Source organism: Amblyomma americanum, chromosome 2 (assembly GCF_052857255.1).
Source record: "Amblyomma americanum isolate KBUSLIRL-KWMA chromosome 2, ASM5285725v1, whole genome shotgun sequence".
Classification (NCBI taxonomy): domain Eukaryota; kingdom Metazoa; phylum Arthropoda; class Arachnida; order Ixodida; family Ixodidae; genus Amblyomma; species Amblyomma americanum.
Genome location: NC_135498.1, coordinates 72,726,488 through 72,798,576, shown reverse-complemented (window position 1 = coordinate 72,798,576; position 72,089 = coordinate 72,726,488). Strand labels below are relative to the sequence as shown.

Here is a 72,089-nt window from a genome sequence, read left to right as displayed (position 1 = left end):
ACTAGGCTCCTTTCCTTTAGCCCTCTTCCCTTGAGGGCTTTTCTTCTGAATATCCCAGTCATCTGTGCTGCGTAGCCTTCCAATTTCTTTATGGTTTCGTCGTTGTATCCGTTACATTGAATGAAAAGACCTAATATTCTTATTTTGTCTACTTTGGGTACTGGTTTGTTTCCGACCATTATGTTGAGATCGCTGTCTTTTTTCAGCCTTAATGATTTGGGGTTGTACATTAAGAGTTCTGATTTTTGTGGTGAGCAGGCAAGCCTCCTAGCTGCTACGTACTCTACCACTGTATCTGCAGCCGTTTTCAGCTTCTCTATTTCTGCGTCGCTACCTTTGTTTATCCAGACGTTTATGTCGTCAGCATGCATGCTGAAATTTAGGTTTTTTTTATTCTCCCAAGTTTACCTGGGAGACCCCTCATTGCCAGATTTAAGAGGAGTGGGGAGAATACCGATCCTTGTGGGGTACCTCGGTTTCCCAGCTCTATTTCTTCCGATTCCAAATCTTAGTATCTTATCTTTGCCGTCCTGTCTGTCAGGAAGTTCTTTATATAATTGTAGGTTCTGCCTCCTACGCCTATTTCCTGAAGTTCTGTCAGGATTGCCTCGTGCTTGACATTGTCAAAAGCTTTCTTGAGGTCTAGACCAAGGATTGCTTTTATATCTCTCGATCGCGAGTTTATGATGTCGTGCTGGGGACTCAACATCACATCCTGGGTGCTTAGGCCCGGCCAGAATCCGACCATCTCATTCGACCATAGTTCATTATCTTCCATGAATCGGGTTAGCCTCGTTTGGATTGCATGTTCCATTAGTTTCCCTACACACGATGTGAGGAAAATCGGCCTGAGGTTCTCAAGCTTAGGAGGCTTGCCCGGTTTGGGGATTAGTATGATGCTAGCTTCTTTCCATTGTTTCGGAAGTTCACCCTTCTCCCATACCTGCTGCACATATTTTGTTATAGCTGTGATCGGCTCATCGTCTAGATTTCGTAGCATTTTGTTTGTTATTCCCTCTTGTCCGGGGGCCGATTTTGTTTTAAGCCTGATTATTTCCGCTCTCACTTCAGCCTCCGTTATGGGTGCGTCTAGGTCCTCATTTGGGGGTCCCCCATATTCTTGTAGGCTGGTGCGAGTCACGTTTCCTATGTATGTTTGGTTGATTTCGTCCATGAAGCTCTCGTCTGTTCCGTCGTATTTATGTCGCGTCTTGGCTAGTCTTATGTTTGTCTGCGACCTGGATTGGGTTGGGTCTAGTAAGTGTCTTAGAATGTTCCATGTTTTTGCTAGACTCATGCCTTTTTCCATGTCGTCGCATTTGCTGCGCCATTTTTGTTCGCATAGTTGTAGTGCGTATTTTTCGATTTCGCGATTTAATCTGGCTATTCTTCTTTTTAGATTCCGGTTCCATTTCTGTCTTTTGAGCCGGTTTTCTAGACTACCTTTTGCCTCCCACATGTGCAGTGGTTTGTTGTCTGCTATGAGTGGGGCGTCTTGGCCTTCTAGAGTTACCGTTGCTTCGGCGGCATGTCTTTTGAGTGTGTCTGTCCACTCTCCTAGGTCCGTGATGGTTGCGGCTGAGGATTCCTCCCTCCGCTTTCTAAATTTATCCCATTCTGTGACTTTTGGCTGTTTTAACCGTTTTTCTTTGACTCCCTGCATTAGCATAGTGGCAATTATATAGTGGTCGCTGCCTAGGTCTTGTCCTGTATTTTCCCACGTTACTGTTCTGGTGTTTTTGGAGAGTGTTAGATCGGGTGTGGTGTCCGCAGTAACACTGTTTCTTTTTCTGGTTGGGTTTCCAGGGTCGGTGTGTACTGAGAGGCTCAGTTCTTGTATATCCTCCCACAGCTGCCTTCCCTTGCCGTCTTTCCTGTTGTATCCCCACTCCTCATGCAACGCATTTAAGTCTCCTACGATGAACAGGGGGTTCTTTCCCGCTGCTTTTAGAGCTTTTCTGAAGATGGCCCTGAACCTGGTCTTTTTTTGTTTAGGGCTTGAGTAGACGTTTAGTAGAAGGAGACTGGGCTCCTCTTTCCTACCCGTAAGCATCTCCACTAAGACTCCTTCTATGTCCCTGGATTGAATACCGTGTTCAATTGTTGCTATGTTTCTTTTCACTAGGGTTGTTACCCGCGATTGTTCCCCTTTATCACTGTGAAACGCCTGATATCCTCGGAGGGATGCTAATTTCCCGCTCTCTTGCAGCGCTACTGCTAGCGGCTTCTCTACTTAAGTGTCTATGTAGTTTTGTAGTAACGCCAGCTTGCGTTGGAATCCTCGGCAGTTCCACTGCCAAATGATACTTATTTAGGGCGTTTCTGGCCATATTGAATTTGAGTAACAGTGTCCTCTAAGTTTTTCTGTCGCTCAACAAGGGCAATCAGCTCGGTTCTTTGTGTTTGTAGTTCGGTTCTCTGCGCCTGCAGTTCTGCTGTTATGCTTTCAAATCTTTGACTTATATTCTCTTTTATCTGGCTGAGTGCAGCCATGACCTGCGCCATGAATTCTCTTTGTTCTGTCTGCATCGCTTTTATCGCGTTCCTATTTGCTTCACATTCATTCTTTAGCTCTACCCATATGTCTGTTTCATTATCTCCTTCTCGTTTAAGTGGGGGTCTTCTGACTTTTTCTGCCTCCTCCATTTTCTCTCCTACCATTTCCTGCCGCTTGAGTGTTCGGGGGGGGGGGGGGTAGTTTTTTGAGCTACCTGTATGGGTTGTGCGGGTTGTGTGCGGGGAGAGGGGGATTTTGCCTTTTCTCTTTCTCTTTGTGCTTTCATGAGGTTATTTATGAACCCTTGAAGCTCATCTACTTTTTTCTTTAACTGTTCTATTTCTCTGTCCTTATCATCTTTAGCCTGAGAGGGCTCTTCTACAAAGCTTACTTGTTTGGGTTCTCTGCTTGAATCCCTCCTTCTGCTCCTTCTCTTGCCCCAGGGGTCCTTTGGGTCCCTTGGTCTCGATCTCCTACGTCCCCTGGTCTCCTGGCTCCCGGGGGTCAGCGGGTTTCCTTTGCTGTTTCCTCCCAGCTTGGGGAAGTCCTTGCGGAGTTTCTTGTCTCCGTCCGCCGGGGGTTTCTGTTGCTGGGTCGCCAGCTCTTCTTGTTGGTCCTTTCTCATCTCCCAGATTCTTTTCTTGATTTCGTACGGTGTTCAGTATAGCTCTTTGCACTTTTTTCGCCGAGTGGGTGCTCTTTTCCGCAGAGCTGGCACTTGGCTTCGCATTGGTGATCTTCCTGCGGGTTTTCTTCTCCGCATCCTCGGCACTTTTTGTTGTCTGGGTTCGGGCACTCGTCCGATCTGTGCCCCATTCGGCCACACACATAGCATATTTCGTACTTTTTCTTGTACAGGACGCATCTCGTCGACGTAGGTGAAACGTACACTTGCCTTGGAACCGTGCTCTCTTCGAAGAGGATAAGCACGGCCTTCGTTGCCTTTCCCAGTCTTCTCACTCCTAGGATTGGGGGGTTCTTCGCGCTGAAGTACTCCAGTCTCTCTTTGATTTCGTCTTCAGTCCAGAATAGAGGGGCGTCGTATATGACGCCTTTTCCGCTGTTCTCCGGCGCCGCCACGTATGCGTTGACGCTCACCTTTTCCTTGCCTATCGTCAGCTCTCTGGTCGCTGCGTATTTATTCCTCTTTATTTTGTCCTTCGTAGCGATGAGGATCGATTGCTGCTTTGTGTTGAACGTGATGATGTCGTTCACACCTTTGTCGCTTGCCCCAGCCGCTGCGCTGATTGCGTCAGACAGGAAGGCTCCTCCGAATTTGAGTTATTTTTCCAGTCCCCCTTGAGGTCTCATAATTACCTTCTCGTAGTCGGGCGGAATTCTCGTATATTGCCTTTCCACCGACTTCTCTGCCTTTCTTCTTCCTTCGCGTCGCTGCACTGCACGCTCTCATGCGTCTCGGTTCCCGGCCACGTGGCCGCTATCTTCTATCTCCGCCGGGGCTATTTTCCCGCTTTTCTTCGCTTTGAACCATTGACCCGGTATCGGCAGCTCTTCCGGATCTATATCCGTGCATTCTACGACTTCCATTTCTCGTAGAGTCGCCTACTGGAGGCCCTTAGGCCTCGGTTCCTTTCTTCGCCGACCTAAGCCTCGTTAGGCTTAACTCCGCTTGCTACACGTGGGGTTCCGCAAGCCTCGAAGATCAAGATAACTCGTGCCACCTTGTGAATATCGGTGCGTCCGATGATGGAGCTTCCTTGGTCGGTTATTCCAGACAGTTTCTACGCATCCAGAGTCCTGGGTGCTGCGTCACCCCCGTTGTCGTCGGAGCTCGTCGGACGCACGTCCGACCACCTCGACAGCCGGCGGAGGAATCCAAAATATAGCCACGGGAAATGTGTGACGTCACATCCACCGGGAGTCGTCACGGCAAAGCGAAAATTGTCACAGAATGGTCGGAAAAACGTCCGATTTGTGTCAAGTTAGATGGAAAAGGTGTAGTTAAGCGTAATTAATACTTAAGATCCCTGAAAGATGTACACTTCGGGTATCGATATAGCCACAGAGGGTGCGACGTCACATCCACGGGAAGTCCTCACGGCTTAGTGAAAATTGTCACAGAACGGCAAGCTTTCGCCTCTCAACTCTTTTATTTGCCAAAGTGTCTCGTATTTTTTTTATTCTGAACCCAGCCAGCAGCGCGCTGCAGTCTTTTCAACGCATCACATAACGTCCCCTTAGGGCGCGCACGCCCGTAGAAATGTAGCCGGAGATACGTAGCATTCTGCGCATGTGCATTCGTTACCTGCAAATTGGCTGCTTGCCTATATGAGCGCACACATTCCATAGGGTATATCCTGAACTGAGACACCCGAGACCCACTAGCGCATACATACACCAGCTTACCGGACGCCCAGTTAGCGGGTACGTAGTTAGCGCACCGCGGAAGCGGATCACAGTAGCGGATCGCGGATCAAGCTATGGTATAGCTCTCTAATAACTACAAAATGTTGCTTAGCAGTAGTCGGAATACACCGGCTCGTCGACGTCCAACCGTATGTGTGAAATATCCCAGCTGCCGATGTCTATCTCTGCGAGCCAGACGTCAGGGAGTGGTGGCCCTGTGCTGGTGTTGCTTTCGTGTGGCGGCTACTGGGGAGGACATCGTGACCGCTACGTCACACAGCCAGCACAGACAGTCGACGAATGAGCGAATAGCTCCTGTGCGAGTAGCTCCTGCTGGGTAGACGGACAACAGGGGAACAAGTCGCTGCAGCGGTGCGTTTGGACGAGTAGCTCTTGCTGGGTAGACGGACAGCAGACAAACCAGTCGCTGCAGCGGTGCGTTCCGACGAGTGTTCCAGAGAGTGGCACCACAAAAAGCCCTATCGTTGCATACGCTGGATAGCAACAGGGATGAATGTAAGAAGTTAGCCCTTTCACGAAGTGCTGCTGCGAGAAAAAAAAATGACGCCTCTGCGCTGTCAGCGATGTGTTCCTCTTGTCAACCTCGGTCAACGACTTGTATTTAAAGAATACCTCAGTTCAGTAGAAAAGTTTCCCTAGACGCCACGACCCCCGCGTGCCTTACCGCCGCTTCCCAAAAGCTTCCATTCTTCTTACAGTCCCTACTGCAAGGCGTCACAATCGGTGGGTTTTCCCCAATGTTGGTACTTGCTAGAATCGAAAATGCCTTTCAATCGCCAACTAGCTTTTGTTTGTTTCTTGTTAGTGTTTGTACTTTCTTCCGGTCGTTGCACATTCCCTCCTGGATAGTGTAGACACAAAGCACTTCCTGCTGTGCATGCAAGACATCCAGGGCGCTATGGCCATACGCATTTCGGTGTATCATTCATCCTCTGTCCAGTTTAGAGCCCGGGGGATTTTGTTTGGTGTGGCTCGTAATGCATTCCTAGAATTCCAAATCTCCTGAAAGTAAGGTTCCTAGTCCTGCAAATTGTCTAGAGGGTGTTGGAGCAGGACGGGTACCCGTAAAGACGTTGCTAACTCAATGTGCTCCTCCAGGGACGTGCCCGGACAGAATTTCAGAAATGAGCGCCAGGGGAGTGCCGGCGCTGGTGCAGCGGTGGCAAACTTTAAGTGCGCTTCCCTATCAACAAGCCCAGTAACAATGCCTTCATGAGGGCGTAGTTATTGATAGGACACAATAAGGCAGGGGCGCAAACGCGAGGAGGGGGTCGAAACAGGCACTCCTCAGGGGAATGCGTCATTGTAACCTTTCCACAAATTTTCTTTATATCTCGAAAGCTGGTGGTGAAGGTCAGGGCTTCAGGTTCCTGTAGATTAGGGGGAAGGCCCCTTCACCTTTTTGAAGGACAGAGTGGAGAGCTATTGATTCATCTGTCCTCGCGCAAACCCCTCCACTCCGCGGAGCAGGAAGTGAAAACGCGGTCTGTGAACGACGCCTTTTGGTTGGAAGAAACTTTCCTGGAAGTCAGCATTCCTGCAATTCTGCAAGTTGTTCTTTGCCGGTGGCGTAGTTTCGTGTACATGATGCTGACAGTAGCAGTTTGGTGACCCTTAAAAAAACTTTTTTTCGACTCTAGGGTAGGGGGGGGGGGGGGGGGGCTTTTCTGTTTTCTGTTCTACGAGCGAAATCCTATGTCCAACTTGATGCCATCCTTTGATCTGTCTACGGAAAGCTCCTTGCCACCCTCCAACCCCCCCCGCACGATGCACAATATTTTTCGTCGAAATGAAACTGCCGCGTCCTGCACGATTCTTATTAGCTTTCGTTCGATGTACTGTGTCGCGAATCTCCCCGAAGAACACTTGGACCGAAGGAATGGACTAGGCGACAGGTGTGTTCACACAGACGCACATTTAATATACCCTGCGTGACACAAACACTAGCACACAAAACTAACTAACAAAGCTAACACAAAACACAAAAACTATGAATACACACTACCCGGGAACACTGCTACTAGCTTCAGAGCCTCTAAAACGCATGCACCAGGTTCGACATGGATGAATATTGCAGCCTATCAATCAGGAAAGCCCAAAGGAGGAAACGTGCACAGAAAATTTTTGATATTTAGCTTACCTTTTTCACGACATATGAGAGATTGACATATCTAAAGGAGAATTTTTCTGAATATTTACCAGCGATTTGTAAAAAAAGATTACGCGAGCACGTAAGAATTTCTTATGATGTGTTAATACGAGGGCATTCATACTTGTTGCCGAATGTGCCGCTGAGTTCTTGATAAGGGCTTAGAGGGTGAACGTTGTGTGGCTGCAGCAGCTCGCTTCGCTGTGTTATGATGGTCCCGTACTTCGTCCGCAGTGAACTGTCGCCTTTGGCCATGCTTAAATGCATCGCCTGTTGTAGACGCGAGCGACTCAGCTTCAGACGGTGAAGACTTCATAAGCCGCCTTTAAAACATGAATAATAGGTTAGCTAGATTGGTCAAGGTAACAAGAAATGAAAATACAAGGCAGTGGGCACGCCACTGTGTGCATGTAGCACATCAAGTCTGTGGGGACAGGGACCCCTTGGCGAATGCACGCGTTGTTGAGGTCCAGCGGCCGCATCTAGAGCAAAGTCTGCTTTGTCATCAAGCTGAGAGGGCATTGAATAGCCATGGCAGGGAGGCGGAGCGGCGCCTTCAAGCCTTTTCTCATTCACCGACAAAGCTGACTTGCCTTTCTCGGACTACCGCTGCCTGGTGATGTCCATTGCGGGCTGCGTTTCGGTCGACCCATATTGAGGGCAATCTGCCTTGTTACCATGCTGAGAGTGTACTGAGTAGCCCCACAGGAGCCCTATTTGCATGAACCCGGCCTCGTCGGGTCAAGTAGTAGCAGTAGTGGATTGTTACAAAAGTGAAGGAAAAGAATGTTGCAGGCCGCGGCAATTGCTTACCAATATCTTAAGCACCCGAGCTGCAGCCGGTGGAGGTGAAAGGGAAAGGGACAGGGCAGCGAGGAGAAGTGTAGAGGGGAGCGATAGTTAGAAAGGACAGGGGAGAGCTTTGTACACTATTCGGAGGTCGGGCTGAGGAAGCTCAAGGAATCTTCACGTCTGGGTGTTTACATGAAGTCGATTTCAGCGAGTCGAGACCGGTTCAATGGCAGCGTCATCAAGCGTTCAGCATCGCAATGCCAGCGAGCAGTGGCAGCCTCCAAGAGGGCGGCGCAAGGCCGCCGTCTCGAATGCGCGATGGCGAAGCGAAAAATAGGTTCGCATTTATCCTCTCGCCTCTCAATAATCCTTCGAGTCGACAGCGTTTACCAACACATCGAGACAGGATTGACGGGGTCGAGCTCAGTCAGTCTTAAGTTTTTAGATAAGCTAGTCTATGTGTTTTAAGTCAGGCGACCCCTTACGGCGGAGTTGACTGGGTGCTACTCCTGGACTGCCGCCCTGACTCGGCGCGCGTTTACATCAACCCAGTATTAAAATTGGGACCCTATAAATAAGCTCAATTTGGACTATCTGGATCATGTAAACACCGCTAGGAAGAAGGAGGGGGTCTGCAAACATGTTGCCATTATGCCCGTAGGGTGACCTGCCTTTCTAATTCTACCTCTGCTATGCGAGTTCCTACTGATCCATGAAGGCTGATGGCGCCATTCGTGGGCCGCGTTTCTGGCACGTGTGCCTGCCATGACTTTCTGATGGCGTCGGGACTTTCGATGTCCACAACATTTACTTCATTCAATAAAAAGGAAAAAAGATGCCTCAAACCTAATGAAGCGATGGCGACGGCGTTGGTCAGTGCGGGCTGTGTTCACGATTCGAAGGCATGCCAAAATATCCAATGTCTTCGTACGCCCGCTCTCTCCTTCCTCTTTCAGGTACCGTGTTTGCCGCTACGTAAGACTAGCGCGCGATCGCTGGAGTTGACGCAGGCATCTCGGCACAATATACTGATGCCGGCAACAGCGCCAAATGCATGCTGCGCTGCGCTGACACCAGCTTTGAAACTTTCGCTAACCACGAATGATTGCCGGCATGCAAACGGGCATTGAAAGTGTCATTCGTTCAACAGAAGTTCATTTCGTTGAAATGTCACTAAACTTGCTTGTGTAAGAGAATTATTAGTCACTCGCAGTGTCGGTGCAAAGGCGCGATATGAAATGATGGAGTTATTTTTTTAACATCGATCACCATTTCAGACTGAACAATGTTGCTTCCTAATTCTCTCATTCACATGAATGAATTGCTCACTGAAGTTACTTTGTAGTTAACAAACACCTTCCCTAAACCGGGCACCGCGGAGCTTTCATCAGTACCGTGCGTTCCAGAAACCAGTGCAAAACGAATTATTTAAATGTGAGCTTGCGAAAGGAAGGTATTGCACGTTGAAAATTGAAAATAAAAAGATCAAACGATCACGCGTTTCACTCATTCTCTACTCAGATTGGGCGCTAACAATTATAACCGTGCCTAGCCCACACACAGCGCAAGCTTGCATGCAATTATTTTGTGGGGCAGCCGCTCATTTGGATGGCGTCGTCCCCCCGTATGCTTTCGTGCTGTACGCAGAGCAGGGTTGACAAGCCACAAATGAAGCTCCCCGGTGTTTGTTGATTATTCACCCCTCCCCCCCCGCCCCTCCCAAGAACCCAACCAACACCCTAAAATTCGCTAGAGTGTGTTGACCAGTCAGGCTTTACTCTTCGCATTTTTGGGTGAGGTAGCCAGGGTAGAACTACAGTAGCAAGGTGTGTCCACTGGCTTTTTTTTTTCGATGCCTTCTGGGTGTGGTTTGAACAGCGCTCGCTCTTAGACGTATTATACCATTGTCACACGAGCAGCCTTAACCGCAGTTATACCTAACTGCAGTTACCAGACTTAACCACCGCTCCGTAAACTGAACTGCGGCGTTGCTACACGCACTCAAATACAGCAGCAAAGACGATCACGTGGTCTTGACGTATTCGCACTTCGTCCTCAAGTTTACAAACTTGTAAACATAAAAAAATAAGAGCATTCGGCTGGAGATGTAACATAAATGTATCTAAAAATAGTTTTCATATGTCTGAAATAAATCAAAGTGTGATTTTTCCGACTTTAGTGAGAAACATAAAAGCAGTCTTTAAACAGTGGTAGTTGTTGGCTTCATAGTCATATTTTTAGCCGCAAATAGCCCGAGATCCTAGAGCCGGAGTTGATTGTGTAGGCCGAACGGGTGGTTCGAGGTAACGTGCTGCACTTGCGATATTACCCTTGTGGTTCTGCGTCAATGGCACAGTGAGCGAAGTGCGCCTCGGCGAAAATTACAGAGCGCGCTGGTGATTACCAAGTTGGTGAGACCGCACCTTTCAGTGGGCAGCTGCGTGAAAATTGATGTCACAGCGTGAGCGTGATGAGGACGATTTCATGGCTATGTTCACCATGCAGCAAGCGGCGCTTCATCAGTGTCGCATCCAGCAGTTGCGCTTACTGGAAGAAATCGACGCAGCAGAAGAGGAGCGTGAACACGCTGAAAGAATGTGTCGCCGCATCATGGCGATAGCGGCGCGGCTCTGTTCCTCCGAACGTCGGTCATGGACTTATCCGCGAGGGCAGTCTTGGTACGAGACTATGGTGCCACACTTGCCAGACAGTTAGTTTAGGGCGCATTTCAGAGTGACCCGCAGTACTTTCCGGGACCTCCTGAGTTTGTGTGAGTGTATGACGCTGCAAGATACGACCATGCGACGAGCAATCCCCCTGGACAAGCGTGTGGCTATATGCCTGTATCGTCTCGCGTCCTCTGCGGAAGAACGAACAATCGCCAAAGCTTTTAGCGTAGGTCGGTCGACTGTCAACACTATATTTCGTGAGTTTTGCGCCGTTGTTTTACGTCAGCTGGGCGCAAAATTGGTGAGCTTTCCGAAGCAAAGTGAGTCGGCAGAACACCTACGCCAGTTTACTGCTGTCACCAGCTTTCCGCAAGGTGTGGGCACTCTCGACGGCTGTCATATTGAGGTGTGCCCGCCAGAAGAGCACGCCGCGGATTATATTAACTATAAAGGATGGTACAGTACCATCCTTTTGGCTATCACTGACCACAACTACAGATTTCGGTATACAAATGTGGGTTCTCCAGGAATAAACCACGACGCCGGTGTATTTGAAGGCTCAAGCCTTCCCGATATACTGGCCAGTCCTCTTTTCCAAGCTGAAGGAAAAGTTGTGGCAGGAGTGACAGTGGAACCGCGTTTGCTTGCCGATTAAGCGTTCCCGTTAGTGTCAATACTTGAAGCCGTTTCCAAATACAGGCCCACCAGGTTCACCTACTGGAGTGTCCAATTACCACTTGTGCAGCGCTATACTCATTGTTGAAAATGCATTTGGCAGGTTAAAGGCTCGTTTCCGTATCCTACTTAAAGGTCTTGAGTGCAACATAATCAATGTCAACCGTGTAATCCGCACATGTTGTGTGATACACAACATCTGTGAAGAAATGTCCGACCGCTGTGATGCAAGTTGATTTGATGAGGCACGAGCTCGAGACACTGGCCGAACTCAGCCAACTTGTACCAGCAGCCGGGCAGTGCCAACAGGTGTTGCAGTACGGAATGCCCTAATGAATCACTGTCTCAAGCTGAACATTGTCTAAATCCTTTCACTGCAGCTATTTTCTTTGAGTGAAATGCACTGGAAGTGCTTTTTATACTTACTATGCATAGTATAATCACTTCTACCGCTTCTCCCCCTGCTATGAAATATTTTTCTCCTTGTCTCTGAGTGCTTACACTGCCAAAGTTTCACTGTGAGTCATGCTCTTTTGTGTGTATAATTACCCGAGAACCATAAGTTGAGAAGCAGACCTGGAAAACAGAAACTTGCATTCCATTCATTTGGTCGCCTCTTTATGTGTATATCTCTATAAGCATTGGCGCGACTTTATTTTGCGCAACAGGCAAGCAGTGTACCATGCAGGAAGAATCACGGCTACTTCACGGATGCCAATACATTTTCACAGCCTAGCCTAATAGCTGCCAATTCAGGCTTTTTGGAAAAGTCTTAGCTGCTTCAGGTGGTGCGGTGATCTTATCGGAGAAAATACTTGTGCACTTTTATCTCTTGTTCATTTTGAGAAATAGAAATTATTATTCTAACATGTGATTTACAATTTATCAGGGGCGGCCTCAGCCGTCCTGCACAAGCAATCTGGCTGAGCCATCAAGTGTTGCGGTTCAAAATGCCCTGACAAGTTACCTTGCCTCAAGCTGAACTTTGGTTGAATCATATCGTTATACCTGTCTTTTGATATCATATGAAATAATTGTGCTGGCCGTGTTTTGTACTGTTGGTACGGAAAAGTAAACAATGGCACCATTTCCTGTCCATATGAAATATAAATTGCAGTTGTCTTTTTGTGCTTTCTGTACTGTCTTACAAAGATCATTGAGGAGTTGCAATTTATTAGGTGCACAGAGTATTAGAAGAAAATAAATTCTCCTAGTTCACCTAGAATAGCAGGCATATAATGCAGTCATTTACTTGCCTCCTGAGAGAGATGGTCTGCAGACTCTGGTGGTGTCTTGTTGTAAACATGTCTATTCCAGCACTAGCATGGCTTTTCTCTTTCTTTGACAGGCAGTAATGGCAGGCGCTGCATCATGCAGGAAGCATCAGGGTTACATTGGCTGCCAGTACGAGACATTCACAGCGCATTGTTGGTACAGCTAGCTAAACGGCAGTTCATTTAGGCTCACACAGGGAAGTGTCTCGTGCCTTTCTGTTTTAATAATAGATATCGCATGTATGTATTCACCTCATGATCTTTCAAAGAAACTTAGAACAAGGATTAGCATGGCTTTTTGTGCGTGACAGGTAGTGGCGGCAGGCGCTGCAGCATGCAGGAAGCATTAGGGTTACATTGGCTGCCGGTACGAGACATTCAGAGTGCATTGTTGGTACAGCTAGCTAAACGGCAGTTCATTTGGGCTCAAAAAGGGAAGTGTCTCGTGCCTTTCTGTTTTAATAAGAGATATTGCATGTATGTATTCACCTCATGATCTTTTAAAGAAACTTAGAACAAGGATTAGCATGGTTTTTTGAGTGTGACAGGTAGTGGCGGCAGGCGCTGCAGCATGCAGGAAGCATCAGGGTTACATTGGCTGCCAGTACGAGACATTCACAGTGCATTGTTGGTACAGCTAGCTAAACGGCAGTTCATTTAGGCTCAAAAAGGGAAGTGTCTCGTGCCTTTCTGTTTTAATAGGAGAAATTGCATGTATGTATTCACCTCATGATCTTTTAAAGAAACTTAGAACAAGGATTACCATGGTTTTTGTGCGTGACAGGTAGTGGCGGCAGGTGCTGCAGCATGCAGGAAGCATCAGGGTTACATTGGCTGCCAGTACGAGACATTCACAGCGCATTGTTGGTACAGCTAGCTAAACGGCAGTTCATTTGGGCTCAAAAAGGGAAGTGTCTCGTGCCTTTCTGTTTTAATAAGAGATATTGCATGTATGTATTCACCTCATGATCTTTTAAAGAAGCTTATAACAAGGATTAGCATGGTTTTTTGAGCGTGACAGGTAGTGGCGGCAGGTGCTGCATCATGCAGGGAGCATCAGGGTTACATTGGCTGCCAGTACGAGACATTCACAGCGCATTGTTGGTACAGCTAGCTAAACGGCTGTTCATTTAGGCTCACACAGGGAAGTGTCTCGTGCCTTTCTGTTTTAATAAGAGATATTGCATGTATGTATTCACCTCATGATCTTTCAAAGAAACTTAGAACAAGGATTAGCATGGCTTTTTGTGCGTGGCAGGTAGTGGTGGCAGGCGCTGCAGCATGCAGGAAGCATTAGGGTTACATTGGCTGCCAGTACGAGACATTCAGAGTGCATTGTTGGTACAGCTAGCTAAACGGCAGTTCATTTAGGCTCTAAAAAGGAAATGTCTCGTGCCTTTCTGTTTTAATAACAGATATTGCATGTATGTATTCACCTCATGATCTTTTAAAGAAGCTTAGAACAAGGATTAGCATGGTTTTTTGAGTCTGACAGGTAGTGGCGGCAGGCGCTGCATCATGCAGGGAGCATCAGGGTTACATTGGCTGCCAGTACGAGACATTCACAGCGCATTGTGGGTACAGCTAGCTAAACGGCAGTTCATTTAGGCTCAAGAAGGGAAGTGTCTCGTGTCTTTCTGTTTTAATGAGAGATATTGCATGTATGTATTCACCTCATGATCTTTCAAAGAAACTTAGAACAAGGATTAGCATGGCTTTTTTGCATGACAGGTAGTGGCGGCAGGCGCTGCAGCATGCAGGAAGCATTAGGGTTACATTGGCTGCCAGTACGAGACATTCAGAGCGCATTGTTGGTACAGCTAGCTAAACGGCAGTTCATTTAGGCTCTAAAAAGGAAGTGTCTCGTGCCTTTCTGTTTTAATAAGAGATATTGCATGTATGTATTCACCTCATGATCTTTTAAAGAACCTTAAAACAAGGATTAGCATGGATTTTGTGCGCGACAGGTAGTGGTGGCAGGCGCTGCAACATGCAGGAAGCATCAGGGTTACATTGGCTGCCAGTACGAGACATTCACAGCACATTGTTGGTACAGCTTGCTAAATTGCAGTTCTTTTATGCTGAAAAAGGGAAGTGTGTCTGCTTTAGGAAGAAGCATTACATATATATATTTATCGCATGATATGTTTGACGTATGCTTTATAATAATTTGGACCTGAACTAACTGTAACTTGTGGTTGGGCTAGTTTGTGGGAAGACAAAACATAATGCTCAGGTTGTCCTCCTTGTGTTACACTTTGTGTTGCAGCTAACACTGTTACATTTCCTGTACACAGAGGGTGACACATAATTCACTTGCGCATTAGGCAAAATAACATCTCAGTGCCCTGCTATGAAATAGAGGTTCTGAGATCGCCGTATTGAGGGCCGTAGCTGCTAGTGTGTCATTTACCACAAAAGGTGATCTCAAAAACAATTTATTTGTTTTTCTGTTCAGATTGAAAATATGCCTGCATAATTTCCACCCAAGCATAAAGACAAATTCAGTTTGTGAAACCACCTGCTGTGGTAAACCATTTATCACAAAAGGTGGTCTCAAAAACAATTTATTTGTCTTTCTTTTTGGATGCAAAATATGCCTGCGTAACTTCCAGCAAACTTTTTTGCATTGCCTTGGATTCTCTCTGCAGCTGTACGAGCTCCTTCCTTAATTCAAGGCTGTCACAGGCAGCCTTGGCGGCACGTTCTTCGGCTTGCTGATGCAGCGCCATCAGGTCGCTCAGTGCCGAATTGGAAAAGCGCTTCCTGCTCCTTCTTTTAACGCTGTTGCTAGAACTTGGGCTGTTGGAATGGTTCGGCACTGATGAAGAAGCTTCGTCTACATTGCTTACTTTGCTCTCCATTTGTGCAGGATCGCTTGCAGTCGGAAAGTCCATGTCGCTTGAATATGTGGAATCTTCACATTCCTCTGGCGGGAAATCTACTACTGGCAGCTGTGCAGGACAAGACAAAAGGCATGTAATTTTAAAAGAGGTCACTGAGGGGAAGTGGACAGAAAATGCAACATCGACATGTGAAACAAAAACCCTTCACAAAAAGGTTATCACGTCAAGCGGGACATGTAAGTAGTGTACAACAGCTTGTACAAAATATGGCTATATTTAAATGAGATTTCTGGCAGTCATGCAGAAGTATAAGTGAATATAACCAGCTTAGCCTGTCTTGCAATTTTGCAGGCCGTGATGTGTTACACACAAGAAATCACAAAAGAAGAAAAAGAGAAGGTACGTTTGAAGGCACAGTAGTGTTTCAACAACTTTCAGCGTAGTGCTCTAAGGATATTACAAGATATCTGATAAGCATGCAGGCGTATGCACAAAAAGCTAGCTTGCAGCAAAAACTTCGCCCTCAACAACTCTAGTGTCGTGGTGAAAACAGCTGATTACCTCCATGCTTTGCTCAACAAGGCTTTTGTCATTAATTGATTGGCAGTGATCCAAGGCAAGAATGAAGCTGCCAGTAGAATGGCCATTCAATCCCTTTAGCACCTGTTGTGGTGCAACAACGCCTGAGTTTCCTGCAAAGATAGTTTTGTTGAATGCATGCAATTCTGCACCATGAAATTATGAATATAGTGTTGCTCCCTTTATGGTAGGCACAAACAAACACAAAAAGCAGGCTACCAGTTGCACTCGAAAGCAGTGGGGTACCCACCTGCCACGTAAGGAAGAAAATGCCACAATTATTAAACGGACTCTACGATACATGAAATATACAGTTTTCGCCTGGTACACTGGTGTTGTAACTTGTACGCGAGGCGCTCGCGCGGCTTTTAGTTTCAGCAAGCTAAATGACTGCTGTCGATAAAGCAATGAATCAGACGCGGAGCGAACGCCGACATATCGCGCAAGGACAAGAATGATGTCAGCTCATGACAACACATTCCAGAAACGCTGCGTATCTTCTGTCGTTTACAACATGCCGGCGCGGTGTCACGACTGTGGACAAGGCCTAACTGCACCAGTGCTAACAGTGCGGCATGCCTCTCTTGCGCGCCAGTGCTGTAACATCACACAAATTTCCGCCAGAATTCATCGTTTCAGTACTATGAATGAAGACTTCCACTCACCTGTAGTGCTTGTTCAGATTTTCAAGTTTTTGCCGAACTTGCTTAGCGGTGTTCGGGCCTTCGCCCGCCGGCAGGCCCTGGTTCAGCATTTCGACCATCACGCGATATATGCGCGCCTTGCGTCTGTTTGAGCGCAGAGCCATCAAATTGTCTTCCCAGATGCGTATTAACGTCTCTGTCGTCGCTACGGTCCAGACAACACGCTTTTGGGAGGCTGTTTCGTTGGGAGCCGAGGTGCAGGCGTCGGACATGGGGGCGGCCATTTTGCCAGTTACTAGGCTTGACTGAGGTGGACAACCTCAGTTTGAGGTAACCATGGTTAGCAGAATAACTGTGGTTAGGTTTATCGTGTGAATGTGTGTAACTGCAGTTAGCCTTAACTGCCGTCAAACTTAACCGTGGTTAGGCTGCCCGTGTGGCAAGGGTATTAGTTTTCGTTGGCTTTCATTGCTTCTTTACAGTTTTTTTGGCACGCGAAAAGTTCATAGTACTCAGTGACATAATATTTTGGGATCAAATTCGCGATTATAATGGAACAAGACTCAAACTGGACGCCCAACACATCGGAAAGACAGTGCCCAATCTCAAAGCTCCCTCATTTCCGCTGCCAAAAATGGCTGCTGCGTTGCGACCCCATCTTCTCGGAACGAGCATTTATGAAGCAGACTAAAATAATAAATATTCCGATTTCGGCAACCTCTTTGGGTGTTCACGCTTCAAAAAGTCCTGTATTGTGCATACAAGGATAAAAGACCTTATTCTTTATGTACGTCACAGTCCCCCTTTAACTAAACTAATCTTCAAGGTAATTGTTTGTGTTCAGTGTTTTCAATCTTGCTTACTGCCGCTCAATCGCTAACAAAGCTTTCGCGCTGCTCCTGAGGCCCGCAGCTTAATACTCCATGCATATCTTGGTTTGAAGGTTTATCTGAACATAATAACATCAATCAGATGTGGAGAAAAAAGTTAGTACTTTAGGAAGTCCGAAGTAAAACTGTCTGGGTGACCTCCCGAAAGAAATACATGAACATAAGTACACAACTTCGGCAGAGGAGCTCATCAAAATTTAGGCAAAACTGAATCCTGTCAGTGCAATTTTCGGCACTGAATAAGTTATACAATACATGACGGAAGCTGACAGTCACGAAACGAGCACAGGGAAATTTTTCTGTTTTGGTGTGTTGAACAATATGATATTAATAATGTATTTATTTTATCGCCTAAAGATAATTAATATGGCAGCAGAAAAAAAAAACAGCACCGGTCTTAACCGAACATACGACCTCCGAATTGCGCGTCCCGTGTCCTACACACTGAGCTACGGTGAGGGCTTTCCAATCTGCTTTAGGGGGTATTTGTGTGTACTATAACCGCACCTTGCTAGCATAAAAAGGAGACTAAGACTAACCGCCGTATCCACACACGCAAATTTTCCATAACTTTCGTCTCCATAGAAGAAAGAAAGAAAGAGGTGCCGTAGTGGAGGGCTTCGGAGTAATTGCGACATGAATGAGTTTTTGTAGCCATTTCGTCGAATGACAAGCATGTCTAGGAAGGATAAATTAGTGGAAAAAAAAACATGGTTAGGGAGCGTCATTATGTTGTTCAGTTTATCGGAGGACACAGGATTTTATTTGAGGTGGAGGTGAGGCAGAGGTATTTGTGGTCAAATGACCTAAGTGCACGCAGATCATGAATGGCAGTTTAACATTATCTCTGAAAAGAAAAGTACACAACGGCTGTACCGTTTGCCGGTGTTCACCAATGCGGCTGGAGTGTAAGGAAACGTGTTCAAATTAAGTTAAGGAGAGCGCAGTGGGTATGCAAGCGGAAATGATAGCTGTAAAGTTAACAGACAGGAAGCGATCAGAGTGGGTGATAGAAGAAACGATAGTTAGTGACTACAGTCGACCTCCAGAAGACTAAGTGGCCATGGTATACTGCGAAGATAATATACGTCCTTCGGTTGTCGAGAGTGACATGATTCCAGGAGAACCCGAGAGTAGCTGGGGGCGGAAGAAAGTTAGGCGGGCAGATGAGATTTGTTAGTTTGCTGGGAACAGAATGGCCGCAGCTGGCAGAGGACGGGTTAGTCGGGAGAGATGTGGGAGATCTCTTCGGCCTGCAATGGTCATGGTCAGGCTGCTGCTGGGGCATGATGGACAATGCACAAAGCTGATGTTAAGAATGAAGACGCAGATGTAGTGAACCGTTCACTTCGACGACAACAATCGCACTGCTACACAAATGAAACGGCGTTTCTTCCAGCGTGTACGTAGAGAGTTGCATGAGCACATCACATGGCGAGCGTGGCCACCGACACCACCGCGCGGTCGGTTCATACGCAGTGGAGAAAAAGTACTGCTCGAATTCGGTGGTGGCTTGACGATACAGGGACCATGGCTGAACGAATCAATTTTCTCTCATGTCGAGGTTGCCAGCCCGTATTTGCGTCGCCTCGCTTCTGCGTAACGTGCTAATGCGTATACAAGTGTCACATGATCGCAAGTTGTTTTCTCTTAAAATATTGCCGGAAATGGCCGATGTAAACATTTTTTTCCGAGCCAACCTGATACACGTCCGCAATTTGGTGTCCACATTAGACTTGCCCAATTAATGAAATAGAATCGATCGAGATCCTCGAGGTTCGCTTTCACCACAAAATATATATTAGCAGTATCCAACCATGACACCATCTTCCCACATTGGTCTTTAGACGCAACATATCAGGAATATCTCATTTCACCTGTTATTCTACAACTCCAGCCGTCCGCGCTGATTTCTTCGTTCATAAGCACGTTCTCGACGATGTTTGTAGCACACCATGAGCACACAATGCCTGTAGGATTAGCTGCTACTTTTGTTAAACGACTTTCACTCACATAAATTCAGGAATTCAATTAAATACCAAACTAGCTGCCATTGAACGTAACCCTGTAAAATTTAGAGCTGTCACTGAATCACTTCCGCTTTATAATTATGTACATCTGCCTTCACATTCCGAGTGCATATTTTAGCAACTGATTTGTACTTTTCTTTGCCTTATTTCGTCTGTAATGTTTTAAATCGTTATATTCGGATTTGTGCTGCGCATCAGCATCATTCACCTCGTTCTTTGTAATTTTACGCCAAAGCTTCTCATCTTCCTCCTAATTTTATGCACTGTACGAGGTGTTCAAAGATTGAATATTTGATGATATTGATGTTGAACGGTGTATGCAGGTATGATACCCTGTCATGCTGGCAGAGGAGCACGAAATATGGTGGGTTAGAGGCGCACAATTTTTTTTTTCGGTTGAGAAATAAATTTTAGGTAACCAGCTTTCCGGCGTTAAAATACGCAGCCATGAAATGTGCCGACATTTATGCATACAGGGCGAACTCGTGTTTTGGTGGTCTTTTTTTCAGTGCCATGTTAATCTCTCTTGATTATTCTATCTCGGAAAAAAAGAAAAATATCTTAGTTTCTTTTAGAACATGTTAGCTCACAAAATATCACTGGAACACGCTCTGCTTCCTTGCAGTTTACGATGGCTACAAACGATAGCACTCTGTATCAGCATGCGAGTTACTTGAGAGATCTGCGCCCGGATGTCTTCTTGTTCGCCGACATGGCGTACGCCAGACTGCAGGAGTTGAAGGAAATACTGTGCAGCCGCGGAGCCAACCTGATGGCGGCCCGCTTGGCTGCGAATTCCAGGAGCATCTGGAACAATGGAACCAAATCTTGGTTGAGAGGCTTGAGACACGCGTGCAGCTCGAGATGCGAGACAGCTCTGGAGAACTCGTCGCCGTCATCTTCTCTGGCGACGGCTACTCTGAGTTTCGCGACTGCCGCCGACAACGCGCGACGCTTCTATTGCACTGGCTTCTCGTGAGTCACAGCTGCGTGACCGCGATCCGAGGGGAAGGATGGGAGGAGTTTCATTATTGCTGGCGCATCAGTCTTTTGATTGACGGTGTAGCCAGGTGCACTGGCCTAAGAATCCTACAGTTGAGCCCAAAACACACTTCAGAGGATTACGAACAGCTTTTCACGGCAATGCTCTCCCTGCCCGACATCGAGGAGATCACCTTTGAAGCTGTCACCACCAGCAGTGAGGGAAAGAGCATCAGCCTCCTGACAAGGCTGATTGCTAAAAATGCTAAGTTACATCGGCTGGCGGTCGAGTCATTCAGGAGACAGTGGACATGGGGGGAGCCACCAGGCATGTCGTGCATCGCTGCAGCTCTCAGGAGCGACGCGGCCATCAGCGAGCTGTGTGAAATAAGTATTAAATAATAAGGCAATTATTTTCGCGAATTACTCTGAGTAATTCATGAAATTAGTGAAGTACTAGTAATTCCTCCTGAACTGAACGAACAACAAATATAGTAATGAAATTAATTCATCAGTAAATATTAAAACTAACAACTATTAGTTTCGATAAATTCCTTACCATTAATATATGTTAAATGATTACCATCAGTGAATAATTATATTGCTAGGCAACAGAAACAGTGGCTTGCGTTGCGGCAACGTGCATGTAATTTGCGCAGCATTGCCGAAAAAGAAGTTACCCCAAGAAGGCAGGTCAATAGTTTTACTGAGAAATTCAATTTTTATACTAGCTGAACGCAGAAGCTCCAACATTGCAGAGTTTCTCGGTTCTACAGAGAGCGAATTTATTACAAGCGTGTTACAAATGTCGCAGAACTCGCCAACGAACATATTTCACTGACCCCGCCAACCCTCCAGAAACAAAAAAAAAGGTATTACCCTTCCCCCGAAATGATTTGGCGAAATAAATGCAACAAAGGAGAAAAAAAAGAGCAACTTGATGGACAGGTTTCGGTGAAAGCGGCGTTAGATGCCTTGCGAAGAGAATAAGTAAGTACTCCAGCGTTGTTAGGTTCGAAAACCAGTCCTGGCCTCTTTGCTAAGAAACCGGAACTCGTTTTACTACAAAACAACCCAATTCCTTATCTTTACTGGCTCCCTAAATAACCCAAAAACATATATGGCGGATGGAACTACTTTTCGGACCATGATATATTGCAGTGTGCCACAGTGGTCTGACATCGGCACGCCCACCAAACGTGACGTGTTTGAGGCAGTTATTAATGCGGAAGCATTACATAGCCGATGCAGAAAATGCGGCGTTGTCACATAGTTGTCCACGCTAGACCGTCCCAGTGCCCACGTGACTACATGACGTCGTCGGCAGTTCCTACATTTTCGTGAAAGAAAGACGAATCGAATACAACTTGTCCCGAAGTCGGTTTCGAACCCGTGCCGGCGTGAACTGACCGAAGAGTAGTACGCCGTGACCGTTTTTTTATTTTTGGTCTCAGCATTAAATTTCACAGCAGCCCACGCGCTAAGCTGCCAGTCTCCCGCGCTCGGTTCGGGTACAGTCGTCTGCATCATCTCTGCCCACTGCATTAGAGTAGTACGCAATCGCCTCAGCGGAGCACCCCACGTGCATGCTTTCGCGTTTATTTATAATAGACTATGACACATCTCTGGCCAAAAACTTTATTTTCAAAACACAAGTACACCGAAAAAAAGCGAACCTTCCATACTCAAGAGAGATATCAACATCGTAATCCTGGTAGAAGACAAGGGCAACAAAACAGTCATTATGGACTGACGGGAATACGAAGAAAATATCCAGTTCACTCAGCAGTCAAGAATATAACAAACTGGAGGAGGACTTCACAACAACTACCCAATCGAGGCTATACAAAACTTTGAAAGTTGTTGTGAAGTCCTCCTCCAGTTTGTTATATTCTTGACTGCTGAGTGAACTGGATATTTTCTTCGTATTCCCGTCAGTCCATAATGACTGTTTTGTTGCCCTTGTCTTCTAACAGGATTACGATGTTGATATCTCTCTTGAGTATGGAAGGTTCGCTTCTTTTCGGTGTACTTGTGTTTTGAAAATAAAGTTTTTGGCCAGAGATGTGTCATAGTCTATTATAAATAAACGCGAAAGCATGCACGTGGGGTGCTCCGCTGAGGCGATTGCGTACTACTCTAATGCAGTGAGCAGAGATGATGCAGACGACTGTACCCGAACCGAGCGCGGGAGACTGGCAGCTTAGCGCGTGGGCTGCTATGAAATTTAATGCTGAGACCAAAAATAAAAAAACGGTCACGGCGTACTACTCTTCGGTCAGTTCACGCCGGCACGGGTTCGAAACCGACTTCGGGACAAGTTGTATTCGATTCGTCTTTCTTTCACGAAAATGTAGGAACTGCCGACGACGTCATGTAGTCACGTGGGCACTGGGACGGTCTAGCGTGGACAACTATGTGACAACGCCGCATTTTCTGCATCGGCTATGTAATGCTTCCGCATTAATAACTGCCTCAAACACGTCACGTTTGGTGGGCGTGCCGATGTCAGACCACTGTGGCACACTGCAATATATCATGGTCCGAAAAGTGGTTCCATCCGCCATATATGTTTTTGGGTTATTTAGGGAGCCAGTAAAGATAAGGAATTGGGTTGTTTTGTAGTAAAACGAGTTCCGGTTTCTTAGCAAAGAGGCCAGGACTGGTTTTCGAACCTAACAACGCTGGAGTACTTACTTATTCTCTTCGCAAGGCATCTAACGCCGCTTTCACCGAAACCTGTCCATCAAGTTGCTCTTTTTTTTTCTCCTTTGTTGCATTTATTTCGCCAAATTTCGCGCCCCGACATCCGAAACCCTCTACCTCCAGCTAATGAATGGCTGCATTATACCGCGGCCTGCACAATGTTCAGAAACCTGGGATCCCTCTGCTGCCGATTGTGGATTTCCGGTGTCCCCCCATTGGCCCTTTGTCGGAGTCCCCGTAATGCTTGCGGTAACCGCTGCCCTAGACGCCCTACAACGCGACGACACACTCGGCGCTCGAACCCCGCTGAGTTTAGATGATGTGTACCGCCCCCTGGAACTGTGCATAACAAACACATATTTCTCGATAAAAGAAGAATTATTAAAGTAGTGAAAGGAACGCCAATGGGAGCCTCTATGTCTGCCGTCCTGGACAATCCTATCATGGAACACGTCGAAGAAAGAGCCCTCAACTCATTCAAACTTCCAGCAAAGGTTTTCGTCAGGTAAGTTGACGACTGCTTCGCAGTCATTAAGAGATCGGGAATCCTAATTTTCCAGACTCATTTAAACTCCGTAGAACCGGATGTTCAATTCAACCTACATATGAAAAAAAATAATACCTGCCATTTTTGGACGTCCTTGTTTTTTGGACACTGCACCCTTAAATTCTTCGTGTACCGCAAGCACACTCACTCAGAACGGTACCTCCACTTCGCTTTGAACCACACGATAGTTCATGAAGCATCAGTGGTGGAGACATTGTTCAGACGAGTTGAGACACACTGCCGCCAAGAAATTGACGGAAGAAATAACGCACGATAATCAGAGAACTCAACATGAACGGCTACCCAAAAAACTTTGAAAAACCATTCTTCTTCCAAAACACAACATGCGCTGAAAAAGCAAAGAACAACAACCACCGCCACTACCAAAATACGTCACGTACTATGCCTTATGCGCGAAGTGCCCGCAAAACAAATGCCCGAAACCTGAAAAAGGGGGCCTACAGGTTGCACACAAACATAGAAATACTGTTGCGCTTTGCCTACCCCTTCCCAAAGGCCGGCCACGGAAGGAAAGAGCCCAAGGCATTGTCTACAAAATTCCTTGCGCCGACTGTGACGCAAGCTACATCGGCGAAACCCTGCACTGCGTAAACTGGTTGTCGCGGTGCTGCACTTCGCCATTCGTTTCAGCGGTGCAAGATGGCGTCGTCTGCAAAAAAGTGCAGACGTTGTGCAGGTCTAGTTCAGGAAAACTGTGCACCTCCTCAGTTGATGAAATGGCGGAGCTGCTGCCGCCATGGAAGCAGACGGCGTCTTGTGCGACGGTGGCTTGCGCTTTGCGATAAACGGCGCAGATACTGAAATCATTGCACTCGTCGATGAGAACAGTGCCTCACACGGGCCCGACGACACTTATGAATTGTGATTGGCCACCCGAGAAGGCGGCGACGGAGGTGGGGACGGCGGACATAGCTGCCGCCTTGCATCTCTCAACCATCGTGCTTTCGACGGACCCGCCACCGGCGTCTTTCTTTTGTTCTAATAAAGTTTTATTACTACTCGAAGCCGGTTACGTTAACTAAAACGTAGACACGTATACCTCAGTCTTGTTCAGTAAAAGAACAAACTTGCGTTTCGCTTAGCTCCCGCGAGGTTGCTTCGAGTCTGGTTTATGGCAGCACTTCGCTGCGATGTGCTCTTTCAAAATTCTTCACGCGGTTCGGGAAGTTGGCGGCCATTGACATGGGTGCCACGCTGCTGGCTGCAATTTGGTGGTTGCGACAAGGCAAGCAGACGCCAAGGCCTGCAGTCGACCATTAGTTTTGCAAGCAGCCAGTGCCAAACTGCAATTGAACTGCTGAAACTGGCGCTCCACGCTGGCGGCACCGACACGGCAATGCAGCGGAACATTACAGAACTGATACAGGAAGTGCAGGCGAATGGAGCGGACTTTAAACGTATGCAGTTTGCAGAATGTCAGCAACCTCTACAATTTTCCAATCGAAAATGCTCGTTCGTATACGGCAATCTCGCATTCTTGTTCGAAAAGCGAGAGAGAAGATGTCCGTTTATCTGCATGACGGGGAAGGTCGTGAAATCGCAGAGCTGGAAGACAAGGATACATAGAGGGGATCCCCCCCTCTGTGTCTTTGTCTGCCAGCTCTGCGAATACATGATGTTCGACAAGGAGACCGCGGCTTCGCAGCGTAGCGCTGCAGGCCCGAGTGAAAAGCGCCCCTCCTACCCCTTCCAAGGTCTGGCCGCGCGAGTAGCGCTTGCTTCCTCTTCAAAGGGGCCAGTTCTGCGCTTGGTTTGCACTTGTTGGCCTGCCTGCAAATCTCTTTTTGCAGTCGCGTGCTTTTTCCTTCAAGCTTCAGCACGGTCGAGCTGCATTGAATAATGAAATTGTACTCTGAGATGTGGGTTAAAAAAATAATGGACGGTGATTTTTTTGCAGCGATAGCTACATTACGGTAGCATGTCGAGCCTTCAGCGTGGCGGCACCGCCACCCTGTAGCTGCGCCACCACGGTTTCACGTGGTGCGGAGCAGCTGCCGGCAGCGCGGCGCCGTGGCTGATCACGTGGTTCGTTACGTGACCAATTCCACTCAGCCAGCTGTAGCCATCGCGTCAACCCCTGCAGGTTTAACCAGAGCTAAACCACCGCCATTTTTTTTTCGCAGCGCAAGCTTGAAAAAAAAGATAACTCTTAATGGACTATGTTCACTGCCTGTGGCAGATTATTGATGAACACGCCTTTACCTCACACACGTCTGCATAACAGAGCTGTTTATGGCAGCCTCCCAAACAATTCCTTGCAGTACCTGACTGGTGGAAGGCTTTACTGGCAAAAAAAAATTGTTTAGAGTGAGCTCTACTAATAAAAACTGCATGTTTAGTGACTTACAACCAAAATTGCTCAGAAACAGTGTTACGCGCGCAACGTACCCGACATGCTTCAAGAGAAAAAAGCGTACTTGACCCTGCGCACAGGAGTTATCCAGGCTTGCAGTCTCTCGTTCTCAACCATTTCATGCCATTCTTGAACGAGAAAGAGTTCATGAAAGCAAATTGCGCCGCGATAACCGGAAAGCCGGACCGGATGCCGGACTTTCCGGTTAGCGAGGCGCACGTCAGAAGACGTTTTAGCGTACCGTCTCTCCAGTAACAAGTTACCGTAAGGCTAAAACGAATGATGATGAAGATGGCAGATGCCCAGCTTTTATTGCAAACAAAAATACGGATGCATTGCAATCATTTCTATGAAGTGATATGCTACATGCAGTTTAATAACCTTTTTCCCTGCTTATAAAAACCTACTGACTAGACTTAAGCTAACAGCCGACTCAGCGGCTTCTAAAATGTGCCCGTTAAGCTAGACACCCTTGCCTACAATGGCCAGTAGACAATTTCCCTACCTAGACCACAGTAAGCTTGCATGCGCAGCGCACGTTGCGTTGCGAGTGCTGTAGAAAAGCACAACTACGACACATGTCTGCCCTGCCGCATCGTGGCTCCTTTATGTGTTTGTATGTAAACACAATTGCGCCATCTAGTGACAATAAATTAAAGCACGCTAACTCCGGGCTGAAGAAACTTTTTATTTTCTGCAATTACTGATGAATATAGCAAGGAAATCAACAATATTTCTTTTCAAGAAAAAATTAGGAAAATATAGAAAAATTGTTAAATCGGGCACAAAACTGAAGAGCTGCAGTGTAGTCGTTGCTATTTGGCTGTGTATACGGCATATAGTCAGGCTTAACTGCTCAAAAATCGGCAAATAATCTCAAAAACATGGCCTAGTGGTTACTCAAACCTCAACTTATGAGTAAGAGTTAGCAAATTAAAAGTTAATGCCTTCATGTATAGCGAGAAATGGCGCCGAAGAACGCGGCGGCGGTGCTGTACTTGGTCCGAAGCGGCCGTGCAGGGCGCTGCCATGTTTGTTTACGATCTAACGCTAACTCTCCGCAACGCTAAAAGAGATTCCGTAAAGTGCTTGCGGACCCGTAAGTGGCGGCGCATGCGCAGACGTCGCTTGCCGGGCCCGGTAAACAGTAACGTAAACACGCTAACGATATGCTTTAACTCTCTATTTTCTACTCGCTACTATTCAGAGCGTACGCAATGCAGTAAGAGATGCGTACGCACAGCTTGCGCGCGAGAGCCAGCTAGGGCACTGTAGCTTGACCCACATGCGACAGGGAGAACTATATTAGGTTCGCGCGACCTCGACGCACGCGCCGGGATGGGTGCGCGCGCATCGCACAACTGGCCGGCAAAAAAAAAAAAAACGCCGCCCGGCTGCTGACCATGCGGGAGTGAATTTGTCGACGCCGACGCGTGACGCGATTTCGCGGCCAAAAAACGCTCCATGCGGGCCACGTTTAAGTCCCACAGACAGCACGGACAGTCGACGAATGAGCGAGTGGCTCCAGCAGCATAGACGGACAAGAGAGAAGACAGTCGGTGCTGCGGTGCGTTTCGAAGAGTCTTTCCGAGAGTGGCACCACAAGACGCCCCCTACGTTCCCCTCACTGGATACTGACAGGGGCGAGTAGAAGATTTTGCCCTTTCTCGAGGCGCTGGTGCAAGAAAACAATGACGTCCTTTGTACTGTCGGTGACGTGTTATATTTGACGACCTCGGTCAACGACTAGTCCTTAAGGAACACCGCAGTTCCTTAGAAAAGCTTACCTAGACACAACGACCCCGCATGCGCCCCCAAAGCCTTACCTCCCTTTCCCAAAAGCTTCTATCCTACTTACCCTTCCCACTGCAAGGCGCCCACAACCAGTGGGTTTCCCCCGATGTTGGTACTTGCTAGAATCGAAAATGACTTTCGATCACCAACTACCTTGTGTTTGCTTCTTGTTAGTGTTTGTACTTTCTTCCGGTCGTTGCACACTCCGTCCTGGATGGTTTATACACAAAGCACTTCCTGCTGTGCATGCAAGACACCCAGGGCACCATGGCCATACTCCCAGTTCGGCATATGATTTAACCTCTGTCCAGTTTAGAGCCCGCGGAGTTTCGTTCTGAGTAACAGGGTGTGGCTCGTGCTGCATTCCCCGAATTAAAAACTTCCTGAAGGTAAGATTCCTAGTCCTGACCCCCCCCCCCAAGGCAGTAGGCCTTCCACGAATGGCACAGGCGCTCCACTATATGACTTAGAAGCAAACCTCCTAGGCTTTAAACTTGTGACCAAGACAGCGCGTGTACTCGCCATTGCGAAGCCCGACTAGTCCGGCCCGAGCCCTGGCAAAAGGGCTCCCGAAGGGCCCGAGCTCAGCCCGTGGGCCAGCCGGGTGCGGGCTTTCGCTCCGGCCCGAGCCCGAGCACAGCTCTATCAAGAACTGTGCTATCTTTGGTTAGCATTTGATCCAGCTGTATTTTTTTTTTTTGGGGGGGGGGGGGGGGGTTGCTTGCTCTCTGCTACTATACATGACAGCTTGAAAAACGGCAGGAGTTATGGCTGACATGACAATTTTCCAAGGAAACACACTCGTTCGCAGACTGCGCTTTCGCTTTCTGCTCCACAAAATGTGCTAGGGCGAGAAGAGGTTGGTCAGTCGACCAGCACTGTATTTTCTTCCGGGAAGAGGGGGGGGGGGGGATGAACCTTAATTTCCGTGGACCAGAACTCGAGGCAGTTGCTCCCACCTTTCGAGATCGTGCTTAGAGGACAGTTGTCGAAAGGGACATAGGCGCTTTCCCTTCACCAGTACCTGCCTCGACTTGCTCTTCGCGTTCGAACCCTTGTTCTACATTTCTGGACAAATTACGGGTCTGCAACCAATCAACTCGGTCCCAACGCTCTTTCCTCCTTTGGTGGTGGTCTTCAGAAATCTTTGCTTGAAAAGTGTCGAACTCCGCAGTAGAAAGGGTTTTCAGGCAGGTCACTGTAGCAAAATCAGATCGCCGCAACAAAGTAAGCGCTCCTACTTTAGAATTCACACCGAACGTGCGGTGTGGTTTGAAGGAGTGTGGGTGTTGCGGAAACTTTGAGCCAAGCACGTGCTTGTTTAAGTTTAACAGTGCAGTCATGCGCGAGTAATGATGTTATTGAAGGATAACAACTGGCGCACATGGGACACTTTTCAATTACTACTGTGTCACCTGATCTATTTGGTTCATTGTGTTTTGAGTTTAAACTCCAAATAACAAAATGTTTGTATCACTTTCCAATGGCTTATTGGTAGGCAATTTCGTAACCACAACGTTGGCTACTTTTATGGCTACTAACTGTCTTGTCCCGAGCATCCGCGTGTGCGTCTGCACGGGCAGTTCATATCCCTCGCAGTTTCTCGCGTCAGTGGATGAGAATACGCCGGTCGAGGAAGAGCACGTTCGTGCGAACTCATATGTCGTTGTACCACTGTACAGGGCATGTATTGCTCAGTTTGCTGAATCTCCCAAGGGGAAGTTAATTTGCATGAACACAACGTTGCGGGAACAAGTTGTTTGAAGGGGGCTGGTTCTAAGGTGCGGCGGCGAACTTGATTCAGCCCACTCGTTGATATGTTTAAGCGCAGTCAACTAAACATAAGCGAAAATAACAACAAGATGAAAAGAGAACGAATCGGCTGTGCCTGCTAATTTTACAGGAAATGCAGGAAAAGTTGTACCGGTCACAAGGCTCATGCCTGCTAAACCTTAAAGCCAGCGACGTTCCTTCAAGTGACCCGTACTACTGTACGCAATTAAGCGGGATGAGGTGAAGGGGCGCTCAGCGTCAGGGAGGGGGGGGGGGGGGGGGTTCAAAAGGTAAAAGGGCGCCGGGGAGGAAGAAAAAAGAGACATGTAGACAGTCCGAAATGGGGGATGTATTTCCAGTTTTGTTCTTTGTAGATCAACGTCCTTGGGGTAGTTTCTCGGCAGATACACTAAACGCCGCGCGTACCGGCGAAAAAATACACCAGTTTTATCGGCTTGATCGGCGCTAACCCCATAGAAAGATATAATGCAGTCCTCCTTGAATCGGGCCAATGAAATATTTATTTTGTTGTTTATTTCCTTCATTTTGGATCTTGTCATATTACTCCTTGTTTCCACACATTGCGCTATTTTTTTAGGCTTGAGGCCATATTATTTTCAATTTTTTATTACGAACAAAGAATTTTAAAAAAGGTATATTATTCTTGTTAATAATATTATTATATTCAAAGCACAGCGTGAAAGACCGGTAGTTAAGGACACGGGATGTTCGGCTGCGGTGATGATGTAAGAGCGAGTGCGGCAGGTTGCTTAGGTGTATCAATATTACGTATCATGTCGATTTTCCACAGTTTTCTTCGTGGTTTGCGTATAGTTGATGTACACAGAACAAAAGGCGATGATGTAATAATCTAATGCAGTGGCCACCAAAACTGATCTCACGCGCCACTCGGATTCGAAACCCACTCGCGGGCATAAAATATTTTCTTTTAGTTATTTTACTTCAGGTCAAGCAGGCTTTAGACATAGAGACAGACCTGAGCGAAATCCAAGATTGAAAGTCTTCGTGCCGCAGTAATAAATGCGAACCAGTCAGGTTGGGTTTGCTTCCCCACCATGTGGCGGCGACGGCTAGTTGTATTGCGGCCTCTCGCTGGAAGCGCGTAATCGTCCGGCCGTGGTTCTCGTCTGCTGACCTACTGAAGAGGACGGCTCAAGGAAAGGCTTTGCCTTAGAGATATTAGTTCGTTAAACAATCTATTAAACCACCACTGTGAACAGGAGAGGAATTTCTGCAGTCACGTAATTGGTTAACGCTTCAAAAAATTGGTGGACGCCTAAGCTTCGCCCGTAAGAGTGGACCGCGACAGCGTGTTGCAGCACTGTCAGGGAGTCCCCGGAATGCCGTCGCCCCATCGGCGCGACGCCTTGCCCGTTAGACAAATCGCTCTGTTACGTACGGTGAAACAGACGCGCGGAACGGCAAATCACATAGAAGCGCTGTCAGGCGCCTTGCCGAAACGCGCGGAATGCGAATAGCGCCGCTAACCGCGTGATTCCTGCGTTGCCGCACGCCCCCCTGCGCCCGAAAGAGATATGTCACACGCGCCACTTCCTTTCCTTAAGATAAATTTTCATTTTATTTTCCTTTCTTTACGGCGCGGTTCGGGAGCCCACAGAGATATGTCCGACAGGCCTCACTTCCATTCCTTAAAGCCAATTTTCATTTCATTTCCCTTCGCTTGTTGCTGGACCGGGTTGTCTGCCGGAATATGTGACAGGCGTCCCTTCTTTTTCTTGTGCTGCTGTCGCGCTATCTGTTGGGGCAGTGGCGTTCATTGCGAGTAGGAGGATTAGGGACTTTTCCTTCACGGCCGACACCGATGACACCGTCATCTCTGCGACACGAGCACCTTAACGCTGTCGCTGTAAGACAACGTGTCCTCACCCTCTGCATCAAAAACCAGTCGTATGGAGCGAGATCTTCATTTCTCTTGAGAAAATTTGAACATGACAAACCAAGAGGATACGGCTGCTTGTTACGTTCTCGAATTTCCTTTTTCTATCAACATAAGACAGGCCTATGATGAACCACGAAATGGACGGGCGCCTACACTTGCAAAGCATCACGTTTTGGGCTGATCTAACCCTTCCTAACCACTGGTGGGCCTCCACCATCAGCCAACGTTGCGGCGAGACTGGTGAGAGCTGCTGCGTTTTGGCGCCACTGCATGAATTATGTATTTATTTTCAATTCACTCAAGGCCCGGATGCATTACAGAAAGAAATTGAATACAGAATCAGCAGTAGTTTCCTTTAAAGTTTCGAATTCGGTGATTTCGTGGTAAGGACTTCTAAACTGTCAATTTTTCCCGTGAAGACAGCGTGTGTACACCACGCTAGCCACGACCCGGCTTTTCTTAACGCAACAAAGAAGGAGCGAATAGGAGAACTGCACAATCACAGCGCCTTGTAATTGCTGAGTGAGAAAAAAAGGTGGCCAAGAATCCAACCCGGGGCCCCGAGAAGCTGGGTATGAGGGGAATACGGAAGAAGTGGGCAATGGCGAATATTACTGACGCCTTTCTGCCAAACCACGGCCGATGAGTGTTCGATAAGAAGGAGCAGCTCAACTTCATGCGGCGCGCGGTGGCAGATTTGTGAACTAGGGGCGGCGCACATAATAGAATCCTGACCATTTGGACTTCGCTGGTCTCCCGCTATCAGGAGCTCTATATCTGATTTGCCTGCAGCCGTATAGCCTAGCATTACGTACAAGCGCACTATTGCCCTTTGTGTAGCAGAGTGGCTGCATCGGCGAATACTTTATGGATATTCTTGGAGGACTTTAGCTAGTCTTTCTAAACCCGCCGCGCCGGTTCAGTGATTAGACCGCTCGGTGACTGAGCCGATGACCCGGGTTCAAAAGCGGCCGCGTTTCGATAAAGGTCAAATGATGAAAGGCCAAGCGCGAATGGCGCCCGTCTGCTGCGGAATGTCAGATTCCGATGTGGTCGAGATTAATCCAAACAGCATCTTTAGGGCGTCCCTCACAGCCATTTCATCGCTTCGGAACGTAGCCAAATATCACGGAGCCACACAATTTGCGATTTTTAGTACTTCTACTCTTTGCGACGCTTTCATTTCAACAGAATCGGAGCTGCACAGGTCTCTTGCACCGCGATAGCACATGAGCTGCCGTTGCCTAAAAGCGAGGTACTCCGTGTTTTAGTTGCCGCGCTAAAATTGGCACATGTGGCACGTGGAGTTCATCCACCAGAAAGTCTGCGTATTTACCATTTTTTCACAATATTAGTTATGCACGGAAACTGCTTTGTTTTAGATACACTGTAAAAAACAATGCTCCGTTGTACAGAGAAATGTACTGGTGATTTGTTTCTGGAGGCTTTTTCGAAACATGAGATACTTAACTATCGTACGAGCAATAGGTAGTTACTCCTTGACTTATAGCTGTGCAATTGGAGCAGCACTGAGCAGTCGGGCTAACTACATCAGCGCCAAGATAAAAAAGCAATCCCTGCTGGCTGTTTGAAGGGCAAAAATAAGGAACACAGAAGGGTATCGAGCTTAAAGCAAACAGAGAGGCGCTCTCAGTATAGTTGCGGTATGCTTAGGATGTTGAATGACGCCTCCTGCTACAATTATTTATAAATCGTTTTCAGGAATTCAAGCTAGAAGCATTCAGAAGTCGACTTTCCGCACGCTGGAACGTTGGCGCTTCTCCGCCGGCCCAGCTCACTCGACCTCTCCGCTACCTCCACCTACATCCGATGCACGCGGGAATATTCCCTGCGGGCGCGGAGCTTCCTGGCCAGCCAGAGTGGCCGCGGCCATGGTAGCTGCGTGACGTCTGTATGAGGTATTGCGGCGAACCAATGAAAACCTTCGGCTTCGGACGACACTTGCACGACATGACGCCGTATGCCAGGTTTCTCGCGAAAGCCCGGTAGCGGTGGTCGCTGCGAGGTGCGAAAGCAGAAACTTTTACAAATATACTGTAAATAATTTTCCGCTCGCTTTTAGGGCTCGTACGCGGCATGAAAACTTTGTGGTCTGCAGTCTGCGTAACATACGGATTTTATTGCGAACATGGTGAACCCCTTTTGGGATCCTTTCAACCGCCCAAGGCTTTTTGATCGCCATCGCCAGGTGCTGGGGGGCGTTCTGCGCAAGCCATTATCCATGCGTCTTCTTTGAGCTCGCATTCTGGCCGGTGTGTGAGCATCTCCTCCTTAGTGACGCCTTGGAATCCACAGAACTCACAGATAAAATAAGTCCATTCGTCCAAGAACCTAAGAAAATCGTTCATATGAGGAGAGGATTTTTGACACACAACCTTAGTCACTCTATGCACAGTCGAAGCAAGCTAATTGCCAATACTTCTCAGCGGGCACAGATATCAAGGTTGGATTGATGCACCCCCTCACCCGCTTTTCTTATGCTACCGCACAGCCAACGCTGCAATAAGCAGTTACGTATAGGAAGTGCTTACATATATTCGAATGAAGCGCAGGCACAGACGAAGGACAGGAGAACGGGACGAGCGAAACCATTATATATAGAATTATAATTGGTTTTGGGGGAAAGGAAATGGCGCAGTATCTGTCTCATATATCGTTGGACACCTGAACAGCGCCGTAAGGGAAGGAATAAGGGAGGGAGTGAAAGACGAAAGGAAGAAAGGGGTGCCGTAGTGGAGGGCTCCGGAGTAATTTCGACCACCTGGGGATCTTTAACCTGCACTGACATCGCACAGCACACGGGCGCCTTAGCGTTTTTCCTCCATAAAAACGCAACCGCCGAAACCATTGTAACCCGCCGCGGTAGCTCAGTGGTTAGGGCGCTCGACTACTGATCCGGAGTTCCCGGGTTCGAACCCGTCCGCGACGGCTGCGTTTTTATGGAGGAAAAACGCTAAGGCGCCCGTGTGCTGTGCGATGTCGGTGCACGTTAAAGATCCCCAGGTGGTCGAAATTATTCCGGAGCCCTCCACTACGGCACCTCCTTTTTCCTTTCTTCTTTCACTCCCTCCCTTATCCCTTCCCTTACGGCGCGGTTCAGGTGTCCAAAGATATATGAGACAGATACTGCGCCATTTTCCTTTCCCCAAAAACCAATTAAATAAAAAAACGAAACCATTGTCCCGTTCTGCTTTTTTGTCTGTTGTCTTTACCGGAGCGTTTCGAAATTCTGTATGTTATACCAATTATTCCAGCAGACAACTATGCTATGAACCGTCGCAGAATATGAACTCAGGTTTATTGACAGAGGGAGGGATAATTATTGTCTGAACACAGCCAAGAATTTTAGACAAAATCGCTTTTGAACGAGGAAGAGTTTATGAACACCATTTTTTATATATTTTTAAAGCTTTAACTTTAACAATCAATATATACCTGCCGCTCTCCCGTCCGCAAGGCGTGCTTTTTTTTGCTATTAACACTTTTTCTGCTTTCAAAAACATTGCCGTTGGTTTTTTTACGGCAGTCTTAAATGCTCGATGCGAGCCACGGGAAAATTTTAAAGAAACGATTTTGGTACGCATTAGAAGGGTGTGCCTTTATCTCCAATATTTTAATTGCAGTACTTTAAAATATCCCAATATTGAAAGTTATTGTCCAACAATGTTGGGCATGGCAGAGCATAACATCCAGAGCAGCTGAACCAAGGAGCCTGTTGTGTCTCAGTTTTCGTTCTTCCAAGGTTATGAACCAACTATAGCTCTCCAAAGCCTCCGCCAAAAGAACAAATACACTGTGACTACTGGCTTTGAGTATCTGACCCCGCGATAACAGGAAGGTCCACGAACGACGCTGTATTAAAATGTACTCTAGCGAATCATAGAAGCGCTTCTTACCTGTTTCGCTGATGCGGCACCACGCAATAAAAGCACAGGCAAGGTCTCAGCCGTACGGGCCTCACTCGGGCTGCCATAATAATTTCCTGCCCAGACGAAAGCTAAAGAAAAGAGATTTTCTGGTTATAAAGGGCATCAGATATCAAATTTCGAAGCTATAAAAAACTCTTTATGGGCTTCTTCTGTATGTAAGATAACCTTCGGTGAAGTATTGGATGCAACAAACGCTTTAAAAAGTTACAGGATTCCACTCAATTCTGCATGTGAGAGGAAATGCGAAAGCCATTCTCTGTCCTCTTCTTCTCCCTCCATTATTAATTTTCTTATTTTCCCTTTTGTTGTTTTTACACTTTTTCTTTCGTTTTGTTTCCTGTTTTCTTTTTATATTGCTATTTTTATTATTATATTGAATTGTAATTCTTTTTATTTTTCTATTTCAGGTTTTTTATTTATTTACATGTATGTTGCTTATTAACTCTTGCTTAATCAACTTTTAGATTTGATTTTATTTGCCATACAACTTATGATTGACAGTATGAGCGGACGACTTCCCTCTTCAACTTCCGTCCATGCCACTCTTGAGCCAAGAAAGGTTCACGCCCTAATATATACTAACTACTTAAGCCCCAACTCGATGGACACATCCTAGGCCTATGGCGGAGCGCCTGCGCGCCCAGCGCCGTGCTGCGACGGGCGTCGAAAAAAGGCATCGACCTCCATGCTCCCAGTGCTGGCTCGTTCCCCCTCTCGAGCCGACCGGAGGAATTTCAAGCCTGAAGAAAGGGGATTTGGGGAGGCGCTGAAAAGACAACTTAACCCACGAAGAAAAGTTCCAGGAACCTGGAAGAGCTTCAAGCCATGAAGAACAGAGTCTCCCAGAGCCCCGCGGTACTCCTATTGTTTTATTTATAATAAACTGCACATCTCCAACCAAAAATTTAACATTAAGTTAAATTTTTGGTTGGAGATGTGCAGTTTATTATAAGTCTTCAAACCGAACCAGTTAGGCAAATCTGTTTAAATGTTTAGTTTTCAATCCTATTGTTGTAAACCGGACCCGACGCGCGCAGGCGCGGATATCTGACATGTACAGCCCCAACTCGATGGACACATCCTACGCGTACCGGCGGAGCGCCTACGCGCGCGCGTCGGAAGCGGGGTCCGGTTTACAACAATAGGAGTACCGCGGGGCTCTCGGGGGACTCTTTTCTTCATAGCTTAAAGCTCTTTCAGGTTCCTGGAACTTTTCTTCGCGGTTTAAGTTGTCCTTTCAGCGCTTCCCAAATCCCCTTTCTTCACGCTTGAAATTCCTTCGGTCGGCTCGGGAGGGGGAACGCGCCAGCACAGGGAGCATGGAGGTGGATGCCTTTTTTCGATGCCTGTCGCAGTGCGGCGCTGGGCGCGCAGGCGCTCCGCCATACGACTAGGATGTGTCCATCGAGTTGGGTCTTTAGGCTCCAAAAGAGTCCGTAAAAGGACTTGTTTCCTATCGGTAACCAATTCAAGCGCTACAGTTGGTGAAGTAGAGCCGTTGGAATGATATCAGTGAATAGACAGTAGCGACATCACAGCACAGTAACGTGACGCATTATGAACGGCGACACGCGACATCGGCCAGACGCTGCTTCGGCGACTCAGGAGTTGGTGTGCTGATCGGCAAATATGCCGTTGCTATCTCCCCAGCTGGCACCATCACCGGCGGTCGAGTGAAAACTTCTCGCATATGAGACAATGGCTATAGATTATCTTGTCTAAACCTTCGCCGTGCTACGAATAAGGGAAACGAGCGACTACATACGTTTCATATGTGCACTCATTGATTCAACAGCGGTACGACTAGGCCTAGCAAGTCCGCAGAGCTCATATACTTACCATGGTGACGGTTGTCAAGAGCAAGTTCACAGCTTTTAGAGAATACAAATGGTCATCGAGGGCTGTCTTTGCAAGAGTGACTTGAAATCGTGGATTGCGAACATTTTCGAACACAAATAAATTGAGCGGGAAGCGCCGCAACCAGCCTGTGTGGCCCAGTCTGCCGACTAAAGCTGCAGCTCCCGGCAGTAGCAGTCGTACTTCTAGATGAAGCAATTTAAAGTCAGGTACTGGACACATCGGAAAAAACAAGTGTAACGAGCGTGAAACGCCGTACATACGCGGTGTGAACAATCTGACTGTGAAGCGCTCGCCATGCTGGTGCTCGCTTAGTTAGCGCACTGCTTTAACAAGTGAACGCACAACCGGCGCAAAAAAAAGAAGAGATTGTTTATCTTAAGTAGAACGTATCTTCACATTTAATGCCGAACGAACGCGCAATTGCTGTTTGCATAAATGTAAGGAAAAGTAAGCATCAGATGCAGTCGTCGTCATGGGCACATTCTTGGGGGAAATCCGTACTCTCACGGTAAATGTCGAATCCTGTAGAATTACCTTGAACAATTCATTTAGCGAATGCACGGACTGATCGCCGAGTGAGATCGGCACAAGCGAGCCGCCTGGTTTTATAACTCGATGTCGCCCTTCGCGCTCTTAGCTTTATTCAGCATATAGCAATACAGGCCGGCATATCGAAGGGCACTGTTATGCACAGCATGGTTACGCGAGCAGAGGACGCAACTGTCCGTATGCCACTAGTTTTCGAGCCCACGTGACCATGGTTGCTGCTCTTCTCTGTGAGTGACGTCATAACACGCACCGGCACTCAGAAAACGAATTCGCCCCTTGGGAACCTCGACACATTTCTTACTGTGTAAATAGTTTGTGTATATTACCTCTCCCCATATCCTCTCTTCCCGTCTCCTCACCTCTTTCATTTCATTTCTCCATTCTGCCTGCTATCCTTTATGTCCGCTGCGCCAGCTCAGGTGCGTCAGTATCGATGGCAGATGCCGGGGCTAGCAAAAATATTTTCCTTCCTTTTTACTATTATTTTAATAAAAACCACTTACCTACCTACCTCTTATGCCAATGTAACCGAGCTGAGTCGATAAATCACGCTGGAGCAAACTGGAAGTGACATTAAACTCTCGCTCTTAAGTCTGCTGCACATGGCTCACAACAATCCATTATCCTCCTAGAAACTAAAGCCACCTCAAAGGATTGGCGAGAGATTACAAACAAGTCGTAGCAAACGCACGCTATGGTGTGTAGCGAACGCACTCCCGCAAGACGCAAGGAGATGCGTAGATGTTCTGCGCGTGCGAATTCGTTAGCCGCAGAGTGGCTGCATACGCCTAAATTAAAGGGTCTAACGTCGCGAACACGAGTCTTAATTTGCCGTGTCGTAGCGTCATCGGGTGCACATGTACAGTACTCACGGATTGAAATAGGACATTCTGAGCGCAAGCCTTGCAGTGCCCCGCAGGCATGTGGTAAACCACAGTCCGGCTCGTTGGCTACTGGAAGGTACAATTCTACTTTGTAGATGTTCTCCCCCTCGCGCCATACCACAATGCACCACCTTGGTTCTATGAGCATCTACAGGCGGCGCTCCATGAAGCGACGGCCACGCGCTCCGAATGTCCTATTTCAATCCGTGAGTACTGTACACAATGGCTCCAGCTAGTGACCACACTTCAAAGCACACCAACGTTGGGTTGAAGAAAATTTTATCCGGATCATTGATACCAAAGGCGGGTGCATTGCGGGCCTTCTTTTTTGTTGCTAGAACAAAAACTGTGCTAAGTGCGGCAAATGCATCAACTGACTTAAAGCCAGAGAAATGCCTCGGCAGGCGTCGCTGTTACGAGGAAAACAAGCTGTAATAGCGCACTGCTTTTAGTTAAACCTGACAGATTGGAGACCGCTAATTTATTTTAAGAACTGGTGCTGGTTTTCGATTATGCGATTACGTCGACGTGTGGGCGAGAGTGTGCAACACAAAAACGAACCGCTGCTATTTAGAGCGCCCTATCACGCGGAGAATGCAGCGGCGACGTGTATTTATCCTGGAGAGCGAACGAGTAGCACGCCGCCACCTAGTCAACGCATCCCGCAACGTGCCCTTATGGCGCGCACGCCCGTATACACGCAGCCGGAGATAGGAAGCGTGCTGCGCATGTGCGCTCGTTACCCGCAAAATCGCTGCATACGGAAGCGCAGACATCCCATAGGGTATACGCGGAAGCGAGATATTGAAGACCTGCTAGCGCAGGTCTCCGCTGCTTACCGGGCGCCCAATAAGCGGGTATGTAGTGGCTCACAGCGGAAGCGGATCACATTAGCGGATCGCAGATCAAGTTATGGTATAACTCTCTAATAACCACAAAACGTCGCTTACCAGTAGTGGAAATACAACGGCTCGTCGACTTCAAACAGTAAGCGTGAAACGTCCCGGCTGCCGATGCCTGCTATCTCTGCGAAACTTCAGAGAGTGACTCGTGGCCCAGTGCTGGTGTTGCTTTCATATGGAGGCTACTGGGGAGGAGCTCGTGACAACTACGTCACACATCGAGCACCGACAGTCGACGAATGAGCAGCGCGGTTTGGAACACTTCCCACGCACTACTGCTGGCCACGTCTACAGGGGCATTTTCTCCCCCCCCCCACCCCCCCCCCATTCACATACCCTCACCCAATCTGTGAAAGAGTGGGTCGGAGGGGGAGGCAGACCCCCTCCTTCACTCTGCGCTATCCTGAATGCTCAAATTGACAAGGGGACAGAGTTCCGTTTGGGCGTTCGAAGGGAGCAGTCGCGTTTTTTCAAGGGGTATCTCTTCGCAACGCCTTCGTTGCGTCGACGGGCTCCAGCATGAAGCCCACGCGCCTCGGACACGTTCGCCGCGAGCCGAGTGCGTTGAGGCCGCTGCCGAGGTCTATCAGCCTTAACGCACGGCCATGTAATCGCGCCACCCTGACCAGGTTGCTGGTGGCATTGGAGCGCGCCACGCAGGAGGTGCAGCATGCCAGCCTAACCCCGGCCGAGGTGGTTGCGTCGCTGCAGGCCCTGCACCTCCCGGGGTCGAGCCGGCGGCAGCCACCACGTGGGTCCACTGCTGCACCACTACCAGCGGCCTTGGCAGCGACGGCGGGCCTCCCTACTACCATTAACGGGGCCCAGGAGACTGACTCACGGCGTGCAGCCGTGGTCTAGGACCTGGGGAATGAGGTCATGGATAAGTCTACCCATCGGAAGCGCCGTCTCTCGCTTTCCCCATCCGCAGGGAACCACGATGGCGCACATGGCCGCGGCAGACAACCACGTGGCGCGACAAAGCGCGAGGCAGGCGACCTCGCCTCGTCCACTGGCCGGACCGCATTCCAGGGGGCCCCGAGCAGCACAATGGCGGGATTTGCTGCATCTCCCCGACCAGGCCCCCATTGTGAAGAGCCCCCTCAACCCCCCCCACTCTCAGCTCAGCCTCGCCCTGCCCGGCGCGAGGGGAGATGGGCCCACCGAACAGGAAAGCACCCCTTCTCCCAAGCAGGCTGCCGTATCGCCGGGTATCGTCGTCCCATCTTCTCCATCGGCACCGGCGGGACAGCGGGAGGAGGCTGCGGGCGGCCCACTCTCTCCCATGCAGCATCAGGCCACGCCCAACACCAGCGGAGGGTAACCGGCCAGCAGCCTGGTGCCATGGTGACAAGCCCCGTCGCGGGCCAGCGGCGACGCAAAGCTGTCCTGGCCAGGGCTGCCACTGCAGTGTAGGTCCCGGACACGTACTTGGGACCATCCTCTTCCGCCTAGCCCAGCGGGAGGCGACCTTCTCACGCGAACAAGGCTTGGAGCTGGCGGAGGAGCTTGGGCCGCGGCCTGGCGTCTTTGCCCTCCGCGTCAACACCCGGCGCGGTGTTGTGGCAGTGGACGCGGGCACTGCAGCCCCCATGCGCGAGCTGCTCGCCATCTCGGTGATACGCGCAGCGGCGGTGAGCGCGAGGGAGCCTGCCCCTCGGAACCACAGCACTGGCCTCGTGTTTGGAGTACACGGGCGCCGGACGGTGGCTGAGCTGCTCGCCGCCACGGAGTTAGCCGTGCCGATAGTGTCGGCGTCGCTGTCTGACAGCACGCTGACTCTCAGATTTGCGGCGCCGGTGCCTCCGGCATTGCAGGAGGCGTCTGGCTGTGCGTGCCTGCAGACTTCGTCCACTGCAGTGCGGAAGGTGCGGCGGACTGGGCCACACCACCGGGGCCTGCAGGGCTCCACACCGCTGCACCCGATGCGGAGGCCCCCATGAGCAGGGAGCCTGCCCGCGCCGCAAGCCGCGCTGCATTAACTGCGCAGGGCAACATGCGGCCACGGACCCCGCGTGCCCTTACTGGCACCGCGAGACACATGTGGCTACCGCGCTCGCCACTTCGCTGGTGCCACGTCGCAGGGCAGCCGCATGGTGGCGCTGTGTGAGTAGAATACGTAGAATACGTCGACCGCGTCGGGTGCCTCCGCTCTCCTCGAGAATACGAGAAGCTGGGCTGGCGCTGATTGTCCGCGCGCAGTACGATTCTTGCTTTCGCCTTTGCATGCGTGTTTAATTGCATTCATGCTTTCCTGAGGCTTTTTCAAGTTCGAATTCCGCATGCTATCTGTCCCTATGTATTTAAAAGCGCTGAAAAGGAAAGGATGTGGGCATACCCGTGAATTTCTCACAGATCAGACGTATTTCAGGCGATTCTGCTCGCTACCTATTCTACAGTGGCGTGTGTCAAATATCTGCTGGCAGAAGAGAAGTTCTTTTTGTCGCGACCCGACAATTCCAGCAGCGATCCAACTGAATCCGTGTTGTTTGGCAGTTCGCGAATGTCATCCGAGTGTAACGACATGTTGGATGTTCGGGCTGCACTGTCAGGTCTCGGAAAGCTACTGAAGACCATGATCGCGGCGTCTAATTCAGCGTCTAATATTCCCCACAAAGAATGAGCTTCGATGTCAAGGCTCATAACCGCTGATCTCCTCTCTTCTGCGCAACCAACTTCTACTTCAGCTCCAAAGCCTCCCCTGACGTCGACTGTGCAAGCAGCGCCGAGGCTGTTGAGAGAAAGATTGGTGCTTCAGAGGCTTACTACCACAATTTTGCCACAGCACCTGCCATCGCTTCAGAACTCGGCTACCGCTTATGTGGGCGGCTACATTGCACGAGTTGTCGGCGAGTATATAGAATGCGAGAACTGCCTTACTTTGTGTACGAAGCCGGTTAGCAACCAGCCACTCTTTCAGTTCACCCCCAGCCAAGACCTAGATGGGCTGCTCTACCCGTCAGATCAACTTCTCTTCGTTCTCGGCACAATTAGATCTTTTGCTGACCGCAGCCTGCAGGAAGGTCAGACCTTGCAAAAGCCTCTCGCTACATTTAGTAGAGCACGCTGTCCCAGCTCTTTGTGCCTCAGAGTTGCTAATTGCAAGAGCGATGGCAGCAACGAGCACAGGCTTAATTAAGCTCATGAACCGGTTCGTTTCCTGCGGGCGCTCCCCTGCAACAATGCATTCAACGTTATTGACAAGCATGACGTTGTTAAACATTTTGCAAAAAAGCCCCTTTCGCGAAAGTACGCGAATCTGCTATATAGGAGTTGTACACCACTATAAATGTTTTTCATCGGTTTGGAGTAAGGTTTGAGTCACAACGCACCGTTATTGAATACATGAACCCCTATACCTTTTTTTTATTCGAAAAGTGTGCCATGAGGCATAGGTTGAAAAAAGGGGGAAGGAATGCGGGAGATAGAAAGTTAAAAAAAGGATTGAAGACCCGTTGCGCTGAGGTAGTCCGCGCAGTGCTATCTTCAGGCAGATGGTGCAGCGCCTTGCGTTACATAACTGATTGCACTGACAGGAGGGTGCATTTTTCGCGCGTACCGGTCAAAGTTGAGCGTCAACACTGCGACTCGAGAAACAGTGTTGCAGGAAAGTGCGCGGCCGATCAAATTATGATACCACATGGCACAACTCCACATTTTCTGGCGCCAACTGTGGCTTCGATGTCGACAATGGTAACTCTCAAAAACTTCACGAAGGAAGCGTGGTATGAGGTATCGCTTTGGAAGCAGTATAACGGCTTTACGTACTACTTAGCGCATGCCCTTCCGGCTTGCGTCGTCCGTTATATGAGTAAACAGCACGCAACAGCTTTTTCAGCGCCCAAGATTTCAGTATAAGCTGCTGCCAAACACTGCTTTCAAATAAGGACCCTCAGACATGCGAACTTAAAGATTACAACAATTTTCACGAATTGGATTCAAGCAGGCGCGCGCTGTCATATCTGCGCAGCAGACAACGCGCGAGCGCATTGCACAGCAATATACACAAAGGACATGCTGAAACGGGCCGGTTACCCTTAGCGACAAGTGGCCCTGAGCTCCCCGTTAAAAAAGTTTTGATTGTAGTTGAAACAACATGAACGCAGTCGAGAAGTCAACGGCAGAACAGCTGCGGATGGTCTGCGTTTCTATGAGCGACGGTGATGCTCCGGTGGCGGCGCGTGGCAGCTAAAGGCCGTACTAGCCCCGACGGCCGGCTCCCATTGTTCGCCTCTCTTTTTCCCAGGCGCAGAAAGTATAGAGGAGGCACTGCCCCAGGCCACCCCGCAGCACCGCACTACAGCGCCTGGCGCTGTTTCGTATGCGCAGATGGTGACCGGTGGACGGAGCCAGCACAGCCAGCAGCTCCCACAGCGGAACCGGCAGAGACCGGGCCCGCGCACATCCCGCCAGGCACCACCCGCGCCTGCTGCCAAAATCTCAGGCCAGCCTCCGGATGCACGGGACCGGGAGATTGAGAATCTTAAGCTCGCCCTGCGGGCGCTCAGCTCCCTGCTTCAGGAGGGATCAGAAGGACGCCGGGCCTGCATAGAAGCTGCAGGCTCTCCACGACTGGATGCCGAACAACATGGCTAGTCGCCGGGCTCCACCACGGATCCCCACAATCCTTCAGTGGAACGTACGCTCTCTTGCAGCGCGGTACTCCGAGCTCCGCGTGTGAATCGCCGAAAGCACGCCGGAGGTTATCGCACTGCAGGAGACATATGTGCGGGTCCACGATGGGGAGCCCCAACGGCGGCTACCCGGCTATGTCGGCTGCCATTCGCCAACCACATGTGAGGAGATGTCCTGTGCTGCAGTGCCCTGTGAGGACCGCTCCCATCGGCCTGGGAAATCGCGGTGTGCAGTGTATGTGCGGCGGGATGTGGAACATAATCTCGTCGGCTCGGCGGCGGCGACAACCGATGCCCAGAAGTGTGTGGTGGCGACAGTGCGCGTCGGCGGTGTTGACACGTCGGTGGCCTGTGTTTACGTGCGCCCAGCTGTCGCGTGGAACGCGCTGTGTTTTCGTGCAGTGATTTCGTGCTGTTCCCCGCGCCAAATCATCTGCGGTGATTTCACAGCTCACCACAGTGCGTGGGGCATTGCGCGCCACTCCGCGCGAGGAGACGACCTGCACTACACAGCAATGCAGCTGGAACTCACACCAATGAACACTGGCGAGCCCACCTTTCGACGACGCAGAACACCCGGCTCCTGCATCGACGTTGCCTTCTTATCCAGAGGCATCGAGGCGATATGGCACCGTTCACCATCTCTCTGGGGCTCGGACCACTACTCCATTCTGATTGAATCCACTGCGGTGGAGGCGCGCGCCACACGGACGTACTCCATCGTCAACTGGAGTGCGTTCAGGCATGCTGTAGACGAGGCGGCCGCCTGAGTCACCCCATTTTTCACGAGTCTGGTCCGGAGTGCCCTCGCATCCACCCGAAGAGTAGAGGTGAGGGTGGGGCAGCCCACTCCTGACAACAAACTGCTCCAGCTGGGCGAAAAAAGGAATCGCGCAGAGCGAAGGGCGCGACGGACCAACACGGCCGCCGACTGGACGGTCTACAACCACCTGGACGCGGCAGCGCGCCGCTACGCCAACATACTATACCGTTGGCAGTGGGCTTCATTATGACAAAAGATGGAGGAAGACGCCAGCTCGCGGAGGCTGTTTGACACCTTGCTGCGCATCACCGAACCCCAGGCAAACCCGCAGCCGCTTGCTGCCCTGGCAATATCCAGCGCGCTCAGCGACAAAGAGCTCGCTGAGCGGTTTTCCGACCGGTTCGTGCCGCCCAGCCCCGCAGGTGCAGCTAGCATGGCTGCACCTAGAGTCACTAAATAAAGAATTAGAGTACCGTCACTGCAGCACGGCGGTAAGCAGGGGCGGCCATTTTGTTGTTTATTATTGTTGCCAGATTGCCGCTTCGGCGACCTCGCCGCTAACTTTGGCCCGGCCATTTTGTAAACAACGCTGTTAGCCACCCTGCGCTGCGGCGGGATCGTAGCCGTACGGCATGGAGCCGCTCAGATGCAAACGGTACAGCTGTTGCCTTCAGTTTAGGCTTTCGTCGTGCGGAGCTGAAATGCTGCGAGGCGCGGAATCCCTGGTCACTGAGTCGGTCACCGGCAGCACTCGCAGCGTCGCAGCACTAGGACTACCATAGTTGCCCGACTGAAAACGCATAAGCCACAAAATGGCAGCCCCCATGAGCCGTCGCAGTGTAAACAAATATCACGTGATGCAAACTGATTAATGATCGTGGAGGCGGCACAGAACAATAGGAGAAAAGAGTGCCGGTACTCTAATACCCTAGTTACACGGCTGGCTTAACTGCGGTTATGCTTAACCGAGGTTACCGAGCTTAACCACGGTTAACGCGAACCGCGGTTTACTGCTGTTACACAGCGGCTAGAGGCGGCTGTTATTAGTCACTAGCGCCCTCTAGGGTAAAACAATAAAAATGACGCGGCGATCGGCAAAATAGTCGCAGTTCACAAATGAGAGCAGCATTTTCGCCACGTTGCTTTTTAAACATGATTTCTTTAAACAAAATGCACTTTACGGCGTGCAGAAGACACGTGTGAGATATTTTTCAGCCTACGCCTGCTTCGGTAGAAGGGCGGCAGGCTAAAACAGTTTGTAAACATTGGTGCAACTCTCGTTCTTTCTCGAAATCTCTCGTGGAATGCGCTCATTCATCCGCTGCGTTGCCTGTGCTCCCGACTGTTGCGGTGTTTTGTGTAGCATCGGCCGTGCACATACTGCTGCATGAGCAGTAATGGTTTTGACCAGGCCAGTCGTCAATGAAAGCGGCGAAGATGAGGCATTCTGGACCTTCTTCATGTCCATGCAAGCAAGGCTTCAACAGCGGCGAATCCGGGAGCGCCAAGTTTTCGCTGAAGTGGAAAGACTTAACATGGAGCGAAGACGTGCAGAAAGGCGCCGTAAACAGCTCATGGTGATCACTGCGCGAATCGCTTTGCGTGACAGGTGCCTATGGGCTTATCCACGAGGTCCGTCATGGTGGGAAACAACCCAGCCTCACCTCTCGGACGACGACTTTCGAGGACACTTCAGAATGAACAGACACACATTCAATTATGTGGTGAGCGTTTGTGACTGCATGAGGCGTGTCGACACAAACATGCGCGATGCGATCCCTTTGGAGAAAAGGGTAGCCATCGGGCTCTACAGGTTGGCGTCCTCTGCCGAGGACAGAACTGTGGCCAACGTATTCGGAGTTAGCCGTGCTTCGGTTAACATCATCTTTCGTGAGCTTTGCGCCGTTATAGTTCGTGTCCTCGAGTCGCGATTTGTGCGCTACCCACGACGGCACGAGTTGGAGGAGCACGTTAGGCAATTTGCAGCAGTGACCGGATTTCCCCAAGGTGTGGGAGCCTTAGATGGTTGCCACATTGAGGTGAGCCCACCCAAAGAACAAGCTGCGGATTACTATAATTACAAGGGTTGGTACTCTGTGATCCTTCTTGCAGTGGTGGACCATTCATATAAGTTTATGTATACAAATGTTGGCACACCCGGAAGGAACCATGACTCTGATGTGTTCCTCAAGTCACGTCTCCCAAAGGTGCTGTCCAGTGACCTGTTCCAGCTGGGAAAAAGAACATTCAATGGAGTGTCAGTTTGCCCTGTAATAATAGCAGATCAGGCTTTCCCACTGCAAACCCATGTGATGAAGCCATTTCCGCAGCCAGGGCCAGCAGGTTCTCCGTCACAAGTTTTCAACTACCATCTGTCCAGTGCGAGACGGGTTGTTGAAAACGCATTTGGCCGTCTGAAGGCACGTTTCAGGATTTTATTGAAAGGCACGGAGAACAAACTTGTCAATGTGAGACTTATCATTCGTGCGTGCTGCGTGCTGCATAACATGTGTGAACAGCTCGGGGATCGGTGTGATTCAAGCTGGATTGAATGCATGCACTCTGCTGAGGTCAACAGGCCTCAGCCAGTATGCACAACTAGCCGGTATACACCAGGTGGTGCAGAGGTTCGAAATGTTTTAGCAAATTTCCTTGCTGGCAACTGAACAATGCACCACCTGGATCGTGTCCATGAAGTCGCTTCAGTGGGCTGTGAGCCGAAGACTGTGCCCTGTTTTTCATTGTGTATTTTATTTTGAACTGAAGTTCCTAACGAGTTTGCTACATCAGTTGTTTTGAATTGCTAATATGATTGTGAGTACAGCTTTGTTGTGAAACCCTGTTCTTCTTTCACGCTTTATATTCGCCATTTAATCTGATTACTGCACTGTGATGTTCAAAGCAGAACATTATATCTCGTCCTGCCTTGCTGAAACACATGAAACTCATAAATATAGGTGCAGCTATTCCGTGCTTAATTTTAGTGTCTTTGCTGGTGTATTGAGGACAGAGGTTATCACATCAGGCCGTCTCTTTGTTGAATTGTTTTGTTGACAATGTGTAATGTTTTGTTTATGACGGTTCAACGTCCCAAAGCGACTCAGGCTATGATAGGCACTGTAGTGAAGGGCTACGGAAATTTTTATCACCTGGGGTTCTGTAATGTGCACTGGCATCGCACAGTGTACGGGCCTCTAGAATTTCGCCTCCATCGAAATTCGGTCACCGCAGCCGAGATTGAGCCCGTGTTTTTCGGTTCAGCATCGGAGCGTCGTAACTATAGTGAGCCACTGTGGCAGCAGAATGTGTAATGTACCAGCCAAAACTTTGCATTGAGTTATATGCAACCTAACTTTGCTGCAACATGAAATGGCATTTCCTTTATTTATATTTTTCGCACAAAAACTTGGCTAAGCACCAATATTGTGGTCGCGAGCCTCTCATGTGGTAGTGAATTGCAATGTCCTGTAGTGTAATTACAATTTCACTATAGTTAATCTCCTGCTCCTTTTTTTTTCTGGCGAAAATATTGCTGCATCATTTGAAGCGCAGTCTTGTGTACCTTTTAGTTCTTTTTGCAGCTTCAGTCCTTTCTTTTGAAGCTTAGATGATGCTGTGATATATATGCTGTTATTTCATGCTCTCAATTTACATTCCATGCAATTACTGCGCTGCAATGTTAAAAGCAAAATATCGCATCTGGTCGTAATATGTCAAAACACATTGTATGAAATGCACTACTGTAGGTGCAACCATTACATGCTTGGTTTTAATGTATTTCAATATGTACTCACAAAAGAGTAGCTCATTCAGTTATCTATTGGAATTATCTTTTGCTGATTTAACCCAAAATTAAAGTTTTCATTGCATTGCATACACCAAGGTTCATTGTGCTGACTAGGTTACAGGCATATGCAGTGGATTTTCTATCTTTACTTATATTTATAACACCTTAACTAGGGTGTACAGAAATACTGAGATTGAGTAAGTTGCTGTGGTCATAAATCTACAAACACTAGAAAACACAGCAGAGAAACAAAGACTCCCTCGAGTGGATATACAAATGAACCATATAATAATTTTTTTAAAGTTCAAAAAACCGACACAGTCTTGTTCGCTGGTGAACATACTGCACACAGCCCTGACGGAATACACTATCAAATGCTGTCCCACTCCTTTGAACCTGCCGTAGAGGCACTTTTAAATTTTTTTAATAAGGTTTGGGTGTCGGGTATACTACCCGAAGCCTGGAAGAAGGCCATCATAGTTCCATTTTTAAAACCTGAAAATCCAGCAACCTTTCCCAGTAGTTATAGGCCCATAGCCCTCACCAGCTGCCTTGCGAAACTCTTTGAGAGTATCATGAACATTAGACTAACCTTCGTGCTAGAACCCCGTGAGCTTCTCCCATGTCCATCAGTGCGGTTTCAAAAATGCATGCTCCACAACAGACCACCCGGTTCATCTTGAAAATACTGTCTGTGAAGCTTCTGTACACAAAACGCTGTCTTGCTGTTTTTTTAAATTTCGAGAAAGCGTATGATACAACCTCGAGATGTTATGCCATTTCGGTGGCTATATCAAAAATAGTCAAAAAGAACATTCCAAACAGCATTATCAACATGGACTCGCTGAGTGTAATCATAGCACTGAACGCCAGAAATGTGAGAGAACCTTTAATAGGAGATATACTACATAACATAATAACTGATGAAAAAAAAGACATGTAATTAAGCTCTGTTGGATTACAGGCGACCTTGGAATTGGAGTAAACGAGAGAGCTAAAGTGGTGCGCTGCTCAAACTCAGCAAAAGGAAGTCGGGACTGTAAACATACCCTGTGCAGAATGCATAAAGTTAGCAAAAAATAAACTTAAAGAAAAATGGCAGTCTACATGGACTAGTGAAGAAAATAAGCTACATTTAGCAAAACCTTCTCTGGGAGAATGGAGAACATACAGGCATCAGGAGCAATTTATAGAGGTAATTTTATGCCACCTGCACATCGGACACACACACACCTAACACAACTTTCCAATGACAAAACAAGACAAACCTTTATGTGAGAAATGTGGAGATGAGCTCACAGTGAATCACATCTTATTCTCGTGCACAGAGCTCTAACGGCTAAGGAAAAAATATTTTACAGTATTTTACAATGAATGCATTCCCTTCCACCCCAATTTACTTTTAGGCAATAAACCACCTGTAGGTAATTCATCTGTTTTTGGTTTTCTGAAAGAAGCGGCGATTTTAAGCAAAATATAATATCACAGAACTACTGGATCTAAAAATTCTTACCTTGTGCCTTGACGCATTCTGTGATGCACCTGATCTATTTTCTGAGGCCTGAGAAGAAGGCTGAGGTCTATGTTTTGATTTGTTGGGCTCCTCGGAGTCCTTGTCCGGACAAGGACTGTCGCTGAGGACACCCAATTTTTGAGATTATACCATGTGTTTGGCACATGATAGCCTGTGTTGCTTATCGCCATAAAACCAAATACAATACTGGAATTGTGATTAGCTGTTTATTTGTTTTGCTTTTCAAAATACTGCTGCATCATTTGAATCATAGAGGCTTGCATATCGTTAGAATCTTTTTGCAGTTTTAGCCCTTTCTTTTAAAGCTTGTATGACTTCTTGGCAAGCTTGGCAGCGGTGGCAGCTTCCTCCTTCTGCAGCTCCAGCAGCTGCGGTATTGTGGAGTTGCCAGCCCGTTTCCTTCCGCTGCTGGGGGTAGTTATGACATCTGCAGCGGCAACGTTGTCCTCATCTCTGGAGCCTCGGTTAACTGCGGCGATGCTGGTACTTGTGTGAGCTGGCATGCTGTAGAGCCTGTCTTCCTGCTGCTCAATGACATCATTCGGGCTGGCATCAATTTCACCTGCATCCTCCCAAGTAGCGAACACCTCAGACCCTTCAACCAGAGCTGCCACCTCTGGCACCTGTAAAGCATCGAACGAAACCTTGTTTACATTGCAATAATCCAAATTTGTAACCAACGCAAGAGGGACATGTCCATGACGATAACACATCTCATGCATAGGCAGACAAAGGCTTCTTACATTGGATGACCGAAGCCGTACCAGAACTTGTCACAGCTGCTTGTCAGTAGCTATCGTTAAGCTAATAGGTAGGTTTTGTATATGGTCTTCTAATAATCCATCTAAAATGCGGGGTGGTAAATGCTTAGCATTTTTCAAGAAAATGACATCATAGACAATTTCTACAGAGGACCCACTGTTTTTTGTTGGAAGGATGTTATACAAAAGAACATTTAAAGGATCAAGGAAATTTTGTACCAGAACTACCTGCGTGGTATGAAATCTAGGCCAGTGGACTCCAAAAAAAGGAAGTCGGCTGGCAACAAAAAAGAGACAAGGAGTGGTGTAAACCTGATTCCTATATCCTTAGGCACGTCTGAACAGTTAGGAGTTGAAATCTAGATAATGAAGGAGGAATACGGGGTTCAAGATAAAGCACGATATTGGCCACTAATTTGGGGAGGCCAAGGCACAACCGAAGCGCTTCCCGCTCCAAATGAAGGAGCGGGCGAATTTTGTAAGTAGCTGTACCAGAAAACAGCACAGATCCAAATTCTAAAATTGGTCGGACATACAAAACATAAATCAGCAAAAGTGCTTCAGTTGAAGTCAGCGTTCGTCCTGCGTCTATCTTCTTTCTTCCGGGTCCTATGTATTTCGGCTGAAAAATATATGCATTCTACGTACCAAGACTAACTAGCTCGTCTTTCCACTTTAACAAGTCAAGTACTGAGATTTAAGTGCAGTGTTGGTGAGGAAAATCATACGAGTGCAGGGGTGCAGTACACAATTTATGGTTGTCACAAATTTTCTTTTTAGTCCACACTCCTTCATAGCTTTAATTATTCCAACATAGCCAACGCATCTTATAAAAATCATTTTATGAATATTTTCTATTTACACGTATTTATGTCATTGAATTTAGTTTCAGACGTGAACACTTTGGAACTTGAAAAATACATACTACCTCAATACTTTCTTCAACCAAGGTATCGTCATTAGTTGCCAGGGTTCCCAAAAATTTGTGGAGCATTCGGTAGTACTCCCATCCAATTCCTGGTGAGCCGGTGGTTGTGCCATCACGCCTCAGTTTCCTAAACAAAGAGAGCACTATTTACATTTCCAAGCAATCTATTAAGCATTGCATAAAATGTCTGACAGTGCTGATGTAAAATTATGCTTCATAATTACAGGACATAATAGTTTGTAGCAGCAACTCAGAATAATGCTATGAAACTGTAACGAAAACACCAAACTGAAAATGTATTTACACTGCACTGTTATGTATATACTGAACGATGCATAATTAAATCGTAATGAAACTTCTTTAGAAAGGTGTTTTACCGAAAACAAAGCGGTCAGACAATGCACAGAGGACGCGTGCTAATTAACCCACCGCGAGTCTATCAACAGCGTCGCAAAAAAAAAAAATTCTGCAGTTCTCATTCAATAAAAGCAATTAGTGCATACAGGAAACCTCGTAATTCGTCACCACCGATAGCAGTGGTGCGAGTACCATTTCATGCCAGCCGAACGCAAAACTAGACGTGTTTTTAGATGTAAATAACTTTTGTAGGAACAACTAGTGAACTGCTCGGTAATGGGTCCGCAGCGCCGTGTGTACACTAGCCCTACATGCCTTCCGAGTAGTCGCGTCATTCACACTGAGCGCAGCCGTCCCGACGCGGCTGTGTAACAGCGAACCGCATAATATTATACACGGGCGACAGAATATAGCATTTGTACTTACCGGTACTTTTTGTTCAGGTTGTCAATTTTCATCCGAACTTGTTTTGTGCTGTAGGGTCCCTCGTCGGCAGGTAGTCCCGCGTTCAATTGGGCTGTGATGGCGGCATAAATTTTGGCGTTCCTCACGTTCCCACGAAGATGGGGCAGATGGTTCTCCCAGATTCGTATCAGGCTCTCCGTTGTTGGCGGAGGCCAATTCGTGCGTCTCGCATCGGAGGCCGGCCTGCATGCTGTCTCTGTGGGCGCCGCCATCTTCTCGGTTAATGACGATAACCGAGGTTGCCAATCTCGGTTAGCGATAACCGCGGTTAGCTGCGTAACCGCAGTTTCCTTCACCGTGTAACAGCGGCTAACCATGGTTCCGCTTAACCATGGTTTCCTTAACCGCGGTTAACCCTGCCCGTGTAACAGGGGTATAAGTCGTTATTTAGTGACTCTAGCTGCACCCGAGAGCCCCAAAAGCGGTGCCACTCCCTCTCCCGTCACCTCGGAAGGTCTCTGCGACACGCCTTTCACTGCGGCGGAACTGAACAACGCGCTGCAGCGTTGCTGCCGCCGATCGGCGCCCGGACCGGACGGGGTGACGTACCAGATGCCGTGAAACCTGGATGTGCAACAAGAGATCCTCCTGCAGCAGATCAACCTGGTGTGGGAACGCGAGGAGCTACCGGAGGACTGGCTCACCGCGGTCGTCTGTCCTGTCCGAAAGCCAGGGCGCCCACCTACGGAGCTGAGCGGGTACCGACCAGTGACACTAACATCGGCGGCGGGTAAGCTCACGGAGCATATGGTGTTGCAGCGTTTGAACGAGTGAGTCGCGGATGCTGATTTGTTTGACGAGCGGCAGACGGGTTTCCGTGGGATGCGGGGCACGGCAGATTCTGTTTCGGACGTTGTCACGGCGCTGGAGCACGCCAGAGCGGCTAAACAGGTCGCTCTGCTGCTGCTGCTGGACGTCTCGAGCGCTTTTGACAACGTCCACCGCGCACCAATTCTCGCGGTGCTCGAGGGAGCCGGTGTGAGCGCGCGCCTGTTGCAGTATGTTCACGGCTTCCTGAGCGGGCGCACCATGCACGTACGAGTAGGGGGCAAGTTCTCCGAGCCTCGTCCGGGGGAACTGGGCGTGCCGCAGGGCTCTCTCTTATCCACGTTTTTGTTTAACGTGGCCATGCCGGTGGTGCCGGCCTGCCTCCCCACGAGCTGCCGACACCATGTGTACATGTCCATATACGCGGACGACATTGCACTATGGTGCCGCGGGCCACCGGGCGAGACGCTACGCTTGCGGCAGTGCCTTCAGGGAGCGCTGACAGCAATTGACGCCTGCTTACACGACCTAGGTCTGTCGCTGATCGCGGGCAAATCGGTAGCCATGGCTTGCGTTTCGCGCTCACGCGCGCGCCTTGCGCCACTGTCACTGGACGGGACTCCGATTCTTTGGCGTAAATCGGTGCGGTGTCTTGGCCTGGACATCGACTGGCGCCTTTCCTTCCGCCCCGCGGCGACGAAGGCCATTCAAACGTCAGCCAGTTTGGCTTATGTAGCGTCTACATAGGCCAAACTGGCCGATGTTTGAATGATCGCTTACGCGAGCACTCCAATTCACTCGAGGGTATAAGCGGTAGGCACTTGACCATGAATTGTAGGGACTGCGGGTGCCGTCCTCTTTTGTACAAAACAAAGGTTGTTCGCCGCGCCAAAGACCAGCTTCCCAGAGAAATTCTTGAGGCGTCTAACATCCAAAGGACTCGAAGGGACAAGTGTGTTAGCGAACCTTCCCTTGGTCTTTTGCATTAAGAATTTTTCCTCAATTCAAAGTAAAAGTTTTTATTCATGCTGAAAGTTAAAGATAAAAGGGGTGTTTGCTGTTGCCTTTTGTTTGGGGCTCTGAATTTTTGTATATGTGGTGTTTTCATGATAACTGTATCGGCGTCCTAATCTTTCCATTTGTGGCTGCGCGGCTGTACATGCGCACTGGTTTCCTCGAGTGTGGATTTCAAATAAACCTGCATTTGTCAGTTAGCGCTCGTCATGTGTTGTCTCTGCTCTGTCCTGTCTTCATGCGCTATGTCTTTTTCAAAAGTGGCGCCTGGCTGCAATCCTTCCAGATAATGCTGATCGAATCTCCCAGAACAGTGATATTCCCGCGCGCCAACGGTTTTTAACTCGAACAAACAAGTAGTACAACAGTTTCGCGGCATTACTTCTGTCGAAGAAGCATCGGCCGGATGCTTAAACAAAAAGTGCGGACAACAACAGCAAAGACACTGCAAAATAAACACTGGAAAGCACAAACAATGAGAGCGCAAAAAGCTTTTCACCAAGGTCGCATCGCCCAATCGGCGTCCACACTCGTACACGTTCACCTGGCTTGTATCGTGAGTGGCGATGGAGGAATACGCGAAATACAGAATAGCTGGCCGAAGTGCCGAAGGGGAGGTGTTCCCAAGGTGTGTCAGAAGACTCAAACTTATCTGTTCTGGCTAGGCGAAATCAGCACTGCTTCTAACTACAGGATGTATACGCCACCCTACCATTGTAAATGTATTTTCGCAGAAAATATGTGAGGGAGCTTAGGGGGGACCCAAACCAGAAAACGTACTTTTCCTTGAGGCAGCTGAGTGGTGTGTTACTGGAAAAAGGTCCATTCTATGACTACCACCCCTTGAGACCGGTTATTCTTTTGTGCTTCCGTCTCCCAGCTTTGGCAGGATATACACAGAAAGTTCTCGGCCCTACTTTTTGTTCGCGGAAGAACTAATACTTTCGCGGCGCGGTCAACGAGCTGTCGTGGTAGAATTTACAGACCTGGAGGGGAAATAGAAGTTCCCTCCTTTTTGTGGTACTTATGTGCTGCCATATATCGAGAGAGAAAGTTCAAATCTGAGTTGCCTCGTAGCTGGTGAGCCCTCTTAAGTTTTTCGCCCACAAAGAGCTGCGAGTCATCCAAGCTGACAAGCAAGGCGGATTCGTCATCATATGTTTAACGAAAAGGTTCTTGTAGCCATGCACAAGACTATGGCAAAACTGGGCAAGCTAAAATCCAAAGCGGTTTCTTTGTGTGAAGATATGGGTTTGGAAAGAATCGCTTCTGGCATTCCAGAGTAATGAAAACAGTTTAGACGTGTTTGAAGTTAAAAGTTTAAAGCCTTCTCTTTACAATTTCCCTCATGCCTATAAATTCTTTCGTAGTTCTGGGAAAATAGCTTTACCTCACCGATCAACATTAATGAGGGTATGCAGCCGTTATAATGCCAGTCCTGCAAAAGAGCAACATGATGAGGGGTTCCTGCGATACATAAAGAGAGCAAACCATATAAAGTCGCACGAAACAGTGGTCACTGTGATTGTTGATGAAATTTATCTTCAACAGTATTTTGATTTAAAGGGGGGTCAGCGACTGGAGCAACGTCGAACTCTTCTGAAGCGGCAAAAACAGCACATGATTTTGTGACACAATCCTTGCTGTCAGCCCACAAAAATGGTGCACATATTCTCTCCATAGCCAGTATCGACGCAAGTCTGCTGCACGAAGTTCTTGTGAGAACCATTTTGGAATTGGAAATAGCTGGTCTCGCTGTTATTCCTGTAAAAACGGACAACAACGCTATAAACAGGAAAGTTATGCCGCTGTTTTCTAAACAGAACACAGTAGACATTGTTTATGAACATCCTGCTGACAATCTGATTTCATTTCGTAACGTTGTGGGCCCAGTGCATTTGTTGAAGTGCGTAAGAAAAAACTTGCTAAATGAAAAACACGCCGGAACATGCACTTTTTATCGAGAATTTAACGACACAGGTTCGATGGTACGAGTTAATGGTGCATCATTTAAGAGTCTGCGAGATCTGCACGCCTACATACAATAGTGCATGTCAAAGTTTGTCAACGGGCTGACGTACAAACCTCTTCACTCGTCAAACGTTGAGCGTGAGAATGTAAAGCTCACTCTAAAGGTATTCAACCCTTTTGTGGTAGAGGCCGTGAGAGCGCGCGGAACTGAGCTTAGTTTGCTGTATGCGACAGGCGCAGCTACTTTCATTGAACTGATCAATAAGTGGTGGTGCATTGCTAATGTGAAAACCCCTTCCAAGGAGCGACGCCTTAAAAGTCCCATCCAAGAGCCAATTAGAAGCATCAACGATGTACACGTAGAATTTCTAAACCATTTCGTTGACAGGTTCGAGCTATGGAAGGAAAAAAACGAATATTGGTGTCCTAATAAAATGATGCACACGCAGCTCTGCGGCTCACATCATACTCCCTGATAGAGCTGAGCAGGTACTGCGTTGACGAACTCAGTTCTGATTATGTACTAATCGGAAAATTCCAGAGCAACAGTTTAGAGGGCAGGTTTGGCCGATATCGCCGTCTCTCTGGATCAAATTATCATGTTTCATTTCAACAGATATTCGAATCAGAAACAAAGGTTATGCCTCAAGATTACTTGACCTTGCTAGATATGCAAGAACTCTACAAGCCATGTACGACGCCTATTGACGAATAAAGTTTTGTTAAAGAGTACGGAACTTCTATTACACATAACGACATCAAAAATAAGGCACCATCTCTGCCAGCTATCACAGATGTTGCAGGACTCTACGCCCATGCTGCCCTGAAGAAGCTACCGTTCGAAGCTTGCGCTGACAGCTTAACAACACAGGACGGTGAACTGGAGGGAACTGTTCCATAAAATCTTGACAAGAGGCGCTCTTAATCTCCCACAGCCCGTTGTCGTCAACTCTGTCTTGCACGTAAAACTCCGCCATGTTTAATGCCGCAGGTAACCAATAGACACACAGTTGCTGCCCTGACAAGGCATCTGCTTTCAGACAGTGAGGATATAGATATTTGCAGCATTGGGAACCACCCTGACATAGTGCTGGAGAACACCTTGCGCACTGCTGAGAACACGTTGTTGAAAAACTACGCACATGTGAAAACGGAGAGCTTGAGAACTGGGTTTTCATGTACAAAAACTCAGAAAAGGAAGCTGGAAACATTAAGACGGCTCACCAGCAATGAGGCAACTCAGATTTGAACTTTTTCTGTCGATACATGGCAGCACTTAAGTACCGCCAAACGGAGGGAACTTCTATTACCCTATTATTCTATTATTATTCTATATCATTATATATTCTATTCTACTCTATTCTATTATTATTCTATTCGATAATTATTATATTATTCTAATATTCTATTAAATATTCTCCCCTTTTTTCCAAAACATGTGTTCTTTTTCGTCACCGAGATCGTGTAACGCGGGAGATAGTTGAAGCCTATCATATCGCGGAAACGGGGCAGACATGTGTTAGTGACCACTCAGTTGGCTTGTCTGATGGGGAGATATGTTTTTTGAAAGAGCGACTGAAAGCCGCGTGTTAATTTTTTTTCGCTGCTCATCAGTCGGCATGTGGCGTGCGATTACTCTGGTTATATTTTGGTTTTTGTAGTATATATATATATATATATATATATATATATATATATATATATATATATATATATATATATATATATATATAAGCCTGTGATTGAAAATTCGTTTAGGTGCGAGTAAGCGCTGTGTCCCCTCTGTGTCGTTGTTTGTGAGCGCCTGGATTTATCATCATGAACGTAGTACCAACTAGTTCAGTTTTCTGCCCTGTTGCAACTAATTTCTAGTACAGTGAGCCCTTTTCTTTCTTCTAATTTTGACCTATCTCACCCAGCAGTAATTGTGTCGCTAATTGCCGTTTGCGTGTGCAAGGCTCGCAACCTCTTCTGGTACGCAAGGTACGTCCGGTGCCCTGCGGACGTTGCCGGGGTTTGTGGGTTCATGGAACCTTCAAGGGGCCACACCAGAAGGTTCACCAAGATGCTGCGTTCCGAGTGGTGGCGCCAGGCAAGATTCTTTAAAGATCACTTGAGACTAGTGTGCGGCCTCCAGGGAGATGGTCGCATGCTCCGCAAGTGGTCCACAACAACCGACAGGGTGACAGAGTATCTCTGGTATTCGGCAAGACCCAGGCTTTCAGAGCATGGACGGCAAAAATGCACGAAAGAAGGCAACATCATCGTTTTAGGGGACAAGCCTGTTTCAGCGGAGCATCGGAAGGTTTTACAGCTGGGACCGAAGTTTTGTTTTGAGCGCATTTTTCATCCCGCGGCAAAGCTCGCTCGCTCAAAGTCCGTGTATGGGTGCGTCTCTAGCGACTTTCTTCCTAGATGCGCGGACGAGTGCCTTTCGGTGCTGTAGAGGACGGACGAGAAGCAAAGGAAGCGCGGGAGTACAGACCGGCTGGTTGAATATATGCTGGAACATGACATGCGGCCACTGGTTGCTGACAAGGATGGAGTGTTCGTCGTCATGCCTACCGGCACATTCAAGGAAAAGGCAAGTGCGGCGGTTGACAAGAACTTTAAAGAAGTGCAATTCAGAGCGAACGCAGTGAAGAAGCAGACAGTGACCATTCTTGAGATCCACAACCTTCAACGTCTAGCGTCTTCAGTGAAGGCAGCCACGGCAACCCATCTGGAAGCCTTGTTCAGCGTGAAGACGCATAAGGAAGGTATGCCCTTCCGTTGCATCGTTTCGGAGAAGAACTCGTGGCAGGATAACGTCTCAAAGTATTTGCAGAGCAATTTAGGATCTCTAAAGATAGATGACCCATACGGTATCAAAAACGCAGAAGCCATGGTCAGGGGCCTGATGAATGAAAACCCTGAGCAGTGCCATTTCCTCAGCATAGATGTGGACGACCTGTACTACTCGATGCCACACAACATGTTAATGAGGTGCGTCCATTCATGCATCACTGGTGACAATGATGAAAAGGCGTTATTGAAAGGTACGGTGTGTCCCTTGAATCCTTCCTAGAAATTCTGTCATTCTATTTGAAGCCTATAGTGATTGGTTACGGTGACCGTTTGTTCGTGCAGCGCGCTGGGGTGTGCATTTGGTCTAGGGTAGCTCCTGCTCTGTGCAGCATGTTCTTAGGCTTTGTTGACAAAAAGGTAGGTCTAAATTCAGCTGGCCTGTTTCGGAAGGCCTTTCGTTACGTTGATGACTAGTTAATCAACGTCGACAAAGTGACAGCTTCGTACGCAGGGTAATAGACATAGTGAAGTTGTTTAAGGATAGTGGTATGGACCTCAAGTTCACGCTCGAGGTTCCAAATGAAGGAGAGTTGCAGTTTCTGGACCTTCGAATGACAAAGAAATCAGATTATCTTTGTTGGAGTTACCATTCGCGTTCCACCAAAAACCTGTTAAATTTTGCGTCAGCACACTCGAAGCTCATCAAGGATGGAATCGCGGTCTCGTGTTTGAAGTCAGCTGCATCAAAGTCTTGCCACCATTGCATCAAGGAAAGTGTCGATTATCAGGTGGAAAGACTGATTAACAGCGGGTATTCAGATCATGTGATCGACAGAGCCAGTGAAAAGGTTATTAGCTGGGTAAAGGGCCGGGGAAAAAACGACAAAAAAGAAGAACACAGCAAACCCGTGGTAGTACCGTATGTGCATCTACTTTCACACGGGATTGAGAAAATTGCCGGCAGGTATGGCATTCGTGTCATGTTTTCGGCTCCCAAGAAACTGTCAACATTATGCCCCACGATTCAAGCTAAGGCGGAGCTGGGCGCGAATAAAAGAAAAGGAGGATGTGCTGTCAGACATGTATCACCGTATGTCGCATGCAAAGTGGGCACAATGTACAAGATCCCCATGTCGTGCGGAAAAGTGTACATAGGCCAGACTGGTCGTTGTTTGAATGTGCGGCTGATGGAGCATGCCGGAGATTTGCAAAAAGGTAACACTTCAAACAATATGGTTCTTCATTGTCGTGACTGCAGCAAGCTTAAGAAGAAATGTTCTCCCTTTTCTTCCAAAACATGTGTTCTTTTTCGTCACCGAGATCGTGTAACGCGGGAAATAGTTGAAGCCTATCATATCGCGGAAACGAGGCATACATGTGTTAGTGGCCCCTCAGTTGACTTGTCTGATGGGGAGATAAGTTTTTTGAAAGAGCGACTGAAAGCCGCCTGTTAATTTTTTTTCCTGCTGATCGGTCGGCATGTGGCGTGCGATTACTCTGGGTTTGTTTTGGTTTTTGTAGTATATATATATATAGAAGCCTCTGAATTAAAAATTCTTGTAGTTGGGAGTAAGCGCTGTGTCCCCTGTGTGTCGTTGTTTGTGAGCGCCTGGATTTATCATCTTGATCTATAACCCCTCCAGGTGTGTAAATTCGACCGCGACAACTCCTTGACCGCGACACGATAGTATTAGTCCTTCCGCGAACAAAAAGTAGGGCCGAGAACTTTCTTTGTATATCCTGCCAAAGCAGGGAGATGGAAGCACAGAAGAAAAACCCCTCTCAAGGGGTGGTGGTCAACGAATGGACCTTTTTCCAGTAACCCACGACTCAGCTACCCCAATAAAAGGTACGTTTTCCGGTTTGGGTCCCCCTAAGCTCTCTCGCATCTTTTCTGCGAAAATACATGTACAATTATACTGTAGGGTATACCGCCTGTAGTTAGAAGCAGTGCTGGTTTCACCTAGCCAGAACAGATGAGTGTGAGTCATCTTTTGACACACCTTGGGGACACCTCCCCTTCCGCAATTCGGCCGGCTATTTCGTATTCCGCGACAGATGAGTGCGAGTCATCTTTTGACACACCATGGGAACACCTCCCCTTCCGCAATTCGGCCGGCTATTTCATATTTCGATCACCCCCCGAACAGCTTTCAGGCCTGCGCTCAAAATTCTGACGTCACATCCGGAAGGCTGACAATTGCAGAAGCCGCATCGCCAGCGACATGATATTTGTCCCTGCTGTTCTTTCTTTCACGCTCCCTGCGCCACGCGGGCCGGTTGGTTGCAGCGGCATGGTCGCGTTTGTCGACTCTCGTCATTGTTTTGCGGCAATTTTGCTTCCGAGTGCGATGTGCAGTGGATAGTAAAATGCCGAACAAGTGTTGTGTGCCGGGGTGCACCGGCAATTATGATACGGATATGTAGATACAAGTGTTTTCTTTCCCAAAAGACGACGACACTTTCAAGAAGTGGTTATGCGCCATTCCAAGGAAGGACTTCGTGCCCACTTCGTACACTAAGGTAAGTAATGTTTATGGCATTGTTATGTGCTCCTGATTGCTTTTACTTAATCAGCACGTTTATTGTGATACTTCTGAAGCCCAGATAGATTGATTGTGGCCACATTTTTTGCTGCAAACACGCTTATAGACAAAGGGGCTAGCATTAGGCTATTTTAATAATTGTATTCTGAGATGTTTACGAAACGTTTGTACGTTTGTGCAGGTTTGCGCCGATCATTTCGACGCTTCATGCATCGAGACGACGACATCGTACACGGATCCAAGAACAGGAAATGTTCTTACAGTTCGATTGCCAGTACCGCGGTTGCGCCATGGATCGGTGCCTACCGTATTTCCCAACTGCCTTTCGTTCCTTTAGAGTCCCTAGAAATACTTGCTAGTCTGCCGTTCGTGCGGAGCTCTCTACGGAACTGGTTGGCCGCGCCTGGGATGAATGCGCAGAGGGCGCTGCACACATTCGGAACGTCGTGCCTGCAGGAGCGGTGGTGCCGTGGCTGCGGTAGGGGTGCGCGCTGCTTCTTGGTCGCGAGCCCATAATACTGGTGTTTGTTTTTTTTGCGAAATCTATGAACGCTGACTCGCGTGTGTGTTGGTGTGTGTGTGTTCTTATGTATGTGTGATCGCGTCCTGTCTAGACAACGTGACAAGCGCCACACCTTGCCAGCTCAATTCGCCATCTGACTTCCCTTCAGATTTCCACCATTTAGTTAATACGTGCGAAATGCATTTGCAGGCAAATGGTTTAACGCACCTAAGCGTCGGGTGCACGCTCAAACTGATCCGAGAAGCTTTGAAAATGGACAGCCAGGGTGTTTCGCTTAAAGCCATGCCGAAGATCACCAGCATGCACCTGAATCCCAATTCTTTTGAGAAAACGAGAGTTGCTCCAGCATTCCAGCTATTTGGTGATCATATAATGAAAGGTATTTTTATTTATTGCACCCCGTTAGGACGCTCTTATGATTTCGTGGAAGGCACTGAATCTTTTGCAAAAGAATAAATAAGCTTATCAGGATAATGACTGCGCGTGTGCCAAAAACAGCGTTATACCCGCAGTCAACAAACTTTTTCTTTTAAAGGAGTTCCTTGAACACCTCACAAAGTCGGAAATTCATGCAAAGGCCCCAATCGGCGGGCTTTTGAGCAACAGCATTGCAGAGGAACTTCGTGTTTCAATTCAGAGCACACTTAGTCGCAGATGCCGATCTCAGCACACATCGTTTTAAGTATGTGATGACTGCAAACTTGAGCCAAGACAGACTTGAAAGCGTATTTAGCATTGTTCGGAAATCATCAGGATCTTTGACCATCGGAATGCCGCTCAGTATTTGGTTACTGTTAATGTACTCACATTCTACAATCTTGCGAAACTACCACCATCGGGAAACTGTGCTCAAGAAGTGGCCACTTCCTTAGTTTCGGTGGCGAAGAAACAGCCGTGCAGCGAGAATATGCTGCCTAGACCGGACAGACTAATTGATAAAGGAGCGCTCATGATCTAAAAACTACATTGGTTTCTTGTGCGCCACGTTACCTCTGACGACAGCGCCTGTGTGACAGGAAAAAGCCACGAGGTGTTAATTTATGGTATCTCGGGCTAGAAAAGCACTGAAAAAAAGCCAGTGCATAGATTGTGCTTCAGCCTTGACGACTTATAGCAGTGGCTATACAGAAAATGATCGGGTTGCAGCTTTCACTGCAAAATTTGATAATGGTGGCTTACTGTATCCGTCTGGTCCCTTGAATAACATAATTATCGCCGTCCTTGAAGACAGCTTCACCACATATTTTAGTCTGAACAAGTTGCAAGAGAAGAGCATAGTTGGCTTCGCTGATCTTTTAACACATGTACATTTTCCGCCTCTGGGCTGTGTGAAACATGGACGTGAAATTGTTAATGGCATAATCAAATTCTATATTCTGCTTCGCCTGCGCTTCCACATCAAGTCAATCAATGTTGAGAGGGCTGCCAAAAAAAGAGCAGCCGAAGCTGTTAAATATGAGAAGATGCCAGGAGGTGGTGCAAAGAAAAATATGGGCAGCCTGTGTGCAAAGTGATGGAAATAGGTGTGTTTAACAATGATTTTTATTTTGTGCTATACATTACTGATCCTCGGGTATCTTTTCCCTGTCAGGTCGTGTGACCTCCACAACATGGGCTAATTTACCAAGCACGGGATTTTACCAAGCACGGGATTCTAAGAACTGCTTAGAATGCATGCTTGTGTTCATTACTTCTGCAACTCGGTTGCCTAAGCACTAAGGAATGCGTTCCTGCAGTTTGCCTAAAGCACATGATTTACAGTTCTCAGGGTCTCATCATACATGTTTTAATTGTGCGTGCATCTAGAAGTTTCCAGTGTTCAGTCTTTTTTTAGCTTCAGAGTCCGTACAAGTTGAGATCGGATCAATAGTATGAATGAAAATGCCGCTGTCAATAGCGCATTGTTGCGCGCGCACACGGTCATGTAGTTTAGAATCGTAGGTAACGTTCTTGATGCAAGGATATTTTTATTTAAATTCCTCAGAAGACGGTATATAATACGGCATGGAGGCAGTATTCAGAAAGGGGAATAGGGTGTAAAAGTAAGTGGGTTCGTTTCGCCTTCGACTCTTGAGTACGCGCACAAATTTGTTGGCAAAAAAAAAAATCGTTTGCGTCGCTACGCCCATGACTGAACTGCGCATTGAAAAACCACGGCTAAGCTGAAATAAAAAAAATCAGTGCAATCGCATGCGCAAGTCATCTGAAAACACGCAGGGAATTCGTTTCGCGGGGCGAAACGCGCGCGTCTACCGCAGACGCCGTGGCTGTCAAGGCACTCCGATTGCTCGCAGTGCCACCGCGGCGGTCATTCAGCAGCAGACCCCGCCGCAGGCGGCGTACGCCAGACTAGCATGTATTTCTAGGGACCGTAGTACCTTTCAGCACCAGGCAACAGCAAGAGAGAAACACCTGATGCTAAGAGGAGCCGACTAGAAGCTTCCCAACTCACCCGTGCGGTCAAAGGATCACTGGCGTCATATGAAGCGGAGCAGGAGAGAGACCAATTTTCGTCACTCGAAGAACTAAAGGCGCGCCTGCAAGGGGCCTCAGTGTCAGTTCAGTGGACTGTGATTCATAAAGAAAAGTGTACGATGGTTTTGAACATCACCAACGATCGTGAACCTTGGTTGAAGGTGTCATTGACAGTGTTCGAAAACCTCCGAGTCTCAGCCTGCTACCAAGTATCCGCGATCAAGAATCTTGGTAGCGCTGTGGTACCAGACTCGGTTTCCAAATTAAACTCCTTGTTGGAAATTTTGAACAACCTTTGCATGCTATCTGACGAGTCTGGCGAGTGTCGTAGTTCTCACCACCTGTCGCTTGCAGTAAATTCCCTTCTAGACAAACTGGAAGCAAGCATTAATGAAAACAAGAAATGGGCTGTGAAATTTTTAAGGTAACAGCTAACACTGTTCTCTGCAGAGCGTATTCAGTACAGCACACAGGTAATGGTGTTTGCATTTATTCTCCACACAATATCGCCGCATGTCTACAAGTATTTGAGAAAAACAAGTACACTAGCATTGCCCCATTCGAGCACTATTAGGAAAGTGTGCTCATCTGTACAAATGTGCCCAGATATTGATTCTTGTGATGCAACTTTTCTTCAGTATGTTTCCCAAAGATTTACACATCTGCAGCCACATGAAAAGACAGTGACGTTGATGCTTGACGAAATTCATATCAAGCCTCATTTTGATTATAATGGGGGCAGCACATGAGGTGCTGCAGTGAATTCCAGCGAGGCAGCCACATCTGTACACGTGTTTATGATACAAAGTCTGCTGAGCTCATTCAAGGAGGTAGCACACATTCTTCCGGTAAAAACCATACAGGGAGACTTCATGTCATACTGAAGAAGGTGATCATACGCTTAGAAGAGATTGGGTACAAGGTCATAGCCGTTCTTTGTGGCAATAACTCTCTAAACAGAAAGGTAATGAATACGTTTCTGCCAAAGCAAATGCTTCGCCATATTTATCCACATCCGGCAGATCCAGATCGGCCATTATTTTATATGGTAGATGCTGTACATCTTTTGAAGTGTATCAGAAACAATTGGCTGAATCAGAAAAATGAGGGGACTTGCTTTTTCTACCCACGCTTCGAGCTTTCAAACAATGATGTTCGTCCTGAATGCAAAATGACTGCCTCTTTTAAGAATTTGAGATATTTACATAAAGAGGAGTCATCTCTACTGATAAAGACTGGGTATGGCTTGACATCCAAGGCGCTTAATCCGAGCAACTTGGAATGGCAAAATGTGAAGCTGGTACTGCAGGTTTTTAATCCGCACGTAGCCACAGCCCTGGCAGCTCGCAGTGGTGAAACTTATTTTCAACATGCGGCAGCAACAGCAGATTTCATCAAAATCATTCTTCGCTGGTGGAATATAGTCAACGTAAAAACGCCAAATAAAGGCTTCCATCACCGTACTGTTTACGATGAACCCATGTCTTGCAGTACATATGACCCAAAAGTAGCTTTTCTGAACGGTTTCATTACCTGGCAAGATGTCTGGGAATTTTATGGGCATGACATTGGGGCCCTTACCCAGGGCACAGTGAGTGCCCTAAGGCGATCTGCTCAATCCTTACTGGCATTGGCAAAGTACTGCATAAGTGAACTTCATTTTAAGTACTTCCTACTAGGGAAAGTTCAAACGGATCCTCTCCAGAGTCGTTTTGGACAGTACTGGAAAATGGCTGGTGGGCAGTACCACAAATCTGTTCGACAACTTTGTGAGGCAGAGGGCAGGATTCGCCTTCAAAATGCCCTGCCAAAGATGAGCACTGATGACTTGAGAAACATCGAAGAGACAAACAGTGTCAGAGATGTAGGAACCTCCTTTAGTGTTCAAGTTGTAGACGCTGACCTTGATGCACTCAGAGAACGAATGCCAGTTATTGGTTATGTTGGCGGGTATTGTGCGCATGCTACAATGAAAGTTTTAAAGTGTGAAAGTTGCCGAGGACACTTGGTTGTTACCGGAAGTGAGATGGAAATGGAAGACACCCATTCCTTAATCGCACAACGTGACCGAGGAGAACTCAAGTTTCCCTTTGCCCTCGTGATTACAATAGTCATGTACAAGGACGTTGTAGTTACAAAGCTTGTGACACAAAGTGCCTGCATACAATTTCTTCATAGGCACAACCAAAGGAATGTCGTTCGGCAACTGACGCTCAACTCTCTACCGAGGTTTGAGGACATAGATGCATGTGAAAATGGGCAAGCCTAGGAGCTCCTTGTCACACTTGTCGCAAACTGTGCAGCAAATATATATTGCTTAACAACTTATGCAGACAATGGAATGATCAACTTCATATTAAAAATAAAAGAAGGCAAAAACAGAAAAGCCAAAATCTTTCTTGAAAATTAATTTTCTATAATTTGTACACCGCACATTTAATTACATTGAATTGCACTGCACGTATTTTATTGCAGTTTCCTCATGTGATTTCTTTTGCGAACTTCTGCCTGTTGTAGTGCAATGAGCCTTCTTTTGTTTGCGTCATGCATGCTTTCTAGCCCAGATTTTAAATTACAGTTCCTTGTTCTTAGTCTGAAATTTTAAAGTATTTTGGCAATTAAGTTCAATGTTGTTGTTTTTTTACTGAGCTGAACCTCAGACAGTGCCTGCTGTGGTAGGTGAATGACTTATTTGTCACACCTTTTGTCTGTATGTGCTGTTCCTGTGCAGTGTCTATTATTGTACTATTGTTGCAGTGTCTATTATGTATTACTGTATAAGTGTCTTTATTATTGTGCAATGCAGTTTGTGCAGTGGATTCCTTGTGCATTCCTGTACCTGCAGCAGTAAAATCAGTGGTTCTTTGTGTCACTTATTTATTATAATCTAGTCCATAGTTTGGTCACAAGTGTGTTTAATGTACCGTGGTTTCTTTGCATGTCTTCGACTCTACAAAGTAATATGTTGTGTTTTATGCCATTGAAGGGCGGCCACCTATACTCTGAAAAATGGATGAAATAATATTTTCTTCTAACCTACAGTTAAGATGCGAGTATTCTTTTCGTTTTCAACCTCTTGGCATTGCAATGTGCTATGTTCTGCTTCCTCTCATTCATCTGAAACTCGTACCGTGCCACAGAGCCTACTTTAATATTCAGAATGGTATTGTAACTGTGTATAGCTTTTCGGTGCACAACTTGTTTCGGCTGTCAGTTGTTTACAATTTTATAGCCCGCATTATAAAAGGCAACAACCGTCTACATTACAGCGCAATATCGTTTTCTGTCTGTTATGTATTTTGGCCGCGAACGATTTGTAGTCGTAAATATCTGTAAATATGCATACAGACAGTCTGTTGTGATAAATGAATATGTACAATTCTGTCCATAATCTTAATTATTTGTCTTTGCCCTGATGGACCGCGCGGACCTGGCGGTGGACGAGCCTGTCTGTGGCATCAGTTCCCGCGAGGCGAGGGCGCGGCAATCGCTCGCGGCCATCAGCCGGCGCGCAGTGACGTCGCGTCACGTGACGCGCAGGCCTGAAAGCTGTTCAGGGGGTAATGGTATTCCGCGACAGATAAGTGTGAGTCATCTTTTGACACACCTTGGGAACACCTCCCCTTCCGCACTTCGGCCGGCTATTCCGTATTCCGCGTATTCCTCCGTCGCCACACGCAATACAAGCCTGGTGACCGTGTACGAGTGTGGACGCCGATTCGGAGACGCGGCCTCTGCGAAAAGCTTTTTGCGCTCTCATTGTTTGCGCTGCTAGTGTTTATTTTGCATTGTCTTTGCTGCTGTTGAGCTTCCTTTTCGTTTAAGCATCCGGCCGATGCTTCTTTGACAGAAGGAATGCCGCGAAACTGTTGTACTACTTGTTTGTTCGAGTTCAAAACCGTTTGCTCGCGGGAATATCATTGTGATGCGAGATGCGATCAGCGTTATCTAGAAGGAATGCAGACAGGCGCAACTATTTCGACATTATTCTAGTTTGTTGTAGTTATTTTTAGCGCCTTATCTTGAAGGTTCCTCTTCGATGACCCCCGAGCACGTTTGCTGCTGTCGGCGTCGCCGAATTCTTCAGTTTATTTACGGTTGGTTTGGTTTGCTTTATGAGCGTTTAACGTCCCAAAGCAACTCAGGCTATGAGAGACGCCGTAGTGAAGGGCTCCGGAAATTTCGACCACCTGGGGTTCTTTAACGTGCACTGACATCGCACAGTGCACGAGCCTCTAGAATTTCGCCTTCATCGATATTCAACTGCCGCGGCCGGGATCGAACCCGCGTCTTTCGGGCCAGCAGCCGAGCGCCATAACCACTGAGCCACCGCGGCGGCTAGTTTATTTACGGGCTGTAGTCACTTCACTAATTAAATTACAGCGGAAATACTTCCTTTCCTGTCCACTGCTCATAATTTCACAACGGAACAAATCAAACTTGGGTAAAAGGGTGAGATGTGTGGTTTGCAAAAGCACTGAGATCGTCAAGTTGCTATTCGCGGTGCCTTAGAACGCGAATTTCGTCATTGCTCAAGCGGCCACCAACTGTTCTGTACAAAGTTGCTATTAGGGGTTTATTGTTAAAAATAATAAAAATTGCAATTTAATTGAAGATGCCCGCTGCAGCCACGCGAACCGCGTGTGCTCTTTGTGTACACAAAAACAGCAGTGCACCTGAATTGTCATAACGTCAGGGGTTTGAAAGGAAAAATTCCACACCTACTATGGTTTCAGAAAAAGTTTCATTATGAGCTCTGCTTTTTTATGTTCTTTTCTATATTTTATATTCTATATACTTTTATGTAATATATATGTTATATATGAATTCATATAGCGCCCCTTCCGAGCGATTTTCTTATTGAAATATGCGACTTTTGGAAGCGTAGTGCAGGAGGTGCGGCTAGGTGTGGCGCATACCAAGGCTTATCTAATCGGGAAAATAAAGACACTATGCGAAACTGGTTCAGAAGCAAAACTGGATGATTTTGCTAGCCAGGCCATGAACGTTTGACATCACGTTATATTTTCCACAAAGATCTCTATTCAGGAGTAGGGGGCTCGGATATCCTCTGGCTCCTTTCTGCAGATAAGGTGCACCCATGCTTACTGCGTAAAGTGGACAGCACCTGAACTGATAACGCGAACATTCTGGCAGAGATATGACTGGTCGCAAGGAGAAGTGGGGAAAAAGAGCGACACTCGACCAAAGATTCGTTTGAGAACCGATGTTTCGATGCCGATCGGACACATTCTGGTTTGACTAGCTTGGAGCCAAAGGCTTACGTTTGCTTCGACCGGTTCACATGACATAGCACATAGCAGTTGCAGTGCAGCAGTGGCTGAGCAGGAAAAGGAAGGAGACGGTCCTTTCTCCCCTTGATGTGGGCTGTTGCACTGCCATACATAGCTGTCCGCGGGTATAGCGTGAAATCGCAGGTGATTGGCAAGTGCCTCAGTGAAAGGAGGTGAATCGCTACGTCATGACAATCAGTCTACGCCATTAGCCCTGTTTACATGAACCCGATAGCGTCGGGTCGATTCGGGGGGTCGGGTTGAACATGGTTAATTCAACTCAACCACTGCTTGTTTACATGAACTCGATTTTAGCGATTCGAGACCGGTTCAGCTGTAGCTCCCCTCTCAGTAACCCTACTTTTAGACCCAACAGCGTTTGCAAGCACATCGGTTCAGGGTCGAGTTGAGTCACCTACCCCTTGCGGCGGAATTGACTGGACCCGACCCGTCGACTTCCGGCTCGGCGTGCGTACCAGTAGCGGTTTTCGAACAACCAAGCGTGTGGGTTCAAGTAAGCGCCGCTGTAGGCTCGAGGAATTCCTATGAGGAACATTTGCAGCTTCATTCTTGACTTGTGTCGACATCTGGGTCACTGCGCCCTTGCGCTGGGCAAGGAACAATGCTGTTCCTGAATAGGGAGCCCCCTTCCTCTGTTTTGGCATTAAAAATGCCTTATTGTGTGGCTTCCGGGAAGGGTAAAGGGGGGGGGAGGGGCGCTTTTGGGTGTGGCCTTGCATTCCACTTCCTTTCCGCACCAAGAGCTCGAGCAAAAAAGAAGCGCAGAAATCCTTTTGGAATACAGCCCAAGCAAGAAAAAATTGGAGTGCTCAGGTCGGTCCACGTTCTGAGCAAAAACCTGCGCGCACGAACTCAGAGAACCAAGAGATTGGTGGCAGAGTGTAGTAGCGACAAAATATTCTGACGCCAGATGGAGCCACGTTGCGCTAATTCAATTTGGCGCGGATTTCAAATCCCCCCCCCCCCTCCCCAGAAAATATGTACACAAGTTTCAGAGCCTGTAAAACGCAAACACTACTCTCGATATGAATGAAAACGGCGGCTTGACAGTCAAGAAAGAAAAAGGGAGGAAATTTTGCGGACGAAATTCTGGTTTCTTATTTAGTTTTTTCACCAGATGACATGAAAGACTAACATATTTAAAAGTGTAATTTTTCTGGATATTTACCTCTGATTTGTGAAAAAAAATGAAACTTTAAAATAATATCTGTCTGCAACATTTACTCCATTCACTCAATAAAAAAACGCTGCCACAGACCTCATAAAAAGCGAGCCTATTTTAGACACGCTACAGCTTCTGAAAGATTTAGTGTATTTCCTAAGGACAATTTCACTGGTGAACCCTCTTAACTAGAAACGTGTGGGCTGGCGCAAAAAACGAATAAAGCCCTGCCATTTGCAAATATGTTTATAGTTTCTAAATATGGGATCGAAGACTTGTGGCCACTGTTCCTTTCGATCTCCGGCGTTTCTTGTACGCAAGTTTCAAATATAGATATGCTATGTGAAGCATATACCGCAAAAAGTTTCCAGCACTCAAGGCATACCTTTCTTCTTTTTAGCCCAATGCAATTTAATAGCAGGCCCCAATAATGTAGCCCCCATTTGTACCGTCCGCACTCCGCGCGTGCGGGCGGAGACGCAGGGAATGGCGGCTGGGTCAAGCTGGGTGACGTCACGGAGAGAGCGCTCAGGCCTTGTGCGTAGTGCCCGCCTGGTTTCCTCCTGTTCTGCTGCTGTGCTGAGATAACAGCGGCACTACACGCATTCCCTTTTCTCCGCACAGT

General features: G+C 47.8%; 1 pseudogene; it reads left to right on the top strand.

The window, feature by feature from the left end:
* The first annotated feature begins 61,813 nt into the window (after positions 1–61,813).
* Positions 61,814–67,397, top strand: LOC144119747 (uncharacterized; annotated as a pseudogene).
* Positions 67,398–72,089: the final 4,692 nt, after the last annotated feature.